The sequence below is a fragment of the Hordeum vulgare genome, chromosome 7H (genome assembly GCF_904849725.1).
Source record: "Hordeum vulgare subsp. vulgare chromosome 7H, MorexV3_pseudomolecules_assembly, whole genome shotgun sequence".
NCBI lineage: Eukaryota > Viridiplantae > Streptophyta > Magnoliopsida > Poales > Poaceae > Hordeum > Hordeum vulgare.
The window spans coordinates 118546853-118618941 of NC_058524.1; positions in this window are offsets into that span (position 1 = coordinate 118546853).

Here is a 72089-nt window from a genome sequence, read left to right on the forward strand (position 1 = left end):
ATACAAAGCAGATTGATTTCTTGCCGATTCAAATTTCTTCCGCGTTTGCAGACTCCGGTCTAAAAAACTCGCTCCGAGTGTGCACTGAAAGTCGCACTCGGGGACTTAGCTGCGACCCAGAGTCGCCTAAGTACAAACTCGCTCCGAGTGTGCACTAAAAGTCACACTCGGAGACTTAGCTGCGAACCAAAGTCGCCTAAGTACAAACTCGCCCCGAACGTGCACTGAAAGTCGCACTCGGAGACTTAGCTGCGAACCAGAGTCGCCTAAGTACAAACTCGCTCCGAATGTGCACTAAAAATCGCACTAGGGGACTTAGCTGCGACCCAGAGTCGCCTAAGTACAAACTCGCTCCAAGTGTGCACTAAAAGTTGCACTCGGAGACTTAGCTGCGAACCAGAGTCACCTAAGTATAAACTCACTCCGAGTGTGCACGAAAAGTCACACTCGGGGACTTAGCTGCGACTCAGAGTCACCTAAGTAAAAAATCTTCCTCCGAGTGTGTACTCGAGATACACTTGAAGGCTTAGCAGACCCTCGTTGAGGCTCATGTGGATGTGAAGACAACTGACAACTACATGAGTAGCAACTCATTCCGAGTGTGCACGAAAAGTCACACTCGGGGACTTAGCTGCGACTCAGAGTCGCCTAAGTAAAAAAGCTTCCTCCGAGTGTGTACTCGAGATACACTCGAAGGCTTAGCAGACCCTCATTGAGGCTCATGTGGATGTCAAGACAACTGACAACTACATGAGTAATAACTCGCTCCGAAGTGCGCGCTTACAGTCACACTCGGGGACTTAGCCGCGACCCAGACTCGCCTAAGTAACAACTCGCTCCGAGTGCGCACTAACAGTCGCACTCGGAGACTTAGCCGCGACCCAGAGTCGCCTAAGTAAAACCTCGCTCCGAGTGCGCACTCGGAGGCTTGGCAGACCCTCATTGAGGCTCATGTGGATAAGAAGACAACTGACAACTACATGCTCCGCATGTTTGCCATTGGCTTCACCAAGAAACGCCAAACAAAAACCACGACCCAAAATCGTGTCAAAAAAAACTTAGCGAAAGAAGAGCAAAAGACCCTATTCGAATTCAAAGTTGGATCTACGATCAGTCGGCTCAGTGTGAATCAAGCTTATCCACACCGAACCACGAATGTGATGGCCAACAGCAGTGGCCAATGTTTAATACAGATACCACTCAGCATACCGAGGTAAATGTGCGTTCACCATAAAGTTTTTCAAGCGTCGCCGGCACTGGCAGGCTCCACAAAGGTGTCAAGGTCGATTCCGTCTGCAATGCGGGTGGCTGTGTCGAGGAAGGTCTACATGAAATCTTCGAATCGAAGCTTCTTGGTGTTGGCGACCTGCAACGTCTTCAGTTTTTCTTCGGGAGCTTCCTTGCAGTGCACTCGGACCAGAGATAGCGCCATGTCCGCACCACAACGAGCGGCAGACTTCTTCCATGCCTGCACTCTGATTGGGACGTCCTCCAGCCGAGTCATCAACCCATCTATTTCTTGCCGGGAATCGTCTTCAGGCCACAGCTCCTTGTCGATCCGGCCGATGACTTTTCTCAGGCGGCCAATGAAAGGTCCCACCCTGCTAAGGCGAATATGCGCTCGGAGCAAGTCCCGGTTGGCTTCATCGCCGAGTGAAACGTTCGGAACAAGCGACCGTTCAATGTCGGCTGCTTCAGCCTCAATGTCCCGACAGAAGTCTGCAAAGAAAAGACAAGCAGAAAGTAAGCGCAGAGTGAACTCCAAAATCAAGAAGCACTCGACAACAACTTACCGCCAAGCAGTGCAACCATCTTCCTTGCCCAGTCGCTGACATACTTCTCATGCGCCATGCACCGAGTGTTCACCAGCTTCAGCTGGCTCATCCATTCGGATCTCTGACTCTTCAAATTTTCAACTTCGGCTAGCAATGCCTTGTTGGTCTCCCGAGACACTGCCAAAGACTTCTCTCGGTCAGCAAGAGCCTCCTTCACACCAGCCATGTCATTCGCAGCTGCCTCCAAGTCCGCAGCAAGCTGAATCTTCTCAACCTTCAGAGCATTGTACGCAAATCCCATTTCGCAAGTCTTCTGCCAAATAGGCACAAAGGGAGGATCAGACACATTCAACAAGGAAAAAGTATCGACACATATGACAAAACAATCAAAGTCCAAAATTCTTCAGACCCCTGCCGATGCAAGCAATCGACAGCGGTCTCGGGTACTACACCCAGTGGGTTCACTGAGAGTGACTCCACTGGTATGCAGCTCGAACAGGTCGGCCCTATCGAGCTCCATAGCGAACAAACAACACTATGAGACTACTATTACCCGACCTAAGTAACACTACTCTCGGGGACTACACCCAGTGGGTGCACTTGGAGTGCCCCCACTGGTACCATTCAGGCAGATCAGCTCTGATCTATTCAGATTACGGAAAATACATATAAAGACAACTGCCGGTGCAAGCACTCGGCAGAAGTCTCGGGGACTACACCCACTGGGTTCACTCGGAGTGAACCAACTGCAAAATCATCCTACTGTATCCGAGTATATCGCTGAAACCCCTAGTGGGTAACAAGAGGAAAGTAAACACTTACTAGCACACTTACTCGGATATCGTCCCGGAGTTCCAAGCTTTTTTTGTACAAAGACGCGATGGAGTCATACGTTCCCTTGGCGTCACCCACCATCAGCTCCACCTGCACCATGGCGTCCTTGGCGGCCCCCACCTGGTCTTCCGGGAGGCGTCGGGCGTCATATTGAACGGTTGACGGACCCGGTGAGACAGAAGACTCCTTCGGCATCCCGAGCTCCGCTCCAGTCGGTTCCACCATGAGGGGCACCGTCTCAGTCGGCGGCACCATCTCAGTCGGCGGCACGTTCATGGTGGGAGTAGCAGTAGATGGGACAACCTCAAGGACAGGCGCCAAAGCTGGCTCCGACCCCCTTTGGTCGTCGTCCTCCAGATGGATCACCTCCGAAGGAAGCCCGACTGAACAACATGAAATTACAGAAAAAGGGAAAGATCAAAGACAGAACTCGTGAAACAATAAGACAAACTCTCGGAGTCGTGACAACGTACCTTGCTGGGACGTGGCGGCGTTATCCGTGTCCATGGGATCATCGTCCTGGCACGGCAGAGAGGTGGCGGAGGTAGCAGCTCTGTTGAGTGAAATCCACTCGACGGATAAGCATGAGCTCAATCAGATACTGAAGGAAGATGGAAGAACAAGACACTTACGCTGAGGCGACTGGAACTGCGATCCTCATCCGAGGAAAAGCTTTCCGAGGCTTAGGCCCACTAGGTTTGGCCACCTTGGACGGCTGGTCCGTGGGCTCGGCAGCAGCGTCCCTGGTCCTCTTCACACTCCGAGCACTCGGAGCCACGGGAGGGGCTGGCGGAACATTCGGGGCCGCTGGAGGAGCCGGCGGAGCAGCGGGATCGTGACGGCGCTTAGTTCGGTGCTCTGGTGGTCAAGGTGGTGAGCTCTGCTCCCCATCCTCCTCCTCTTCCGTCTCCCCACTGTCGGAGACGTACTCGGTGCTATCCGCGCTGCCCTCCTGGCTGCCCTCCTCTTCCTCGGCTGGATTCCCGTTCGAGACGGCAGAATACCAGTTGGTCCACTCCTGCACAAAACACAGTCGGCAACGTCAGTCGACGGGACAAGAAAAGCAATAAATCTAAGAAGATTAAAAGCACTCGACACGATGTGCTCACCTCATTCGGAGGAGGATTGTCGGCACGGAAGGGCTTCACCCGCCGGGCTCCTTCGGGGTTGTCACACGCGCCTATGATGCCGCGGACCCACGCTCTCACAGTCTCCCCGGTCACGCACTCTGGATGAGACCGAGTGGAATCCGAAGGCCCCGCGTAGTGCCACATGGCGTGGTATCGGGCCTGCAGCGGCTGGATGCGCCGACCCAGAAAAGTCTCCAGCAGGTCCGTGCCGGTGACTCCCTTGCGGACGACGGCTATCAGCGCGTCGACCAAAGGCTGGATCTGGATCCTTTCCCCCTTAGAGAGCGCAAGCTTCCTGAGAGGGCCCGGACGGTCTAGGCTAAAAGGTGGCAACCCACTCGAAGCATTCGGACAAGCAATGTCCTGCCAATAGAACCAGGTCGATTGCCAGTTCCTAACTGATTCGGACAACTGGAGGGGGGGTAGCTACTCTTTGTTTTCTTCTGGAAGCCTAAGCCCCCGCAGAGCTGGAGGATATGGGTCTTATCGTCTGACTGGCTAAGCTTTTTGACGGTTTGGGTTCTAAAGGAGAAGACGTACTTCAAGAGCCCCCAATGGGGGGGACATCCAATAAAGCACTCGCAAAGGGTGATGAATGCAGCAAGGTGGGCTATTGCGTTCGGAGGAAAATGATGGAGCTGCGCCCCGAAGTAAGTCATGATACCTTGGAAGAAGGGGTGGGAAGGCAAGGAGACACCCCTGAACACGTGGCTGAGCAGCAGAATGCGCTCCCCCTCCTTCGGCGCCGGCTCCGTCTCGCCTTCCGGCAGCCTCCATGACTTGTTGACGATCATGTCGTGCTCCACCAGCTCCAGCAAGTCGTCCTCCGTCACCGAGGAGGGGAGGAAATCCCCCTGGATCCAACCCGCCGGCAGTGCCCGCTGCCGCCGCTGAGTAGGGGCCGCCCCCTTCTTCTTCTTCTTCTGCGACTCAAGTTTGTTGGTCTGCCCCTTCGTCATGGCAAAGGCGACAGATCCGTAGAGGAGGAGGGGAAGGAGGAGGCATGAGGCGTGCAGAGAGCTGCAGGAGGAGCGGGATTAATGCGAGGAAGATGAGCAGCGCAACAAGAAATCCCGCCGGAGAGGCTCAAATAAGCTTCCGACTGGGTCACTAACAGGTGGACCCGAAATCTTATCTCCCCAACCGGCTGTTGCGATGTTAGTGGAGAAGATAAAGACGCGGTAATTGAGGCAGCAAAACCTACTCGATGGCGATGTCGTCATCCCCGCTGAGCGCGCGGCAACTGAAATTTGAGGATCCCGGAAAATCCGGCGCTGTCAGTTTGACCAGTCACGTCGAAAGATTTCGCGGAAGCACTCGGTCTCTGACGGTTCGTTTCACTGATATATTCACTCGAATCACTGGTGGAAAGGATAAAATGGATCGAGGCAAACAACGCCAAAGTCACCTCCATACCAGTCAGATCCATACTCCAGACATCACTTCATCATTCCAACCCCGATCCATTCGGGGACTAATGATGGGGTTATAGTCCCAGGGTAGGGTCATAGGCCTGCCCTATAGGTCCTACCCAAGGACTACCCTTCATAGAGGACAAGGCCCTTAGACAGTTCCGACTGAACTAAGGACTCCCCCATCATCCAGTCGGTGACGAGCACTCGGAGCATATTTAACGTACCGACTGGATTCCACTCTGTACATCGTAACCTCCCAGGAGGACAACGATCATACGTTTTCATACCCCATTATTAACATTTAAGGCGTACGTTACCTGTAACATAGGCATTTATTCGCCACTATTCCACCCCTGTCCACCGGGCCATTATGAAGGGCAGCGCACTCTATATAAGCCGCCCTTCCCCACTGGTGCGGGGGTTGGCTTTTGGCTGTAATCCTATAATCCACTCGACACTAAGCTCCCAAGAGCATTGAGACGTAGGGATTTTACCTCCACCGTAGAGGGGCTTGAACTCATACATCCTCGCCGTAGCTAAGGCTCTGCCCATCCTTTCGTACCCTACACTTCTACTGTCAGACTTATACCCACGACAATGACCTTGGTATCGTCCGCCGGTTTAAACTTGAGGGACGGCTCAGAGTCGATGGTTGGCCTTTTGAGAGGTGTCATGTCTGCCGGGTCAACATTAGCTTGGTGAAACTTGAGCTCTTCGGCCGCACAAGCCGACTCGGCGTAAGCTGTGTCTCCTTCTTCACATTCTTGAGCTATCTTCCTGTCTCCGCTGATGGTAATAGGTCCCTTAGGGCTGGGCATCTTGAGTTTGAGATCAACATAACATGGGTGTGCCATGAATCGGGCGTACGTCGGCCTTCCAAACAACGCATGGTAGGGGCTCTTGATCTTGACCACCTCGAACATGAGAGACTCGCTCGTGTAGTTGGACTCTGTGCCAAAGGCCACGTTAAGTTTAATCCGCCCAATTGGATACACCGACTTACCGGGGACGGTACCATGGAAGACCATGGATGACAGCATCAAGTCTTTCTCCAAGAGATTCATCCGTCGGAAGGTGTCAAAGTATAAGATGTTAATGATGTTGCGTCCGTTCATAAGGACTTTGGAAAGAGTGTAACCCCCGACTTGGGGAGCCACAACCAAAGCCAAGTCGCCAGGGTTATCTACTCGGGGCGGGTGGTCCTCCCTGCTCCAGGTTATGGGTTGTTCAGACCAGTGAAGGTATCGGGGGAGCGCCGGCTCGACCACGCTGAAGGTTCTATGTTTCACCTTCTGATCCAGCTTGCAGGTGCTGGTGGTGAACACATGGTATTGCCCGATGTTCAGTTGCTTAGGGTTGTTTTGAAAGCTGCCACGATCTTCCTGTCGCTAGAGATCCCATTTTGGGGGTGGTTGCTGAAACACTCCTGGCGGGTTGTACTGCTGGTTGTGAACTTGGTATTGTCCAGTGTTGGGCTACGACCCGCCCTGTGGTCCTGGGTTAGGAAAACCGTCGAACGGGATCTGGCGTGACCCGGATGCGTCGGGTTGCTCTTGTCGCTGGCCCAGGTCACTGCCCAGACCTCTTCTGAGCGCCTCGGCCCGGAATTCTTGCATCACGTAGCAATCCTCCCAAGAGTGAGTCGCCGGTCCCTCCGCCATGGCATGCTGCGGACAAGGGACTTTGAGCATCTCGTGATAATTGTGTGGTTTCTTCCCACTGAAGCCCCGCTTCTTCTGGCACGGATTTCCGTTGCCGGTATTAGTATTAGCGACAAAATCCATAGGACCTTCCTGTTGTCTCCTTTTGCCGTGCCCACCATGGTGGTGGTTGCCCCGGCCCTGAAACTGAGAGTGGCCCTTTGGTAACTCGCCCTTCCTGGCAGTACTAACTTTGTCATCGTCCTCCCAAGGATCCTTGGAGTCATCCGACTCAGCATACCTAGTGAGGGTATCCATTAATTCGCCCATGTCATGTACTTTCCGCTTAAGTCACCCTAGATTTAGTACCAGAGGTTCGTAATGGCAGTCCTTCTCCAGGATCAACACTGCCTGAGCCGCCAAGATGCCTTTTGATGAATGAATAACCTCCACGACTCGCCGATTCCAATGATGGGCCGACTCATCCGGCCGCTAAACGCAGTGCTGCATGTCGACGATGGTCATCGGGCGTTTGCAAGTCCCTCTGGAATTCTTGATGAAGCGCTCTTTTAGCTCTGCCCAGGTGTTGATGGAGTTAGGCGGTAAGTTTTTCAACCATACATGTGTCGTCCCTTCGAGCATCATAGTGAAATACTTGGCGCAAACCGCCTCATTTACATCGAGCATGTCCATCGCGAGTTCGTAACTCTCGATCCATGACCCCGGTTCGAGATCCGGCGAGTAATTAGGGACCTTCCGGGGCCCTTTGAAGTACTTTGGCATCCGCTCATTGGGTGGGACCGGTGCAAGACACGATACTCCGATGTGCTTGCCTCCAGCGTCCAGGGGTGTGGGAGGTGTTGAGGTGTAAGCCGGATAGACCTGACCCGCCGCGGTTGCTGTTTCTATCTGACGTGCACCTCGTGCCGCGTCCATGATATCTTGGGCTCGCGTGTCGGGCATCCCAAGTGGTTTAATTTGAGGGAATCACCGTGGCCCGCTGGTTACTGCGGGTAAGTCCTCGTGGCGACTTCTAGTGTGGCTCGCCTGAGGCGTGGAGTGCAACCGATCGAGGCTATGAAAATACTGCGCGTGCTGGACCACGGCCGTCTTTAGCATATCGATGGCGTTTCTGGCCTCTATCTCGGCCGGGGAGTTTCCGTAAATCGAAAGGGACTCCAGGTGGCGGGTTGCCGCCATCACATTATCTACGGGATTCGAGAAGTGACCTCGTGGCATCTGGAACCGAGTTGCATGGGCATCCATCGGTTGAGGCGGCGGCGGGTTAGGTGGTCGAGCCGAACCTCGCCTTGGAACAGTTTGTGAAGGTCGATCAGGACCCACCCCAGGGGTGCGTGGGGTGTCGAAAAGGCGAGTTGGATGTAAGTCAGTCGGGATATGTCTGTGGTGCCTCCTTTAGTGAACGGCGTCGGACGCGTGTTGCTGTCTCTTGAGCCGCCAGCCTTCGGTATTCAACCGCTCCGTCTCTGCTGCGATTGCAGCATGCTGCGTGTCTACCCTCGCGGCTTCTGCTTCCATGTCCCGCTGCGCTTTGGCCATCGCCTCCCGCAGCTTTGCTAGCTCGGCGTTGATTGTCTCCTGATTCTCGGATGTGACAGCGGTTGCCATAAGGCTGGCGACCTCCGCCGCTAACTCCACCATGGTTTGTGTTGGGGGTTTCAACGTCCCACCGATTTCGTTGTTGCCGGCCGGGTTTTGCTGACGTTGTGCCGACCCCGCCATATAGATGGTGATTTGTCTATGGGATCTCTTGAGGATCTCGGGGTCCATTACCAATGACAGCCCTTCGAGTTGTCCTTCCTGAAGAAGATGGATTGAATCTGTATCGCCCATGGATGACTCGCCGTCAGAATTGACGGAGGTGATCTCCTGGGCCGCCGGCTCGTCTTGTACGTCATTTCCCTGCGTAAAACCGACGAAGGCGTGGCAACTTCTATCCCACCGTGTGATGGGGAGGATGTACCTGGACGGCTCGACGATGTTGGTGGAGGTGTACGGCTCAGGCACGGGTGCCCCAATCATGCCGATGAAGATGTTGATCTTGCCGAAGGGGACTTTGTAACCAGATTCGACTGAATCGGCTTCTGGCCCCCACATCGAGTTGTCGATGTAGTACCTTCCGCGGCAGCTCTTTGTCATGATGCCAGCCGCATAGCTTTCTGACCCTGGTAGGGCTCCCTTCGAGAACTCAACTCCATCGTGCGCCAGCCCCACGGTGTGCGCCAACTGTCGTGGTTTTATCACGGCAAATGTCCTCGTGAAAGGACTTAGAGATGGAGCCATCGCACCTTGGTGGCGACTCGAAGGGGTTGAGCGAAAGCGGGACTCAGATTTACCCAGGTTCGGCCCCTCGTGTAGAGGTAAAAGCCTACGTCCTACTTTTTGTGGATTGATGATGGTTTCGATTACAAGAAGGGCGTAACTCGCCTGACCTAGCTCTCGATAATTTCTAACCTGCCTGACCTTCCCCCGGGACCCGCCTTTATATACAGGTCGAGTCCCTAGGGTTTACAAGAGTCCTGGCCATGCTACCTATCATAGCTTTCCCTATCTCTAAGTCGCCGTGTCTTCCAAGATCAGGAACTCCTTTGGTAGTCTATCATCCCCACAGCTTCTTGAACCGCCATCCAGCTTCCGGGCCAAGGGCCGCGCTTCTAATGTTGAGTCGCCCCTTTGATGACCCAGCCCACCAAGGGCGGGTTACCCGCAGGTAATATCCCCAACAGAGACCCTCTCTCCCCCTATCTGTTCTTCTTTTGTTTGGAGGGGCTGTCTAGCTTATTAGCTCATGAAGAAGAAGTGAGAGGAATTGAAGGTATTAGTGTCTGCCAGATGCTCCATCTATCTCCCACTTCCTTTTTGCAAATGATTCTCTGGTTCTTATGAAAGCAAATGCTCAAAATGCAAACACACTAAAGAGAGTCTTGAAGATTTATTGTGAAAATAGTGGGCAGCGTGTAAGTACACCAAAGTCTACCATTTTTTTCAATTCGAATACTGGTGTGCATGTTAGAGAAGAGGTATGTTCCACGCTGGACACTCTTAACGAGGAATTAACTGATAAATATCTGGGTCTACCTACTATGGTAGGTGTCCTTAGGAGTGACTGTTTTTAGCATCTTATTGATAGAGTTTGTGAGAGAATTAAAGGTTAGAAGGAGAAGGTGCTATCAATGAAGGGAAACGAGATTTTGCTAAAGGCAATGGCCCAAGAAATCCCTTCTTATGATATGTATGTATTCAAGCTTCCAAAAAACATATGCAAGGCAATTACAGATGAGATAGCAGGTTTTTGGTGGAGGGACCGCGAGGAGAAGAAAAAGATGCATTGGTTTGCATGGTGGAAGTTATGCACCCCGAAGAGTAAGGGTGGCTTGGGGTTTCGATACCTTCACAGTTTTAATCTTGATTTACTAGCAAAACAGTGTTGGCATCTACTCCAGAACCCTGAATCTTTGTGTGCAAGAGTTCTAGGTGCAAAATGCTACTGTGATGGCAACATACTTATGGCGGGCCCCAAGAAGGGTTCTTCATTTACATGGCAGAGCATTGTAGCTAGTATACAAACATTCAAGCGAGGATGTATTTGGCGAGTGGGTACAGGTTCACATATCAATATCTGAAATGACCCTTGGATTCCATCTAGTGAAACAAGGCAAGTTATTACTCCACGGGGAGCAACTATGTTGGCCAAGGTTGAGGAATTAATTGACCCATATATCGGTCAGTGGGATGAGAACCTGTTACAGGCTGTTTTCTGGCCAGTTGATGTTCATAGGATCCTTGAAATTCCTCTCCGGGTGTAGGTGATGGAAGACTTTGTGGCGTGGCATAATAACCGATCGGGTGTTTTCACTGTTCGATCAGCCTATCATGTTCAACTCCAGCACCAATTTGGGCGTATCAAAAACTGAAATACTCATCAAGGGAGCCGGCCGAATGATATCTGGAAGCGTGTCTGGGAACTCCGAATTCCTGGGAAGGTGAAGCACTTCATGTGGAAAGTTGTAAGAGGATTACTTCCTTGTCATGATACACTTGCAAATCGTCACATACCTATCTCGGGACAATGCCTGTTATGCCATACAGGATTCGAAGATGCTCAACACTGCCTGTTTTCAGTCAAAGAGTGAAGGATATCTGGAATGAATTGGGGCTTGAGAAAGATATTCAGAGAACAGTTGCAGAGGACCGGTCGGGCTCTTTTACAATGGCTGCTCTTATGGAGCGGCATGCCACAAAATACACGATGTTGCTTGCTGAACTAATTGCGGTTGGAAGCTCGTATATTTGGTGGCAGCGAAGGCAAATTGTCAAAAGTGAGAAGGTCCGGAAGCCAAATCAAACTGCTATATCGATTTGAGTCCTAGCTACTAATTTCATCCGTTCACTGACACCGAACTAAACGGTGGTGAAGCGTGATCATATGTGGCTCAAGCCAAGGACAGGAGTGGTAAAGATTAATGTTGATGCATCCTTTAACGCAGAAACAATGTCTGTAGGTACAGGAGCTGTGGCAAGAGATGACCGTGGTGAGTTTATAGTTGCTGCTGGATGGTTCATCCCGCAAGTGGTGTCAGTGGATGTGGTAGAGACAATTGCTATTTGGAATGGTCTCTATCTAGCAGCTCAGATGGGTTGTAACAGCTTGCACATTGAGTCTAATAGCTCTAATGCTGTTGAAGCTTTCAACACTGAAAATTTCCTTGGGCAGGAAGCGTGGTAGAAACTAGGGTTATACCGGCCCTCTGCCTTAGGTTATAAGGGCAGGAGGGAGGTTGGAGGAGACGAGGGCGCCGCGGCCGGTGCGACGGCCCCGTCTCGGCGTAGGGAGGAGGCGTCGGCGAGTAGAGGAGGCGGTGGCTAGGGTTAGGGTTCCGGCTCCTATGGGAGCCGGGCAATAGAATTGTCTTATTTCTTGATTCCAAAAGAGTTGTTTACATCGGTTTATATAATCTCAATAACTTGGACTCTAATATAACTAAGATAATTTGGACTCTAATATAACTAAGATAACTTGGGCTAAGCCCCTAATATTATTAAGATAACTGGGCTAGTTTGGCTAACTAGGCCTTTGATCATAACTTTTCTCCCCGCCTGCACAAACAGCTCGTCCTCGAGTTGGATGTCTAGAAAATGTTGGCGAAATTCGTTGAGATGCTCCCAAGGTGCCTTCGGAGGGTTGAGCTAGTCCGAAGTACGTCGTGCATCAAGGCCTGGAATGTCGGCAGTGCATTGGAGAGACCAAAAAGCATCACCAAAAACTCGAAGTGATCGTGATGGTAGCTAGAATGCAAGTCGAGCGTAGGGAATAACCATGGCCCTTGCGGCTTCTATCGGAGCTCCGCCATGACTGGTATAGGAAAATTGACCCTCATCGTTGTGGTAGTGAGAGCACGGTAATCTAGGCAGAAATGCCACAAGCCCCCGGGCTTGTGAACAAGGAGCACTCGTAAAAGGTCGTCGTGCCACTGCAGGAGATGATCCAATAGGGGCGGCTCGGAGTCTGCTATGGCAGTCGACAGTTGAGAGGGAAATGCTGGATAAGAGCCACCCTCGCCCTTTGACTGCACCATGTTCCCTTGACGCCAGAAAGTCATGGTCAGTGTGTCGAAGTCCCAAAGGATGGGTCCGAGCGTCCGCAAGAAGTCGACACCGAGTATGAAGTCGTAGTCGCCCAAGTCGATCCCGACGCACGTGATGGCGAAGGACTCGTCGCCGATGAGGATGGGAACCTGCTGTGCAATTCCGTGGCAGCGGAGACGGACACCATTAGCCACGGTAACTCGGAGCTACTCGCCGCCCGTCGGCTGGAGGGCGAGGCGATGCATGGTAGACGCGGGCATGAAGTTGTGTGTAGAGCCTGTGTCCAGGAGAGCTAAGAGGCGCTCCCCATTAACCGTCACTGGCAACAACATCGTTGTTTCCGTTCGTATGCCGACAAGGGCATGCAGCGAGACCACGAGAGCGGTGACTGACGTCGGGGCTGCCGCCTCGGCAAGCTCGGAGGGAGCTGTATCCTTCGCGACATAGTCGTCCGCCTCCAAATAGAAGAGGCGCGGGCAGACGTGGCCTGACACGTAGGGCTCATCGCAGTTGAAACATAACCCCTGGAGACGCTCATTTTGTTCGACCGGGGTTAGCCGACGGAACGGTCGAGTTGCTGCTGTGGCGGCGGTCCCTATCACCGGCTGGGCAGGTTGGCTGGGTGCAGACATAGCCGGCTGACGGGGTGGGCGAGGTGCCTGGGCCGGGAACACCTTCTGCATAGCCACAGCCCGCTGCTCGAATGCGCGGGCATAGTACATGGCCGTCTGGATGTCCTATGGTCCGCGCATCTCGACGTCCACGCGGATGTGGTCGGGGAGGCCCCCGACGAAGAGCTCGGCCCGCTGGTGAGTCGTCACGCCAGGCGCGTGACATGCCAGGGCCTGGAAGCGGTCGGCGAAGTCCTGCACCGTGGAGGTGAAGGGTAGGCGGCCAAGCTCCGCCAACCGTCTCCCTTGGATCGGAGGCCTGAAACGTAGGAGGCAGAGCTCGCAGAAACGCTCCCGTGGAGGCATGTCGCCGTCGTCGTGGTTGATGGTGTAATACCACGTCTATGCGGCACCTCGGAGGTGATATGAAGCGAGCCAGGTGTGATCCGACACTAGCGTCTGTTGCCCCCGAAAAAACTGGTCACATTGGTTGAGCCAGCTCAGGGGGGTCCTCCGTGCCGTCATAGGTGGCGAAGTCCAGTTTGGCGAAGCGCGGCGGCGCGTGGGTAGGGCCGCCCTGGCGGTACGGCTCGTCGACGCGGAGTAGTGCACGGGTCGGCGCCGGGTACCCGTCGGGCCCGGCAAAGCTGGAGGGACCGTCGTACTGCGGGGGTGGCGCCGGTGGCGACTGGATGTGCGGCGGCGCCGAGGCCGTCGTGTACATTGGCTGTGATGACTCGGTCACCCAAGCCTGTAGCGGCGACGGCGAGGGGGAAACCGGAGATGGTGGATCGGCACCCCCGGCGCAGAGGTAGCGCGCGGCCCAGAGGTGGTTTGTGGCGGCGGCGGCAGCTGCAGGGTCGGCTGCAGCGGCCCGGCCGAGGGTGGCAGAGGCAGCTGGGCTGCAGTGTTGGCTGCAGCGGCCAGGCGAGCACGGCGGTTGCCGCCAGCAGCGGCTGCTGCCAGGGCGGCCAGGACGGGTCGACGCTGGCTGGTGGTGGCGCGGCTGGCTGTGGCCCGTAGGGCGCGGCCAGGTATAGCCGGATGCCCTGGACGGCGGTAGCCAGGTCGCGGATCGCGCTGGTCAGCTCCTCTGGTGTGAGGACGGCCGGAGGCGGCGCGAAGAAGAGGCCGACGCAGGCAGGTGCGGCCCGCCGGCCGTGGAGATCATCGGAGTGGTGGTGGGGGACGACGACACAACGGTGGAGACGGGCGGCGGTGATGACATGATCGAACCAGAGCCTCGTGATGCCAAACTGGTAGAAACTAGGGTTCTACCAACCCTCTGCCTTACGTTATAAGGGTAGGAGGGAGGTTGGAGGAGACGAGGGCGCCGCGGCCGGCGCGACGGCGCCGTCTCGGCGTAGGGACGAGGCGGCGGCAAGTAGAGGAAGCGGTGGCTAGGGTTATGGTTCGGGCTCCTCTAGGAGCCGGGCAATAGAATTGTCTTATTGCTTGATTCCAAAAGAGCTGTTTACATCGGTTTATATAATCTCAATAACTTGGACTCTAAGATAACTAAGATAACTTGGACTCTAAGATAACTAAGATAAGTTAGGCTAAGCCCCTAATATTATTAAGATAACTGGGCTAGTTTGGCTAACTGGGCCTCTGATCATAACAAAGCGGCTATTCTCCTGGAAAGCAAAGAAGTGAGTCTAGACTATGCAAACTTTGAAGTTCATAAATGCCCTAGAGAAGCAAATTGTGTAGCTGATTGCATAGCGAAATCATCTCTTTCTAATAGGTCCTCTGATACTTGGGAAGATGCTATCCCAGACTTTATTTCTCATCATATTGTAAACGATCTTGCCCTTATCTGAGAGATAAAGATTTGATTTGTCAAAAAAAAACTAGTGATACAACATTCTTGAGCTGGCGAATAAAAATGCGTTTAGTGTTGTACTGGCTTCTCCCAGCGCTAGGCCTGTTGGGCGCCCCTCCTGGGTTTGCTGGAGGCAGCCCATTTCGGCATGTTTGCTCTACGGAGGCTAAAACAGAGCACAATAATGGGCTCTGCTGTGACTTTATGTTAGTTTGGGCTGAAAACAGTGCCCGGTCCCGATTCAAAAAAAAAACTGTGCCCGGTTGTTTTTTCCATCTTGAGCTATTGCTGTGATTTTTTCAGCAGAGAGATGTATATAGAGAGCTTTTAAAGGGTACATGGAGCACCAAATATGTCGTAATAATATTTTATTGGAAATACCGCAATTTTTCTCAGTTAACACAAGTTAGAATTCAGACATACACTTTCAGTTCAGGTCACAATGTCAATAACATGCATGCAAATTCAGACATACACCGCAAAACCTAAACTAACATTCATATCATCCCATCTCCTCTTTGAGACCAACCCTAGGTACTACTGACTGAGCAGGTGAGTAAGTCTCTCCTGTTGTCTGTTAATTAGGCAGGGTAGGCTAGTCCTTCCTGATCTCAAAGTTGTACCTCATGTCCAGGTACACCTTGCCATCATCGTCCACTAACTGCAACACCAACCAAAATAAATCCAGTGAATGGACACATACTACATATTATCGACCTCTGGTTGGTATGGCATAGATACATAGATACATAGATTTACTGCAACAAAATAGCAGATATAATATGGGCGGTCATCACAATGGATCATTGCAGATTAACTGAACTCTACCAAGTGAGTGTCTGAGTGAACTGAGTCAAACTATATACATCCAACATGTAACACTGTAGGGGCCATCTTCCTTCAGAATTAATTGTGGACCATTCTGCTGCCACACACAACATTCAGTTTTCCTATCTTTTGTTGGGATATATAATTCACTTAAGGATTATTTCCTGACACTTTTGAGATAATCCGAGTACTAGGACAAATATGAAAATTGTACTTGATGGGTCTCGAACATGGTAGTATATTTGCACACATATAGCAGTGAACTTATGGAAAAAATGCACATTCAGCAGCACTCTTCACACATTTGCACACATGTGCTACGCCCCTCCTTCCCTGATCTCTTGATAGGGGAGTACCGAGAAACCGCCTTTAGCTATGTCCATGGGGAGACTGGGCAGGTCTTGTTTTCAGTTTGCACAATCCTGCAGCGATGAGAAACATTTCTTCACTGGCATCCCATTTCCACTTATTCCACACAAAAAATCTGTCGAGGTGTCTTGTCAACTAGTTTGAAATAAGCTTTCTCCAACCAAATAAATGTGAAATGTTCAGAGAGAGCTCCTCAAGGTTATTGTTTAACAGTTGAACAAGATTTGCAAGTTCAGGTTTAACATCTTATGAACCCTGGATTGTACATCTGCTCTCAAAAGCACACCCAGAAGTTAATCAGACTTGTAAAACTTAATCTAAGCTGCACACTTGGACCTCCTAACTTTGGAGTCGAAAATTTCAGTTTCAAAAAAAATAAAGACTCCTTAGTCAAAACATACCTCCTAGCACATGTAAAATAGGTTGAAACCATGGCCGCAGGGTATGAAGAAGCAACTCCGGGCTCCGTCGTAGAAGATTTTTCACACCTTTTCCCTATAGAGATCATCGACGGAGGAAGAGGGGGTGGTGGTTTAGGTTGTATTTACCTGGTTCTCTTTTCCTTCAGGTATCCTCTCAACCAAAGGTCTGAGATGGGTTGACTAGCAGTAGCTGGTAGTAAAGGTTTAAGGTTGCATGGACAACTGCCATTCTATCAAGAAAAAACTGATATTAATTTCCTTTTCAAAAAAAAACATGCCATTCTTTCAAGTCTTACGTGAAAAGGTCTGAACTACAGTGAGAGTTGACGAGTACCTGCTTAATTTTGCTCAAACGATAGTACAGACGAATCCTCACTAAAAATGAAACTTCAGAGTTGATTCATGTAGAACCAAATGTGAGCGAAAGAACTGAACCAAAGAGCTTATCAGTTGACCATGAATAGAAATTAACCAGAATCATGAGAAGTTCTACTAACAAGTTTGGAGCTGAGACCTGAGAAAAACTAAGCAAAAATACATTAGCTACAATATACAAATTTGCGAATGTAAGGTTCATAAAATTCATCACAGGAGAACGAAGAATAATTTAGCATCTCTCATAAGGATCAGGCTTTAGTTGATGATAAAAGGCATGAATTCAGCCCGTGAAAAAAGGATCGCCCGCGTCGCCCAGCCCAGGGACTCGGGCGCAGCAGCTCTCCGGTCACCAGCGCCACTCCTTGTCCTCCTCTCGCCACGCCGTTGCTGGAGGACGCCGTCGGGTGAAGCTCGTGTGGCCCATGGCGGCGGCGGGGCGCTCTCACGCGACGGCTTCCATCCTGTTGGGGCAGCAGGTTGGGTGGTGTGTCAGCGTGCGCTGGGGTTCACGATCCCGGTGACCGGTGACGGAACTCGCGTCCTCTCATCGGCGTGGCGGTGGCGGCGGCTACCGGCGTCGTGGTCGTTTGGGCTGCGTCATCAGGCGTGGCAGCCCAGATCCGATCGGGATCCAGGGAAGCCCCGTGGCAGTTGGCCCTACCCCGACTAGCTGCTACCGTGGGTGGCCTCGCCCAGGCCCGGCCCTGAGGGGGGGCAGGGGGGCGGCCGCCCCTGGCCCCCAATAGTCAGGGGCCCCTCCCGAGGGTGTATTGCAGGTAGCGTCTATGGCCCTGTTTGGATACTCTAGCTTAGCTAGTGGTTAGAGTTAGTTTCTAGCTCATGACTAACCCTAAACTAACTCTAGCCAAATAGGTGTTTGGATGGAAGGGTTAGATTGACAATAGATGCACTTTATGGAAAGAGAAAAGTGATTTTTTAATGGGCCCCATGAGAACTAGCTCCAATTAGCATCTCTTGGCTGGTAGGAGAGAGAGAGAGAAAAATATTTTTAATGAACCCCATAAGAACTAGCTCCAATTAGCACCTCTTGGGTGGGCTAGGTTTTTAGGTGGGTTAGATGCAACTAGCTCCAATCTAACCCTTGTGTTTGGATACTTTAGGGCTAGTTGAACCCAAACTAGCTCAAACTAACTCTAGCCCATGGATCCAAACATGGCCTATGGTGCACATAGTCCATCGCGTATGTAGCCAGACGTGGGTCGTGTAGCCAGACATGGATGCACGCATATGTAGCGATTCAATTCCTAGTCCATCGCGTAACGATTTTTCAGATTATGGAACACTATTCCAATTAGATTGTGTTCCCCTTCAACTAATCAAAATTGTTTCACTACAACTATTTGAAGGGAACCAACTATGATTGAAACAAATAAACTTACAATGTCATTATCTTGGATCAAAGAAAGCCTCAAAACTTACCTCGCCCATTGGAAGATCAAGACATGGCGTGCGAAGCATAGTTGGATGATGGCAACACCGCGTTGAACGGCCGTGTACTCCAGATCAAGCCCCAAGAACTTCTCATGATCCGCTGCGTGGTCAAACCATCGTTCCTTCAACTGTTGAAGAAAAAACGGCACCTCCCTGCTCAGGTTCGTGTACACGACACGGAGCTTGGTCGTGCCATGTGCGAGCACCTCATGAAAGCTAGTTGGCATGGTGGAAGAAGAGAAGGGAAGAAGAGAGGAGAAGAACATAGAGGGCGACGCGAGAGAGAAGAAGAACAGAGAAATGGCGACTGTACGCTTCGGTTCGTGCTTTTCATCGCCCGAAACAACGCGGGATGCAAACCGTTTGGGCCTTTAGTCCTGGGTTGAGCCACCAACCGGGACTAAAGAGGTATACCAAACGGTTGCCACCACTACGGCAGGCCACGTGTTAGGCCTTTAGTCCCGGGTTGAGCCACCAACCGGGACTAAAGAGGTATACCAACGGTCGCCACCACTACGGCAGGCCACGTGTTAGTCCTTTAGTCCCGGGTTGAGCCACCAACCGGGACTAAAGGGGGATACGAACGGTTGCCACCACCACTGCCCGCCGCGTAGCCCTTTAGTCCCAGTTAGGGACACGAACCGGGACTAAAGCCTCGTGGGAGGCATTGAGAATTGGGGCGACGTGGCCGGGCCTTTAGTCCCGGCCCAGAGGCAGGCCGGGACTAAATGGTCCCGGCCAAAGGCCCGTTTTCCACTAGTGTTAAAACGCCATCACGCTCCTTCTCTCTTGATTTCCTTCCTAATTCGATCGTCAGTTCGTCGTCTCCGTCGATGCCGATCTTTGTTCTGGGGCGGTTCGATCGCAAGATGCAATCAGTACTCAAGACCGCAATGCCGCTTTCTCTCCTGCCATCAGGTGCTACACTTGCACATAGACATCACGGATTCGCCGAGCGCTAGAGCTAGACAACAGTCAACAACTCAACATTGTGTCATGGACTCATCGCTAAACGCCCTATCGCAAAAGCTGATCCAAAATCCATCCAAGGTATATTATGCTTTTCCTTAATCCCTATTCCCTATACGTTTAGTAATAAATTAAGTAATTTATCCTGGGCGAACATGGTGCATAGCTGGCAGTGATCAACCTTTGATGCCCTTATTTATTAATTTCTAGCATGGTGAAAAAAGACAAAATATGTAGATGACTTGATGCAATCAGAGAGGCCCCCTTGATAAAAATTTCATGAGTAATATTGGTACTTCATTTATTTCAAATGGTGAATTAGCTATTATTGTGGAGGCAGAGAAACAAATTGATGGGAATTCTGAACCTTAATTAGAGGAAAATGTTGACATCAATATGGTTGATAAAAAAGTACGTGAGTCTGATTGTACAATTATTTCAACAGGTGCACATGCACAATCAGCTAGTGTTGATGAACATCCAGTTTTGCTTCTTTTCTTCTAAATTAAAGATTATAAAATTAATTTTGACACATGATGTAATGTCTACTATGTGATTTTTGATTATGTCAGGGAAGTCAATTTTTATCCTAATAACTATACTACTTACCATCATATTTACGGTGCATATAACTGTCGCATCGGTTGAAAGAAGCCTTACAAACATTCAACTATTAACTATTGGAGATCAACGAAAGATTTTTAATGGTTTTGCAATGTTATGCATCGAGAAGAAATTCTTGGATTAGATTGAGATCGAACCCATCACAAATGACTTTGCATCAAGGAATGTTAGAATTTTTAAAAAGCAAACATATATATATATAGGGTATATAATTATTTCATATGTATATTATTTTTGATGCATTTAAGAGTTTATTGTTGACATTTTATGTATACATATATCCATTGTTTTTATTACTATTTTGTTTATATTAAGGGCCCCGGGTTTTGGTTTTGCCCCGGGCCCCCGAAATCTCAGGACCGGTCCTGGCCTCGCCCCCACTCCTGGGACGCCGTCCCCGTCCATCCCAATTGGATCTGGGGCCTCCCCAGCCGGTTGTGGTGCCCCCTTCCTCCGCGCGGCTGCTGCGTCCTCTGTGTAGCCTGCTGGATCCCTTCGAACAGGGGATTCGGTTCCTTAGCGGTGCAGTGGAGGTCTGGCAGCGAGGCGGCGACGCTAGCCCATGCGCGGCGTCTGTCGACGCACTGAAAGGAGGCGTGGATGGGTTGACAGGGACGGACGGGCGGTCATGGACGAAGGTAATGCAAACCTATGGCAATGGTGGGGCCTGCTGGCGTGCTTGAATAAAGGCGACGGTCCTAGTGTTCCTCTTGCGCCATGACGAAGATCTGCCTGATACACAAACTTTCTGATCTGGTCGGAGTGCCAGGTTTCAGAAGGCTCCGCCGGCGAACTTCCATGGACGTGTTATGCCTGGAGATTGCTGGATCGGGTGGAATTCGGTCGTGCCCATTGGTTCTCCATTAAGGAGGGAGCGGCGCGAAGCTCTGCTATCTGGTTCCATCAGGAGATATCTTACTCTATGGTAAAGTCAGAGGCGGAGAATGTCATGAAAGCCAAGATTGGAGGACTAGTACTGGTGATTATAGCCTACGACGCTGAGGAATTTGCTTGGAGTTTCGGGATTCGTAGCAGTGGTATGTAAGTGGTGTGACATCACAAGTAAAGTTTAAGGTCCTACCTTTCAGGATGAAAATCCAAGGTCTGCCTCCTCCCACGGTGCTTGGCGAAGCCCTGCCGGGAGATCTCGTCTCTCCATCGACCCACGCCGTCATGCTGCCAGAGAGCTTCCCCAACCTCTCCCTCCTCCTTGCTGGATCAAGGTGCGGGAGACGTCACCGGGCTGCACGTGTGTTGAACGCAGAGGTATCGTGCTTCGGCACTAGATCGGAATCACGCCAGGATCTGAATCACCGCGAGTACGACTCCATCAACCGCGTTCTAGCAACGCTTCCGCTTAGCGATCTTCAAAGGTATGAAGATGCGCTCACCCCTCTCTCATTGTTGGTCTCTCCATAGGAAGATCTGAATATGCGTAGGAAAATTTTTGAATTTATGCTACGTTACCCAATAGTGGCATCAGAGCCAGGTTTTCTATGCGTAGATTCTATGCACGGGTAGAACACAAAAGGTTGTGGGCGATGATTTTTAAATTGATTGCCGCTACTAGTCTTATTCTTTTCCGGCGGTATTGTGGGATGAAGCGGCCCGGACCGACCTTACACGTACGCTTACGTGATACTGGTTCCACCGACAGACATGCACGCCGTGCATAAAGGTGGCTAGCGGGTCTCTGTCTCTCCTACTCTAGTCGGATTGGATTTGATGAAAAGGGTCCTTATGAAGGTTAAATAGCTTTGGCATATCATCGTTGTGGCTGTCACGTAGGTAAGAAGGCGTTCTTGCTAGAAACCCAAATGAACCACGTAAAACTTGCAACAACAATTAGAGGACGTCTAACTTGTTTTTGCAGGGTTTGACATGTGATGTGATATGGCCAAAGTTGTGATGTTGCATGTATGATGTATGAGATGATCATGTTATTGTAATAGGTTTCACGACTTGCATGTCAATAAGTATGACAACCGGCAGGAGACATAGGAGTTGTCTTAATTTATTGTATGAGATGCAACGCCATGTGCTTACTACTTTTACTTCATTGCTAACGGCTAGCTATAGTAGTAGTGATAGTAGTAGTTGGCGTGACGAATTCACGGAGACACGATGATGGAGATCATGATGATAGAGATCATGGTGTCACGCCGGTGACAATGATTATCATGCGATGCCTGAAGATGGAGATCGAAAGAGCAAAGATGATAATGGCCATATCATGTCACTATATGATTGCATTGTGATGTTTATCATGTTTTTCATCTTATTGCTTAGAACGACAGTAGCATAATAAGATGATCCCTCTTAAAATTTCGAGAATGTATTCCCCTAAGTGTGCACCGTTGCGAAGGATCGTTGTCTCGAAGCACCACGTGATGATCGGGTGTGATAGATTCTAACGTTCGCATACAACGGGTGTAAGCAGATTTACACACGCGAAACACCTAGGTTGACTCGACGAGCTTAGCATGTATAGACATGACCTCGAATACAAGAGACCGAAAGGTCGAACATGAGTCGTATGGTTGAATACGGTCAGCATGAAGTTGCTCACCATGATGACTAGTCCGTCTCACGTGATGATCGGACACGGGTTAGTCAACATGGATCATGTATCACTTAGATGACTGGAGGGATGTCGGTTTAAGTGGGAGGTCATACTTAATTTGATTAAATGAACTTAATTGTCATGAACTTAGTCTAAAAGTTGTCTTTATAAATATTGTAGATGGCCAACGTCAACCTCAATTTCAACGCATTCCTAGAGAAAAACAAGTTGAAAGATGATGGTAGCAACTATGCGGACTGGGTTCGCAACTTGAAGCTCATCCTTGAAGCAACTAAAAAGGATTATGTCATTGATGCGTCGCTAGGTGACCCTCCTGCTCCCGCGGCAGTCCAGGACATTCTGAACGTCTGGCAAACACAGAGTGATGACTACTCTCTGGTTAGGTGTGGCATGTTATACAGTTTAGAAAACAGGGCTCCAAAGGCGTTTTGAGCAACACGGTGCATATGAGATGTTCCAAGAGCTGAAACTGGTTTTTCAAGCTCATGCCCGTGTCGAGAGATATGAAGTCTCCGAAAAGTTCTTTAGCTATAAGATGAAGGAGAACAATTCTGTCAGTGAGCACATACTCAAAATGTCTGGGTTACACGATCGTCTGACTTCACTTGGAGTCAAACTTCCGGATGATGCTATAATTGACAGAATCCTCGAGTCTCTCCCACCAAGCTACAAAGGTTTTGTGCCGAACTACAACATGCAAGGGATGGAGAAGACCATTCCCGAGTTGTACTCAATGCTCAAGTCTGCAGAAGTAGAAATCAAGAAAGAGCATCAAGTGTTGATGGTCAACAAGACCACCAGTTTCAAGAAGGGCAAGGGTAAGAAGAACTTCAAGAAAGACGGCAAAGCCGTTGCCGCGCCCGGTAAGCCAGATACCGGGAAGAAGAAAAAGAATGGACCCAAACCTGAGACTGGGTGCTTCTATTGCAAGGGAAAAGGTCACTGGAAGCGAAACTGCCCCAAGTACTTAGCGGACAAGAAGGCCGGCAACGTTAAAGGTATATGTGATATACATGTTATTGATGTGTACCTTACCAGTGCTCGTAGTAGCTCCTGGGTATTTGACACCGGTGTTGTTGCTCACATTTGCAACTCAAAGCAGGAACTGCGGAATAAGCGGAGACTGGCCAAGGACGAGGTGACGAAGCGCGTCGGGAATGGCTCCAAGGTCGATGTGATTGCCGTCGGCATCCTACCTCTACATCTACCGTCGGGATTAGTTTTAAACCTTAATAATTGTTATTTAGTACCAGCTTTGAGCATTAATATTGTATCATGGTCTTGCTTAATGCGAGACGGCTACTCATTTAAGTCAGAGAATAATGGTTGTTCTATTTATATGAGTGATATGTTTTATGGTCATGCTTCGCTGGTGATGAATCTCGATCGTGATGTTACACATATTCATAGTGTTAGTACCAAAAGATGTAAAGTTGATAATGATAGTCCCACATACTTGTGGTACTGCCACCTTGGTCATATCGTTGTTAAGCGCATGAAGAAGCTCCATACTGATGGACTATTAGAGTCTCTTGACTATGAATCATTTGACACATGCGAACCGTGCCTCATGGGCAAGATGACTAAGACTCCATTCTCAGAAATAATGGAGAGAGCGACCGACTTATTGGAAATAATACATACTGATGTGTGTGGTCCAATGAACGTTGAAACTCGCGGTGGCTACCGTTATGTTCTCACTCTCACCGATGATTTGAGTAGGTATGGGTATATCTACTTGATGAAGCACAAATCTGAGACGTTTGAAAAGTTCAAGGAATTTTAGATTGAGGTTGAGAATCAACCTGACAGAAAAATTAAGTGTCTACGATCTGATCGTGGAGGAGAATATTTGAGTCACGAGTTTGGCACACACCTAAGGAAGTGTGGAATAGTTTCACAACTGACGCCGCCTGGCACACCGCAACGCAACGGAGTGTCTGAACGTCATAATCGCACTTTATTAGATATGGTACGATCTATGATGTCTCTTACCGACTTGCCGCTATCATTTTGGGAATACGCATTAGAAACTGCAGCATTCACTTTAAATAGGGCACCATCTAAATCCGTTGAGACGACACCGTATGAACTATGGTTTGGTAAGAAACCTAAGTTGTCGTTTCTTAAAGTTTGGGGATGCGATGCTTATGTGAAGAAACTTCAACTAGAGAAGCTCGAACCCAAAGCGGAGAAATGTGTATTCATAGGATACCCTAAGGAAACTCTTGGGTATACCTTCTATCTTAGATCCGAAGGTAAAACATTTGTTTCCAAGAACGGATCCTTTCTAGAGAAAGAGTTTCTCTCGAAAGAAGTAAGTTGGAGGAAAGTAGAAGTTGATGAGGTAATTACACCCCCTCTCGAACAGGAAGGTAGCGCAACGCGAGAAATTGTTCCTATGGCGCCTACACCAACTGAAGAGGAAGTTAATGATAATGATCATGAAGCTTCGGATCAAGTTACTACTGAACCACGAAGGTCCACAAGGGCATGCTCCGCACCAGAGTGGTACGACAACCCTGTGATGGAAATCATGTTGTTAGACAACGGTGAACCTTCGATCTATGAAGAAGCAATGGCGGGCCCGGATTCCAACAAATGGCTTGAAGCTATGAAATCCGAGATAGGATCCATGTATGGCCTTTGGTGGACTTTCCCGATGACTGACGAGCCATAGAAAATAAATGGATCTTCAAGAAGAAGACTGATGCAAATGGTAATGTGACCGTTTATAAAGCTCGACTTGTCGCAAAGGGTTTTCGACAAATTCAAGGAGTTGACTACAAAGAGACTTTCTCTCCCGTAGAGAAGCTAAAATCGGTCTGAATCATGTTAGCAATTGCCGCCTTTTATGATTATGAGATTTGGCAAATGGACATCAAAACAGCGTTCCTTAACGGGAATCTTAAGGAAGATTTGTATATGATGCAACCAGAAGGTTTTGTCGACCCTAAGGGTGCTAACAAAGTGTGCAAGCTCCAACGCTCCATCTATGGGCTGGTGCAAGCATCTCGGAGTTGGAACATTCGCTTCAATGAGGTGATTAAAGCGTTTGGGTTCATACAGGTTTACGGAGAAGCCTGTCCGTACAAGAAAGTGAGTGGGAGCTCTGTAGCTTTCCTCGTACTGTATGTGGATGACATATTATTGATGGGGAATAATATAGAGATGTTGGAGAGCATAAAGGCCTATTTGAACAAGAGTTTTTCAATGAAGGACCTTGGAGAAGCTGCATACATATTAGGCATCAAGATCTATAGAGATAGATCAAGACGCCTCATAGGTCTTTCGCAAAGTACATACCTTGACAAGATATTGAAGAAGTTCAATATGGAAAACTCAATGAAAGGGTTCTTGCCAGTTTTGCAAGGTATGAGATTGAGTAAGACTCAGTCACCGACCACGGCAGCAGATAGAGAGAAGATGAGTAATGTCCCCTACGCTTCAGCCGTAGGCTCTCTAATGTATGACATGCTGTGTACCAGACCTAATATAAACCTTGCTATAAGTTTGGTAGGGAGGTACCAAAGTGATCCCAGTATGGAACACTGGACAGCGGTCAAGAATATCCTTAAGTACCTGAAGAGGACTAAAGAGATGTTTCTCGTTTATGGAGGTGACGAAGAGCTCGTCGTAAAGGGTTACGTCGATGCTAGCTTCGACACAGATCAGGATGACTCTAAGTCATAGACCGGATACGTATATGTTTTGAATGGTGGGGTAGTGAGCTGGTGCAGCAGCAAGCAAGAAGTCGTGGCAGCATCTACATGTGAAGCGGAGTACATAGCTGCTTCAGAAGCGGCTCATGAAGGAATTGGGATGAAGGAGCTCATCACCGACCTTGGAGTGGTTCCAAGCGCGTCGGGTCCAATGACGCTCTTCTGTGATAACACTGGGGCCATTGCCATAGCCAAGGAGCCGAGGTTTCAGCGGAAGACCAAGCACATCAAACGCCACTATAACTCCATCCAAGACCATGTCCAGAGTGGAGTGATAGATATTTGTAAAGTACACACGGATCCGAATGTTACAGACCCATTGACTAAACCTCTTCCTCGAGCAAAACATGATCAACACCATAATGCTAAGGGTGTTCGATACATCACAATGTAACTAGATTACTGACTCTAGTGCAAGTGGGAGACTGTTGGAAATATGCCCTAGAGGCAATAATAAAATGGTTAATATCATATTTCCTTTTTCATGATAATCGTATATTGTTCATGCTATAATTGTATTAACAGGACACGGTAATACATGTGTGAATAAATAGATCACAATGTGTCCCTAGCAAGCCTCTAGTTGGCTAGCTCGTTGATCAATAGATGATCATGGTTTCCTGATCATGGACATTAGATGTCATTGATAACGGGATCACATCATTGGGAGAATGATGTGATGGACAAGACCCAATCCTAAGCATAGCACTAGATCGTATTGTTCGTATGATAAAGATTTTCTATTGTCAAGTGTCTTTTCCTTCGACTCCGTGAGTTTGTGCAACTCTCGGATATCGTAGGAGTGCTTTGGGTGTATCAAACATCACAACGTAACTGGGTGACTATAAAGGTGCACTACGGGTACCCCTGAAAGTGTCTGTTGGGTTGGTACGAATCGAGATCGGGATTTGTTACTCCGTGTGACTGGGAGGTATCTCTGGGCCCACTCGGTAGAACATCATCATGAGCGCAATGTGACACGATGACGTGCTACGGAACGAGTAAAGAGACTTACTGGTAACGAGATTGAACAAGGTATAGGTATACCGACGATCGAATCTCGGGCAAGTTCTATACCGACACACAAAGGGAATTGTATACGGGATTAATTGAATCCTTGACATCGTGGTTCATCCGATGAGATCATCGTGGAACGTCTGGGAGCCACCATGGGTATCCAGATCCCGCAGATGGTTATTGGTCGAAGAGCGTCTCGGTCATGTCTGCATGCTTCCCGAACCCGTAGGGTCTACACACTTAAGGTTCGATGACGCTAGGGTTATAGGGAAATGTTATACGAGGTTACCGAAAGTTGTTCGGAGTCTCGGATGAGATCCTGGACATCACGAGGAGCTCCGGAATGGTCCGGAGGTAAAGATTGATATATAGGATGGGCGGTTTTGGACACCGGAAATGTTTCGGGCGTCACCGGTAGCGTACCGGGACCACCGGAAATGGTCCCGGGGGTCCACCGGGAGGGGCCATCAGGCCCAAGAGGTAGGATGGGCCAAAAAAGGGAGGGCAACCAGCCCAAAGTGGGCTGGTGCGCCTCCCACAAGAGGCCCAAGGCGCAGGAGGTAGAGAAGGGGGGAAACCCTGGCGCTGGTGGGCCTAAGGCCCACCTAAGGGGTGCGCCACCCCCTCCCCCTGCCCTAGCCGCCACACCTCCCAGCTGGGGGGGGGGCTGTCGCACCACCTAAGGGGGAAACCCTAGGGGTGGCACACCCCTCCCCTCCTCCTATAAATACCTAGGGGTTTGGGGCTTTTGGGGCACACCGTTTCTTCTCCCCTCGACGCAGCCCTGCTCCCCTCCTTCCTCCTCCTCCCATGGTGCTTGGCGAAGCCCTGCCGGGAGACCTCGTCTCTCCATCGACACCATGCCGTTGTGCTGTCGGAGATCTTCCCCAACCTCTCCTTCCTCCTTGCTGGATCAAGGTGCGGGAGACGTCACCAGGCTGCACGTGTGTTGAACGCGGAGGTGCCGTGGTTCGGCACTAGATCAGAATCACGCCGAGATCTGAATCACCGCGAGTACGACTCCATCAACCGCGTTCTAGCAACGCTTCCGCTTAGCGATCTTCAAAGGTATGAAGATGCACTCACCCCTCTCTCGTTGCTGGTCTCTCCATTGGAAGATCTGAATATGCGTAGGAATTTTATTGAATTTATACTACGTTACCCAACAGGGTATCCCCTTGTCCCGGTCTGGTTTGGCCGTTGCATGGTGGTTGCATCGGCCGCCGGGTCTCTTGTCGCGGCTTGAGTGGCAACGGGGTGCGGTGGTGGTGATGCTTCTCTTCCTCCCGGATCAGGCCGGCGGCGCGGGGTGCCCGCGCGATGTTGACGGCCATGAATGGGAACTCGTGCTCGGACATACCAGTGCCAGGCCCCGGACGGGTTGGAGCTTCGCTCTGGGTAGACGATGGTGGCCTCAGTCTGGGTGGTGCCTACGTGGGTCAATATTACTTTTCTCGCGGGTACGATGGATGTTGGTGTTGGTCGGGTCATCACATATATACGTCATGCAGATCGGTGGTGTAGATCACGAACATGGTGTTTTGTGAGTGTGCTCGACGACGGTCGTCGGTAGTCATGGAGTTGTGTCTCCCTCGATCCATCGTGACTCGCTGGAGACATAGGTGTCGACGCATCCTACTTTGGAGGTATAGATCCAGTCTTCGTGGCTAATGCCGAGCTAGGAGTGAGAGGAGACACCTTTTACTCCTCCTTAGGCCTCGTTTGGTAGGCAAGGATTGGGGGGGATTTTAGGGGCTTTTCCCTCTCGGGCTGAAAAGCCCAAAATTTCTCCGACCAGCCGTTTGGTCCACTGGGCTAGCCCCTACAATCCCCTCGATTTTCCTTCCACCCACGGGGTTTCTACACATCAAGGCACCCCTCGCGGTTTTGGGCGGGGCAGAGGTTGGTGGCGCCGCCACCGTTGCCGCCTCCCCGACTACCTCGTGGCTCGACTTTGTCCACGCCACCGACGCCACCGCTAACTACACGCCCACGTCAACGGAAGCCTCCAAGCCGTGGATCCTCTGAAGCCGGTCTCTGCTGCAGCCTCCAAGCCGGCTCGCCGCCACCAGTGCCTCTCGTTGTCGGTTGTTGCCTCGACGCCGGCTGCTGGATCGCTCACCTCCTCCGGTCAGAACACTGGCTTTCTCGCCAGAGGTATGGCTCTCGTGCTCCCCTGCCTGATCTCCTTTCTCCTCTCCTCATGCAAGAACCCCAGAACTAGAAGAGGAGGATGAGATCTGCACAAAGAAATTCATGAGGTAGAGCTCTATGAGATTTTGAGTAGTGGTCTACTGCTTGTGACCTGCCGTTCAAGTGGAGGCCAAGCAGGGCCGTCTCCATGAATTTGGAGGCCCGGGACAAAATACAAAATAGGTTCCAAAAAATTTAAATTTTGTATAACTAAAGAAGTATCCAAGGAATATCTCATATTGCAATGGGCAAATAATGCCTTCTAACTATCGAAGGAACACCTCATGCCAAAGCATATATAAATTTGCTCGAGTGTAGGATATATGTAGAACTGAAACTCGACGCTTAACGATGGAACTAAATAGATTGAACAAGAAAAAGTACAAATCTCTCCCTAATAATAAAGCACGGAGTGCTTCTGTCGTCCGCCGTGGTCGTTTTGCAGAAACCCCCCTGGAGTTTTCCGAAATCAACCCGTAGTCCGGATTTAAGTAAGAAACGAATCGCTTTTTGTATTTTTACAGGAAACGCCCTCTAATTTCCCGAAAACAAGCCGCAGTACATAATTTAGTGAGAGAACGACTCGTTTTTTGGATTTTTTGTAGAAACCTCCTTCAGTTTTCATAAAATCAACCCGCAGTACATACTTGAGTAAAAAAATAATCGTTTTCCGTATGTTTTCGAAAACAACCCTATAGTTTTTAATTAATTAATCTGTAGTTCAATTATAAGTGTAAAATACTTTAAAAAATCATACTTTTAAACGGTAACTCCAATTTTACATTATTATATATGAAATTTTATTAGAAAAATATGTAGAATCTGAATATAATGTTAGTTTATCTATTTAATTTTTTAAAATTATGTTTATAATGTAATTTTAATCAATAGTGATGCGCACAATCTAAATATAATGTTATTTTATCTATTTAACAATTTAAAATTTATATTTATGCTGTAATTTTAATCAATAGCGTACAATCCATTTTTCCATAACGAGGTCGATCCATGTTGTTAATTAATCCACGGTCCAATTATAATTAACAAATACTTTAAAAAATTATATCTTTTAAACTGTAACTCTAATTTTACATTATTACATATGAACTTTCATTCAAAGAATGTGTTGAATCGAAATATAATGTATCTTACCTATTTAATTTTTAAAATTTCTATTTATAATGTAATTTGAATCTATAGTGATGCGTACAATCTAAATATGATGTTATTTTACTTATTTAACAATTTCTAAATTCTATTTATGCAGTAAGTTTAAATAAAGTTCTCACGTCATGATTATTAGGTTAAGACGCGTTGTATGATTTGCTCCCGTTGCAACGCACAGGCTCTTTTGCTATAATAATAAAGGATACAAAAGAATAGCAAATCAATAGTTTGCTTTATCCATTCCCCGTGAAAGGATCGATATGGTTGACTAGAGGGGGAGGTGAATAGGAAACTACCAATTTTTTAGTTTTTCTTAACAAGTTAGGGTTAGCAACATAAAGGTTCTCTAAAATAATAACTAGGTGAGCAACCTATATGATGCTACCAACTATAACCGCTAAAGCAAGTAAGAAATACTCTACAACAAACATACACAATGTAAAGGTAAGAGATAACCACAAGTGGAACGATGAAGACGAGTATGTGTTACCCAAGTTCCTTCCCTTTGACAGGAAGTAAGCCTCCGTTGGAGCGGTGTGGAGGCACAATGCTCCCCAATAAGCCACTAGGGCCACCGTATTCTCCTCACGCTCTCACACAATGCAAGGTGCCGTGATTCCACTATAGGTGCCCTTGAAGGCAGCGACCGAACCTTTACAAACAAGGTTGGGGCTATCTCCACACAAAGCTTGGAGGCTCCCAACAAGACCACGGAGCTTCACCACAATGGAATGTGGCTCCGAGGTGACCTCAACCATCTAGGGTGCTCAAACACCCAAGACTAACAGGATCCGCAAGGGATTAGTGGGGGGTCAATTTTCTCTTGGTGGAAGTGTAAATCTTGGCCTTCTCAACCAATCCCTAGGAAATCAACAAGTTTGATTGGATAGGGAGAGAGATCAGGCACATATGAGCTTAGGGAGCAACAATGGAGTCTTTGAGGATCAAAGGTGGGGTTTGTGAGGTAGGTGGACCCTTTATATAGTGGGGGAACAAGTCTAACCGTTACCCTCACTGTCAACACGCCCCTAGCGGTACTACCGCTTGGGAGCAGCGGTACTACCGTTGTCCCTGGCGGTACTACCGCCAGGAGGAAGTGGTACTACCGCAAGCCCCAGTGGTACTACCGCCAGGACTGAGCGATACTATCGCTAGGCTAACACAAAGCCACGGTAGTAGAAATACTACTACTGAGCCTACCACCGCTGGAAAAGTATTCGCAAAAAGTCCGACGAAGTAGCGAGCGGTACTACCGCTCAGCGTGAGCGGTACTACCGCTGGACCCTTTCAAATGCTGCAAAAGACCTAGCGGGTGCTCCATTGCCGCAAAGAGAAAGTGCTAGAAAGAAAATGTGCGTGTGAGAGAGTTGATTCCACCCAAACCTTTCCAACGCGGAACCCCTCTTAATAGTACGGCTTTCCTACTACTCAACACTACCGAAGAGAACCGTAGGAAACACCGTGCTCCAACAACACCGAGGGGCGACGAATCATCTTGTGCCCTATGATGCATTATCTAAAATGCTCAATGCGCACGATTAGTCCGCAGAGATGCTGTCATCAATCACCAAAACTACTTAGAACAAAATATGCCCTAACAATCTCCCCATTTTTGGTGGATTGATGACAACACCGGATTTGCACAAACACATAATAATGAAAACATAGACATGTGAGCATAAAGATAAAGGCACGAGATAAATGATCTCACATGCTAAGTATAGAGAGAGACTTTAGAGATAATATAAGGATAACATATGTCTCACACCATATGACGAAGAGTCTTCACACACATAATAAGATATCCAACAGACTTAAACCAACCAAGTTCAGAAAAGAAAGACTCAAACACGAACGAAAAAACCAAAGGCAAATCTCTAACACTCTCTCCCCCTTTGGCATCAGGACACCAAAAAGGCAGAGAGAACGTGAACACAGGTGCTGGCTCATTCATCCTCATCCTCAGCAGACACATCCGTAGTGTCCTCATCGTCCTCATCATCCTCCTGTTGCTCCTCGTGATCGGACCTTGTTGCATCGTCTTTGTCAGACACCTCCTGATCAGTCCCATCCCACTGGTAGTCTCTAGCCTACATCCACGCAGCCTCTGGAGTGATGACATCCTCAGAACCACTAGAGACATGCACATTAAGTGTCCTTAGCAGGCGCTTATTCCGCTGAAGGTCCTCCTTCTAAGCCACATGGGTTTGATACTGTCCTTTTTCCCGCATGCAAAACAAGGTCCTCATCTGGTCCTGCAGGGACCCCATCTGTGCCTTCAGCTTCTTGGCCCAAGATGGGTCAACAGAAGAACGGGTCTCTGAAGCAGGGCCGCCCTCAGCCCGAGCAACACCAGTCTCCTCCTCAGCCTCCGTGTGAGCAGTAGAGCGTGAAGTGGAGGTGTTGGCCCACTTCTCTTTCTGGCGCAGTTTGATGGGATCATGGCTAACGAGCTCTATGGAAGCAGGAAAGGCCCTGTCAGGGAAGGTCTGAGCCCATTTAGTCTTGATATAGTAGTACAAGTAAGGCCCATAGATGGGGACCCTATGGTTGTAGATGACCATCTTAAGCTTGCAAAACATCACATTTGCCACATCGAGTGGTCCATTGGGCTTTTCCAGTCCGTCCTGACACATCAGGAGCATGTCCACCAGATAAGAGTGAACTTTGTCTTTTTTACCAACCCGAGGGAACAGAGTGTTGCGAAAGACCCGATGGATGATATCCAAGAAGGGAATGAGACACCCTTCCTAACATAGAAAAGCATCATCTTGTCCTGGGGGTGTTATCAGGGTTGCGATGAGGGTGCACGCCAAGAGAATTATGCAGCCCAGTAAAATTGATCCTCAAAAGCTTCATGAACTCAGACCAAGAGCCAGTCAACTTCTCTCCATGAGTCATCCAAGTCAAAGAGAGATTCTCATCATTGTTGAAGAAGACAGAGGTATAGAATTGAGCCACTACCTCTGCATCAAAGTCACAGTGAAAGGTGATGATATCCTCAATACCCAGCTGCTCAATCATACGCAGGGCCTCGCCAAAATAATCAGTATCCTTGTGGAGATGATTGAGATCAATCCACTACACTCGAACAAATTTCTTCTTCTTAGTCAGGACGACATCTTGATAGACCATGAGCTGCTGCTTGGTCCAGTACATCTCTCCGCCCCTGAACTCCTCCCTCTCATTGACATAAGGGTTCTGCTTTCGGTGCCTCGCAAACTCCTTGGGAGCCATAGTGTCAAAGTCAATGGCGGACGCCTTGTCCTTGGATACAGTCTTCTTGACGCTGCGCTTTGAAGGACGGGAACCTTCCGGTTCTTCAGGGTTGCGGTACCTCTTGGACTCGGTGTTGCGAACTGGGTTGGAACGACGAGAGCTACCACATGAGACATGCAACACAAACACGCAAAAATGACAAGAGAAGTCATGGCAATATCCAGAACAAGGAGAAAACACAGAAGAATCCAAGTAGTAGCAAGCATAGGCAGCAGATCGAGTGCTAGCGGTAGTACCGCTCGGCCAGGGCGGTAGTACTGCGCCACGAGCTAGCGGTAGTACCGCTTGGTCAGGGCGGTAGTACCGTGAGCGAGCGTTAGTACCGCTCGGGGTATGGCGGTAGAACCGCTCGGTTACAGATCTGGAGGAATAAGAACGAATTTGACCACAAAGCTGCATATTTGAAAACATAAGAGACCAAAACTATGGATCTAAGCCCAAAACTATGCAGATCCAATGCAGCAACACAAATAGGGGAACTTCCCAACATCTCTCCTCCGATCCATGAACGAAACAAAATCATGCCACAACAATGGAGTCAATACATCTATCCCTAACCCTAGAACCAAGAACATCAACACAACACAGGGGGATAGGGGTAGTACCGGAGTCCATGGCACACGGGGGAGGAAGGAGGAGGAGGGGCAATCCCTCCAACTGGAACGGGAAGAGAAGCGTCGCAGAGGAAGATCAAATCTGGGGGAACTAGGGGCACATAGGGAGAGCTCCGCGAAGAAGAAGCAAATGGGGCAAGGAAAAAACTGCCCCCTCTCTTTATATACCCCAGGGCACGGGCAGGGCGGTAGTACCGCTCGGGCAAAGCGGTAGTACCGCTTGCTACGGTAGTACCGCTCGTGCCCTAGCGGTAGTACCGCTTGAGTCTTGGCGGTAGTACCGCTGGGATCATCGCGGTAGTACCGCATGAGGCAGTGGTACTGCTCCCATTGATCATTTTCATACGCCAGCCCTAGGCAGCGTTAGTACCGCTCGGTTCATCACGGTAGTACCGCTCCCCCTGGCGGTAGTACCGCTCCAGAACATACAGAAAAGTCCAAAATTTGCCAGAATAGTGAGAAAACACCACGGACACATACCGGTCAGTACCGGAGAAAAGAAAAAGGCAAAATATACCAACTGGCAATATTAGAACCCTCCTTTACAAGGAGGGAGAGGGGCGGTGGCCGGAGCCACCTATGTTTGAGACAAAGGTATGAAACCGCGAAGAATTATCCTTGGGTACATGACCAACACTCATCTTTGAAGCACAAGTGCCATCAATAATGGCCAATGCGAAAGACTTGATCGCTCTATGCATAATGGGGGAGGGAAAGTTCATTGAGAGAACAACACTCCCCCTATGTCCATGCCTACACCTAGAACGAGATATAATGCAGAATGAGGTGCAGAGTGCCTAGTTTCAATTCACATTACTTGAATCAATGATATTTAGCTCATGCCTTAACTCCCGGAACCTTGCTTCATCTAGGGGCTTAGTGAAAATATCTACAAGTTGCTCTTCAGTGTTGATGAAGTGAACCTTAATATCACCACGCTTGATATGCTCACGAATGAAGTGATGGTGAATATCAATGTGCTTGGTCTTGCTATGTTGCACCGGATTGAGGGAAATCTTGATAGCACTTTGATTGTCACATAGAAGAGGCACTTTGTCACAAGTGACACCATAATCCTTTAAAGTTTTCCTCATCCATAGCAATTGTGCACATCAACTCGCAGCTGCAACATACTCAAGTTCGGTGGAAGACAATGAGACACAATTGTGCTTCTTTGAAGACCAACTTACCAGTGAACGACCAAGAAATTGACATCCTCCAGAAGTTGAGTTCCTCTCCAGACAGTCTCCCGCCCAATCTGAGTCAGAATAGCCCACTAGGTTGAAGCTTGCTCCTTTGGGATACCATAGGCCAAAGTTTGGGGTATGAGCCAAATATCGAAAGGTTCGTTTGACAAGCATAAAATGGCTTTCCTTTGGTGCAGATTGAAACCGTGCACAAATCCCTACACTCAACATGATATCCGGTCTAGATGCACAAAGGTAAAGAAGGGATCCAATCATGGAGTGATATACCTTTTGATCCACTGCTTTACCATTGGGATCACTGTCAAGTTTGCATCTAGTTGGCATGGGAAACTTGACCGGCTTGACATCCTCTAGCTCAAACCTCTTGAGCATGTCTTGGGTGTACTTGGCTTGTTTGATGAAGGTTCCTTCTATACCTTGTTTAATCTCGAACCCGAGGAAGAACTTCAACTCACCCATCATTGACATCTCAAATTTCTCGGTCATTAGTGCATCAAATTATTCATTGAAAGATTCGTTAGGGGAACCAAAAATAATATCATCAACATATAGTTGGCATACGAACAAATCCCCTTTGACCTTCTTGGTAAAAAGAGTGGGATCAATCTTCCCAATTTCGAACAAACGATCTTGTAATAACTCGGTAAGGTACTCATACCACGCACTGGGGCTTGTTTAAGGCCATAGAGTGCCTTATTAAATTTATATACATGATTGGGGAGCTTGGGATGTTCAAATCCCAGGGGTTGTTTGACATATACCAACTCATTTAAAGGGCCATTAAGAAAAACACTTTTCACATCCATTTGTTGTAATTTGAAATTATGATGAGATGCAAATGCAAGCAGCATGCGAATAGATTCTAGACGAGCAACGGGGGCAAAGGTTTCACCGTAGTCAATACCCTCGACTTGGGAGTAGCCTTGAGCCACCAATCTGGCCTTGTTTCAAACCACAATCCCATTGTCATCTTGCTTGTTTTTGAAGATCCATTTGGTCCCGATGATATTATGTTCCTCCTTTGGTCTTGGCACTAATTTCCAGACTTGATTACGCTTGAAGTTGTTGAGTTCTTCATGCATGGCCATAAGCCAGTTCTCATCATCGAGCGCTTCCTGTACCTGTTGAGGTTCAAAATATGAAACAAACGTGTGATGCTCACAATAATTTAAAATTTGTTGACGAGTGGATACTCCCCTTTTTAAACTTCCCACCACATTCTTCATAAGATGTGATTTGACTCTCAGCTTGGATGCAATCTTGGCTGCGCGACGCTCCAAGATTTCTGTGCTTGATAATTGGGGAGCATCAACTTGATCACGTTTCTTGGCCTTGAGTTTTGATCCTTCCTTGGCACCGCGACCCCTCTTAGGTGCTGCAGAAGGAAATTGAGAAGTAGCATCCTGATCAACTTGATTTTCGTCTTGAGCAGGTTCACTGGTTTGTTCTTGATCTTGTCGCTGCTCTTGATCTTGATCTTGTGGCTGCACTTGATATTGATCTTGAGAAGATTCGGAACCTTGTGTAAGCACTTGGACATCATGTGGTGCATCACCATCTTCGAGTGGTTGATCTTGCCCTTGATCCTGTTCAGCTGGTCAAGGGTTTTCTCTTTGTTAATTGGAAGCGTGAGGGGCTTGCGAGGCTGATGGCTCCACTTGAGTAGAGCATTGTCCTTCTCCTTTGGCCATAAGGGGTTCCTCAATGGGGAGTGATAACCCACAAGTATAGGGGATCGCAACAGTTTTTGAGGGTAGAGTATTCAACCCAAATTTGTTGATTCGACACAAGGGGAAGCCAAAGAATATTCTCGAGTATTAGTAGTTGAGTTGTCAATTCAACCACACCTGAAAGATTTAGTATCTGCAGCAAAGTTTCAGTAGAAAAGTAGCGTGATAGCAACGGCAATAGTAGCAGCAGTAACAGCAGTAGCAGTAACAGTAGGAGCAGTAATAGTAGCAGCAGTGACAGCAGTAGCGATAAAGTAACGTAGCAAGGACCAGTAGGAAAAACTCGTAGGCCTTGGATTGGTGATGGATAATTATGTCGGATGACATTCATCATGCAACAGTTATAACATGGGGAGATATGTAACTAGCTCCAGTTCATCAATGTAATGTAGGCATGCATTCCGTATATAGTCATACGTGCTTATGAAAAGAACTTGCATGACATCTATTGTCCATCCCTCCCATGGCAGCGGGGTCCTAATGGAAACTACGGGATATTAAGGTTCTCCTTTTAATAAAGAACTGTAACAAAGCATTAGCACATGGTGAATACATGAACTCCTCATAGTATGGTCATCTTCGGGAGTGGTTCCGGCTATTGTCACTCCGGGGTTGACGGGTCATAAGACATAGTATGTGACTACAACTTGCAATATAGGATCAAGAACACACATATATTGACGAGAACATAATAGGTTCAGATCTGAAATCATGGCACTCAGGCCCTATTGACAAGCATTAAGCATGGCAAAGTAGTAGCAACATCAATCTCAACACATAGTGGATACTAGGCATCAATCCCCATCAAAACTAACTTGATTACATGATAGATCTCATCCAACCCATCAGCGTCCCGCAAGCCTACAGTGAGATTACTCACGAACGGTGAAGAGCATCATGGAATTGGCGATGAAGGAAGGTTGGTGATGACGATGGTGACGATCTCCCCTCTCCGGAGCCCAGAACGGACTCCAGATCTTCCCTCCAGAGGAAGAACAGGTGGTGGCGGCGCCTCCATATTGTAAAACGCGATGAACTCTTCTCCTTGAAAAAAAATTCTGGTCGAAGGAGGATATATAGAGCTGGAATTGGAGGCAGCGGAGTCCCGAGGGGCTCACAAGCCTGCCAGGACCGGCTTGGGGGGAGGGGACGGGCCTGGTGGGCTTGTGAGCTCCTGGCTCCATCCCTCCTGTTGATTCTTGCGCCAGTATTTTTTATATATTCCACAAAAAATCCTCATAGATTTCGAGGTCATTTCGAGAACTTTTATTTCTGCGCAAAAACAACACCATAGCAATTCTGCTGAAAACAGCGTCACTCCGGGTTAGTTCCATTCAAATCATGCAAATTAGAGACCAAAACAAGGGCAAAAGAGTTTGGAAAAGTAGATACGATGGATACGTATCAACTCCCCCAAGCTTAAAGCCTTGCTTGTCCTCAAGCAATTCAGTTGATAAACTGAAAGACACAAAAGAAAAACTTTTACGAACTCTGTTTGATCTTGTTGTTGTAATTATCAGCAAGATCATAAGCTAACCACGTAAGCAATGACATATAGGTCTCATGAAGTACTCATATCAATGACATAATCAACTAGCGAGCAATAATAATAAGTTTCAAACGTCAACACTTCAATCAAAAAAATCATGAAGCAATATGAACAGGTGGTATCTCGCTAGCTCTTTCTGAGACCGAAAAACATAAATGCGGAGCACCATCAAAGACCAAGGGCTGACTGAACATTGTAATTCATGGCAAAGAAAATCCAGTCACAGTCAACTCAATATCAATTAATAGCAAAGCATGAAAATGACAGAGGTGCTCTCTAATTGGTTCCTTTTATAAGAAGAGGATGACTCAACAGAAACGTAAATAGATAGGCCCTTCGGAGAGGGAAGCATTGATTTGTAGAGGTGCCAGAGCTCAAGCGTTTAAAACAGAGATAAATAATTTTGAGTGGTATGCTCTGATTGTCAACGCGATGACCAAGAGTTTTCACCATATTCCATGCTACACATACTATAGGCGGTTCCCAAACAGAAAAGTAAAGTTTTGACTCCCCCACCACCGATCAATCACACTCCACGGCTAGCCAAATCCTCGGGTGCCGTCCATACCAACACAATCCCGGGGGAGTTTTGTTTGTGAAAGGATCGATATGGTTGACTAGAGGGGGGTGAATAGGCAACGACCACTTTTTAATTAATCTTAGCAAGTTAGGGTAAAAAACATACGGGTTCACAAATATTACAACAATGGGGTGAACCTTAATGAAGCTAACAACGAGAGCTACTAAGACAAGTAAGAGATAGACAACAACATATGCATACACAAAGTAAAGGTTAGAGATAACCACAAGTGGAACCAATGGAGATGAGGATGTGTTACCGAAGTTCCTTCCCTTTGACAGGAAGTACGTCTCCGTTGGAGCGGTGTGGACGCACAATGCTCCCCAATAAGCCACTAAGGCCACCGTATTCTCCTCACGCCCTCGCACGATGCAAGGTACCGTGATTCCACTATAGGTGCCCTTGAAGGCGGCGACCGAACCTTTACAAACGAGGTTGGGGCAAACTCCACACAAAGCTTGGAGGCTCCCAACAAGACCACGAAGCTTCACCACAATGGAATGTGGCTTCGAGGTGACCTCAACTGTCTAGGATGCTCAAACACCCAAGAGTAACAAGATCGGCAAGGGATTGGTGGGGGAATCAACTTTTCTCTTGGTGGAAGTGTGGAACTAGGCCTTCTCAACCAATCCCTAAAGAATCAACAAGTTTGCTTGGCTAGGGAGAGAGAACGGGCACTTTTACTTAGGGAGCAACAATGGAGCTTGGGAGGGTAAGAGATAGGGTTCCACAGCTAGAAGAACCCTTTATATAGTGGGGGAGAAAATCCAACCGTTTTCCCACTCACAGCCCATGCCTAGCGGTACTACCGCTGGATGCAGCGGTACTACCGCTGGCTGCAGCGGTACTACCGATGGGCCCCTGGTAGTGCATAAGCACTACCACCGCCAAGAAAGTCTTCGCAAAAAGGTCCGTCCACGTACAACCGCTAGGCAGGCGGTACTAAGCTCCTAGAGCGGTACTACCGCTGACCAGGGGCGGTACTACCGCCAGCTAGCGGTACTACCGCTGGCTCCAGCGGTACTACCGTTGGGGGACCATTTGCAAAGAAGAAAGAAACACCAAGGCGGGAGCCACTCCAAAGTTGCCGGCAAGGGGGAAAAGAGGTGAAGTGTGCGCGTGCAATATTGATTCCACCCAAACCTTTCCACTACGGTTCCCCTCTTAATAGTACGGCTTTCCTATGACTCAAAAAAAGAGAATCGTAGAGAACACCGTGCTTCTGTTCCACGAAAGAGGGGGCGAGTCGTCTTGTGCCGTTGACATGTGTTATCTGAAATCTTAATACACACGGTTAGTCCTTTGCGGTACTGTCATCAATCACCAAAATTACTTAGGCATAAACTATGCCCCAACAATCTCCCCCTTTTTGGTGGATTGATGACAATACCGGATTTGCACAGTGAATAATATGAGAACAAAAGGATAGAGATATATGAGAATAAGGAGCATATGACTCACACCATATTATGGAAATAAATCTCACACAAGTTCATGTCTCACGTCACAGAAAGCAAAGATAGCAAACTAGAAGCAAACCAAGTTTGAAGCAAAACACGAAAGATAAGCAAAGCTAAGCAAAGTTCAACTCTCAAAGCAAATCCAGCTCCTAGACTTTGTCCCCCTTTGGCACAAGACACCAAAAAGGGGCACACCTAACGCCACAGGTGGTCACTCCTCATCCTCATCATTGTCAGACTCGTCCGAAGCATCCGGATCATCCTGCTCCTCTTCATTGTCCTCTTCCTCCTCAGCGCCAGACCACTAGTAACCTTGAGCCCGCATCCAAGCAGCCTCTGGAGTGATGTCGTCCTCTGATCCGCTGGAGATGTCAACATCAAGTGTCCTCAGGACATGCTTGTGCCTCTGACGGTTCTCCTTCTGAGCCACGTGCGTTTGATACTGGCCCTTAGCATGCATACAGAAAAGAGTCTTCATCTTATCCTGCAGTTTCTTGGCCCAAGATGGCATGGCAGAAGAGCGGGACTGAGAGGTGGTTCCTCTGTCAGCAGCAGTCTCTGTGTCAGTGTCCATGTGCTGAGATGAAGTTGATGGGTTGGCCCATTTGTCCTTGACGCGAAGCTTGACAGGATCGTGCACAATGTAGTCAGCCTGAATGTATAACTCCTCCCGCGGATAGGTGTCTTGCCACTTCTAACGGATATAAGCAAACAGGTAGGGTCCATAGATGGGAACCTTGCGCATCATGATGCAGTTCCAGAGCTCAGTGAACATCACATCAGAAATATCAAGAGGGGCAGACTCCTTAGTCATAGCCTCCTCACAGAGCAGTAGCATCTCAGCCAGAGAGCCATGTACCTCGTCCAAGTTGCCAATGCGAGGAAAGAGGGTGTTGCGGAAGATCCGATGCATGATGTCCAGATGCCTGGGGAGCACACCTTTCTTCACATAGAGTTGCTGCAATCTGTCCTTGGCGGAGGCCCTATCAGTGGGAGCTGCAGCATGAGGACGCGACCCAAGTGGAGTGTCAGCTCCCTGGAAATCAACCTTGAGGAATGCCATGAATCCACGCCAGGAACCGGTCATCTTCTGAGTCCCAGTCATCCACACCAGGGAGCGCTCGTCATCAGGAGAGAAGTGAACCATGACATAGAACTGGGCAACAACATTGGGGTCAAAGTCTGTCTTGAAAGAGATGATCTCCTTAATTCCTAGTTCGTCAATCAGAGAGAGAGCATCACCAAAGTAGTCCATGTTCCACTGAAGGGGAGCCAGGTCAATCCACTGAACGGGGACAAAGTTCTTCTTGAAATGGTTGATGATATCACGGTAGATCCTGCAGTGATCCCTTGTCCAAACATGCTCGACATTCTTGATCATAGCCCTCTCTTGGAGATAGTGGTTCTGGTTGCGGAACCTCAGAAAATCCTTAGGGGGCATGGTGCGAACGTTGACCCCCTTGTCCTTGTGAGCGGTCTTCTTGAAGGCCTGCTTTTTGGGTTGCAGACCTGAGGTGGCCGAGCCCTTTGGAGCCTCTGGGTTGCGATAGTGCTTTGACTATGTGTCCCGTGGGGGGTTCGAGCGGCGAGCACCACATGTGACACAAAACACACACCGAAAAAGAGCAACAAAAGGAGTCAAGGCAATCAACAAGAAAAAGCAGAAAAGTAAACACTCATTGCCAAGCAAATGAAAAGAATACACAAAGAATCCTCCTAGCGGTAGTACCGCTGCCCCTGGCGGTAGTACCGCTGGGGTCCTGGCGGTAGTACCGCTGCCCCTGGCGGTAATACCATTGGGGTTTGATTTTTTAGATCTGGCCACGTGGATTTTCCGAGGGCTACTGGCTGTGTATAATCACTAAGAACTCCACCACATCCCTAACCATATGAGGATCACAAGTACCATCTAAAGAAGGACATGCCTAGTCAAGAGAGTGCAAGTTTTAGATCTAATCCAAACATAGTCCAAGAGCTTGATCTAAAACATGTAAATCCTAGGTCATGGCAATATAAAAGCAAAGATTCATAGGACCTACACTCCCCTCGAATACCTCCTTCATGCCATCCAAGAACAAAGCACGATATCAAAGACATGGATCCAAACCACCAATGCTCCTAACCCTAGAACAAGAACATCAACCAAGAGAAGAAGGGGAGGAGCTTTACCGGGGTCCATGGCACTTGGAGGAGGAAGGAGAAGTGGAGCAAATCCCCCAACTCAATGGCGAGAAGGAGCTCCACGGATAGAGATCCAAATAGGGGGAGTTCTGGGTTGGGGAGGGAGGAGCCACGAGGAAGAAGAAACAGGCAGGAAAAAACGGGCTCCCCCTCCTTTATATAGCCCAAGGGGTACGGGCCAGCGGTAGTACCGCTGTGGTCCTGGCGGTAGTACCGCTACCTGCCGGTAGTACCGCTGGCTGCAGCGGTAGTACCGCTCCCCCTGAGAAAGCCCTAAAAATATCCTAGTTAGGTTGTGGTAGATTGGGGTCCTGGCGGTAGTACCGCTGGGGTCCTGGCGGTAGTACCGCTACCCTTGGCGGTAGTACCGCTGGGGTCCTGCCGGTAGTACCGCTACCCCTGGCGGTAGTACCGCTGCAAATGTCACAACGGGACCTAGGAGATGAGAAGAACGTGGGCAAATGACAAGAGTGAAAATAAGAAGATAGCACCAGCAAGGTATACTGACTTGTCATTTTGTATCCTTTCTTCCATATGAGAGAAAGGTGGGGGCGGTGGCCAAGGCCACCTATGTTTGAGACAAAGGTATGACACCGCGAAGAATTATCCTTGGGTTCATGACCAACGCTCGTCTTTGAAGCACAAGTGCCATTTGGTAATGGTTAAAGTGAAAGACTAGATCAATTTATGCATAATAGGGGGAGGAAGAGTTCATTGAGAGAACAACACTCCCCCTATGTCCATGCCTACATCTAGAACAAGATAGAATGCATAGTGAGGTGCAACGTGCCTAGCTTCAATCCACATTACTTGAATTAATGATATTTAGCTCATGCCTTAACTCCCGAAACCTTGCTTCATCTAGGGGCTTAGTGAAAATATCTGCAAGTTGCTCTTCAGTGTGGATGAAGTGAACCTCAATATCACCTAGCTTGATATGTCCACGAATGAAGTGATGGCGAATATCAATATGCTTGGTTTTGCTATGTTGCACTGGGTTGAGGGAAATCTTGATAGCACTTTGATTGTCACATAGAAGAGGCACTTTGTCACAAGTGACACCATAATCATTTAAAGTTTGCCTCATCCATAGCAATTGTGCACAACAACTTGCAGCTGCCACATACTCAGCTTCGGTGGATGATAGAGAGACACAATTCTGCTTCTTTGAAGACCAACTTACCAGTGAGCGACCAAGGAATTGGCATCCTCCAGAAGTTGACTTCCTCTCCACACAATCTCCTGCCCAATCTGAGTCAGAATAGCCAACTTGATTGAAGTTTGCTCCTTTGGGATACCAAAGGCCAAAGTTTGGGGTATGAGCCAAATATCGAAAGATTCGTTTAACAGCCATATAATGACTTTATTTTGGTGCGGATTGAAACCGTGCACATATCCCTACACTCAACATAATATCCGGTCTAGATGCACAAAGGTGAAGGAGGGATCCAATCATGGAGCGATATACCTTTTGATCCACTGCTTTACCATTGGGATCACTATCAAGCTTGCATCTTCTTGGCATGGGGAACTTGACCGGTTTGACATCTTCAAGCTCGAACCGTTTGAGCATGTCTTGAGTGTACTTGGCTTGTTTGATGAAGGTCCCTTCTAGGCCTTGTTTAGTCTCGAACCTGAGGAAGAACTTCAACTCTCCCATCATGGACATCTCAAATTTCTCAGTCATTAGTGCAGCAAATTCTTCATTGAAGGAAATGTTAGGAGAGCCAAAGATAATATCATCAACATATAGTTGGCATATGAACAAATCCCCTTTAACCCTCTTAGGAAAAAGAGTGGGATCTATCTTCCCAATTTCAAACCCACGATCTTGTAACAACTCGGTAAGATACTCATACCACGCATGTGAGGCTTGTTTAAGGCCATAGAGTGCCTTATTAAGTTTGTACACATGATTGGGGAGCTTGGGATGTTCGAATCCCGGGGGTTGTTTGACATAGACCAACTCATTTAAAGGACCATTAAGAAAGGCACTTTTCACATCCATTTGTTGTAATTTGAAGTTATGATGAGAAGCAAATGCAAGCAACATGCGAATAGATTCTAGACGAGCAACAGGGGCAAAGGTTTCACCGTAGTCGATACCCTCGACTTGGGAGTAACCTTGAGCCACCAATCTTGCCTTGTTTCGAATCACAATCCCATTGGCATCTTGCTTGTTCTTGAATATCCATTTGGTCCCGATGACATTATGTTCCTCCGTTGGCCTTGGCACTAAATCCCACACTTGGTTGCGCTCGAAGTTGTTAAGTTCTTCATGCATGGCCATAAGCCAATCCTCATCGTCGAGCGCTTCCTGTACCTGTTGAGGTTCACAATACGAAACAAACGCATGATGCTCACAATAATTCCAAATTTGTTGACGGGTGGATACTCCCCTTTTTAAACTGCCAAGTACATTCTTCATAAGATGTGACTTGAGTCTCAGCTTGTTCGCAATCTTGGCTGCTCGACGCTCCAAGAGTTCTTCATTGGATAGCGGGGGAGCATCGACTTGTTTACTTTGCTTGCCCTTGCGTCTTGAGCCTCCCTTGGCATCTGCTGTTGGTGCTCCAGAAGGGAATTGTGAGACTGTATCCTGATCATCTTGACTTTCGACTTGAGCAGGTTCACTAGTTTGTTCTTGTATTTGTGGTTGCTCTTGATCTTGATCTTGTGCTTCTACTTGGTCTGGATCTCGTGGTTGCACTTGATCTTGATCATGAGCAGGTTCGGAATCTTGGGTGAGTGCTTGAATATTATGAGACACATCATCATTGTTGGGCAATTTATCTTGACCTTGAGCTTGTTCATATTGTTGAGAGTCTTCTCTTTGTTCATCGGAAGCGTGTGGGGCTTGTGGAGGTGATGGCTCCATTTGAGTAGAGCATTGTCCTTCTCCTTCGGCCACAAGGGGTTCCTCAATGGGGAGTATTTGACCAATCCCCATTCTTCTTATGGCTTGGGGAGGAATTTCATCACCTACATCACAAAGACCACTTTGCTCCACTTGGGAGCCATTATTTTCATCAAACTCCACATTACACGTCTCCTCAATGAGTCTGGTGAACTTGTTGAGGACACCATAAGCATGAGAGTTTGTAGCATAACCAACAAAGATGCCCTCATGTGCTCTAGAATCAAATTTAGCTAAACATGCACCTTTCTTGAGAATGAAACACTTACAACCAAATGCCCGGAAGTACTTGAGATTGGGTTTGTTTCCAGTTAGAATCTCATACGGAGTCTTGTTCAAGCCTTTGCGGATATAAAGCCGATTGGACGCATGACATGCTGTGTTGATGGCCTCTGCCCAGAAGTTATATGGAGATTTGAATTCTGCCATCATTGTCCTTGCAGCGTCTATCAAGGTCCGGTTCTTCCTTTCTGCCACGCGTTTTGTTGAGGGGTATATGGTGCTGAATATTGGTGTTTTATTCCCTCATCACCTAGAAATTCATCCAAGGTGTAGTTCTTGAACTCGGTGCCGTTGTCACTTCTAATCATCAAGATCTTTGCTTCATGTTGACGTTGAGCTTCATTAGCAAAGTTGATGACAGTTTGTTGAGTTTCACTCTTCTTTTTGAAGAAATATACCCAGGTGTATCTTGAGTACTCGTCAACGATCACTAAGCAATACTTTCTGCCTCCAAGACTATCAAATGATGGAGGGCCAAACAGATCCATATGGAGAAGCTCCAATGGCCTCTTAGTGTAGATGAGAGTCGTTGGATGATGAGCAGTTTCATGAATCTTTCCTTCAATGCAGGCACTGCAAACACGATCTTTAGCAAAACTCACATTTGTTAGTCCACGAATATGGTCCCCTGTCAGAAGACTTTGCAAAGATCTCATATTGACATGAGCTAAACGGCGATGCCAAAGCCAGCCCACATCAACTTTAGCCATTAAACACGTCGCGGTCTTAGTGGGTCGCTTTGAGAAGTTCACCACATAAAGACCATTTTTGACATATCCAACATAGGCTACTTTAAGATTCTTGCTCCTCGGGAGGACCACGGTATCAAAATTAAAGAATGTGGAAAAACCCATAATTGCAAGTTGACGAACCGAAAGTAAATTGTAGGCAAGTGACTCAACAAGCATGACCTTCTCAATAGATAACTCTTGAGAGACGACCACCTTACCAAATCCCAATACCTTTGACGAGGATGCATCGGCGAATTGGACATGGGTGGGCATAGATGGAGAAGGATGCACATCCACCACTAAGTCCTTGCTTCCGGTCATATGATTTGTTGCTCCACTATCGAGCAACCATGACACCCCACCGGAAGCAAACTCCTGCAATAGATCAAGGCTTGGTTTTAGGTACCCATTTTTTAATGGGTCCTTTCATGTTAGAGACAAGGGTCTTAGGAACCCAGATAGCCCATTCAATATACTCATCGTAGGAACCAACAAATGTGGCATAAACATGCCCATCACTAGCACGACATAAGACATAAGAAGAATTGAGTTTGTCGGCTGTGTTAGTAGGAATGGTTTTGCCCTTCTTGAGGTTTCCATAGTCCACCTTGTTCCTGTTCACCTTCTGAGTCCCCTCACCCTCTTTGACAAATATGTCCATGAGGGTAGGAGATCGTTTGTTCCTGTTCCTCCTTTTACCTTTTGACTTGGAGGTAAGTCCAAGTCCCTCCTTTCCTACAACACCTTTTTGAGTGCTCAAGAGGTCGTTCAGGCTCTTCTCACCTTGTATGCATGCCACAAGGCCCTTCTCAAGTTTCTCCTTTAACTTGGCATTTTCCTCCACAAGATGTACATGCTCACAACAGGGATTAGTTGCACAAGCATTATCAATTAACACAAAGGGAGGACAAGTAGATATCTCCTTGGTAAGCTTTGCTTGGAGTTGATCATGAGACTCTTTCAGAGAGAAATGAACACCTTTCAAGACCTTGTGGGCCTTGTCAAGTGTGTCAAACTCCTCTTTGAGTCTGTCATGGCCAACCCCAAGAGCATACTTTTCAGACTTAAGCATACGAGTAAGAACAACATCATGATCTAGTTTCTTTTGCATTTTAGTGCAGCCATCGTTATATGACTCCTCAAGAGCCAAACGAAGAGTGCGCTCCTTTTCTAGAGCAATAGATAATTCAGCAATTTCATCGGCATAGTCACGACTGTGTCCCTGAAGCTCGGAGATGGTCTCCTCATGAGACTCAATGAGGTCAGTGGCCTCACCCAGTTGTTCCAAGAGAGCAACAAAGTGCTTCTTGGATTCTCCCTTAATAGTGCACATAAACTTTTCAAGATCATTCTCATTAAGTTCCCCAACATCCCTATCATCAACACAATTTAACAATGAAGGAGCAGTAGCGATGTTGGTCTTAATGATGGGGGTTACCTGATTGATACCTTTTGCCATGAGGCACTTGGTGATGTGGTTCTCGTTGGGGGCGTTGAAGAGGGACACCTTCTGCGGAGAGGTAGTGGCAATAGCAACAGTTGTCGTTGCCACTGTATCATCATCATCATCATCATCATCGGAAGGGTACTCTTCAAGGGCCACCATCCCTTTTGGGTGGGGTTTCTTCACAAAGTTGCTCTTGATTGGAAATGATTTGGTTTTGTCTTTGCGAATGAGCTTGCCCCCGTTGTCTTCCCTTTTCTCATAGGGACATTCGGCCACGAAGTGGCTCACGTTACCACAGTTATAACATGTCCTCACTTGTTGTTTGGGTTTGAATCCACTCGAGTTGTTCTTGGTGAAGATGGGTCTTGAGTTCCTCTTGTTGCCCCAGAATTGCCTTGATGCAAGAGCCATGTGCTCATGATAGGCATACTTTGTGTCTTCAGGGCAGCTCTCCTCTTCCTCATCCTCTTCTTCTTCTTCAAACATTTATTTTTCTTTTAACGCAAGGTTGGGTGAGGTTGTCTTTGAGCGAACACGAACAAGTGCATTGTCGGCTGTTTCGTTCATGATTGACATTGCAATGAATTCATCCAACACCTCACTGGAAGACAAGGAGTGGAAGTCTGGCCGCTGACGAATGACAGATGACATGGCTTTGTTGAAAGGCATGATGGCTTTGAGAAACTTGCGCTTGACCCATGTATCATCCACATCCTTGCTCCCATGATCCTTGAGTGCCACAGCAATAGCAGTCACCCTCCGATAGAGATCACGAGGGTCCTCGTCTTCCTTCATCACAAACTCATCGGCCTTATCAAGTATCACTTCATAGTTGGATCGTTGAATGCTTGAGCTTCCCTTGTACAATACCATAATATGCTCCCAACAATCCTTGGCCAAAGTGAAGGGACGCATTTGAGGAAGATCTTCAGGTGGCACTGCGGACTGGAGAATAAACAAGGCGGAGTGATTGTATTGATTGTCTGCATCTTCTCTTGGAGTGAGGTTGCTTGGATCATGGGAATAATATCCTTGCTCGATGATTCTCCACAAGTTTGTTGAGCTGTGATTCAAATGACACTTAATAGAAAATACCCAGTTAGGCAAAGTCACCTTTCACAAGCTTAGGAGGAGGACCAACAGGATTAAGACACGGTGCGGGAACGGATCCTCCATAGACCATGGGGGGTGGAACTAAGGCATATGTTCCAGTCCCATCCTTTTCGTGAGATGAGGAAGGTCGCATACCTTTAGCCGCTTCCTTAGAGGAATTGGCCTCCGAATCGGTGATGGTGGGTTTAACCACTAACGCCGGTTCGGGTGGACTTTTAAATCCCTCAATTAACTCTTTAAGCATGGTCTTGACTTCGTTTGTCAAGGACGTCTTGAGGGCGGCCATAGCCGTATTCAAGTCGTCCCTTGTGACCGAAGTCAAGTCCATGGCCTCGGGTTGCCCATGGTTAATTCCCTCTTCGCCTTCCATACTCTTCGGGTGGCGAAACCCTTAATAAAGAGACGTGGCTCTGATACCAATTGAAAGGATCGATATGGTTGACTAGAGGGGGGGTGAATAGGCAACGACCACTTTTTAATTAATCTTAGCAAGTTAGGGTAAACAACATACGGGTTCACAAATATTACAACAATGGGGTGAACCTTAATGAAGCTAACAACGAGAGCTACTAAGACAAGTAAGAGATAGACAACAACATATGCATACACAAAGTAAAGGTTAGAGATAAGCAGAAGTGGAATCAATGGAGACGAGGATGTGTTACCGAAGTTCCTTCCCTTTGACAGGAAGTACGTCTCCGTTGGAGCGGTGTGGAGGCACAATGCTCCCCAATAAGACACTAAGGCCACCGTATTCTCCTCACGCCCTCGCACGATGCAAGGTACCGTGATTCCACTATAGGTGCCCTTGAAGGCGGCGACCGAACCTTTACAAACGAGGTTGGGGCAAACTCCACACAAAGCTTGGAGGCTCCCAACAAGACCACGAAGCTTCACCACAATGGAATGTGGCTTCGAGGTGACCTCAACCGTATAGGATGCTCAAACACCCAAGAGTAACAAGATCCGCAAGGGATTGGTGGGGGAATCAACTTTTCTCTTGGTGGAAGTGTGGATCTAGGCCTTCTCAACCAATCCCTAAAGAATCAACAAGTTTGATTGGCTAGGGAGAGAGATCGGGCACTTTTGAGCTTAGGGAGCAACAATGGAGCTTGGGAGGGTAAGAGATAGGGTTCCACAGCTAGAAGAACCCTTTATATAGTGCGCGAGAAAATCCAACCGTTTTCCCACTCACAGCCCGTGCCTAGTGGTACTACCGCTGGATGTAGCGGTACTACCGCTAGCACTCCAGCGGTACTACCGCTGGCTGCATCGGTACTACCGCTAGCACTCCAGCGGTACTACCGCTAGGGCGAGCGGTACTACCGCTAGGCCCAGCGGTACTACCGCTGGGGGACCATTTGCAAAGAAGAAAGAAACACCAAGGCGGGAGCCACCCCAAAGTTGCCGGCAAGGGGGAAAAGAGGTGAAGTGTGCGCGTGCAAGATTGATTCCACCCAAACCTTTCCACTACGGTTCCCGTCTTAATAGTACGGCTTTCCTATGACTCAAATAAAGAGAATCGTAGAGAACATCGTGCTTCTTTTCCACGAAAGAGGGGGCGAGTCGTCTTGTGCCGTTGACGTGTGTTATCTGAAATCTTAATACACACGGTTAGTCCTTTGCGGTACTGTCATCAATCACCAAAATTACTTAGGCATAAACTATGCCCCAACAGTTTGCAATTATCTTTTCGATTTGAGCATGGAACTGGGCATTCCAATTACCGACCCCTTTCTCGTGAGTGATAGTGAATAAACACGTATCGAGGATAACACGCCTAGCATGGAAGATACTGATCGCCCCTTTTCACCACATGAGCTGTTCGGGCATACAAAACAGATTATTACTTGAAGATTTAGAGAGTGGCACATGCAAATTTACTTGGAATGGCAGGTAGATAACGCATAAAGGTAGGTATGGTGGACTCATATGGAACAACTTTGGGTTTATGGAAGTGGATGCACAAGCAGTATTCCCGCTTAGTACAAGTGAAGGCTAGCAAAATACTGGGAAGCGACCAACTAGAGAGCGACAATAGTCATCAATATGCATTGAAATTAACCAACATTGAGTGCAAGCATGAGTAGGATATAAATCACCATGAACATGAATATCATAGAGGCTATGTTGATTTTGTTTCAACTACATGCACGAACATGCGCCAAGTCAAGCCACTTGAATCATTCAAAGGAGGATACCATCCTATCATACTACATCATAATCATACTAAAATTCATGTTGGCATCCAAGACAAACCATTATAAGCTCCAAGCTAATTAAGCATGGCATCAGAAACTATGATCTCTAAGTTGTCATTGCAAACATGGTTCTCTCATAACAAAGCTGAATTAGGAACGATGAGCTAGTCATATTTACAAAAACAAAATAGGTCGAGTTCATACCAGCTTTTCCAGGCTCAATAACTTCATCATATATCGTCATTATTTCCTTTCACTTGCACGACCGAATGATGTGAGTCATATTGAGAGTGTTCGTGTATTGGACTACGCTGGAATCTGCAGGCAAACACAAAGGAGAAGACAAAGTAATATGGCTCTTTGACAGATAAACAGAAATGGATGTGAGAGCCACTAAACATTTTAACCATGGTCTTCTACCTTGACCCAAAGAAAAAGAAAACTATTTACATGGGAAAGCTCCCAACAAGCAAAAGAAGAAAGGGAAATCTTTTTGGGTTTTCTTTTTTAAAACACCACAAAGCAAGCAGAAAAGTAAACTTACAACTAATTTTTTTGTTTTTCTCAGTCTAAACAAACACACGAGAAGAAAGCGAGAAAAAGAAATAAACTAGCATGGATGATACAGTGGAAAGGTGTGAACATTGACTAACAAAGTGAAAGCATGAGCAAGAATATAAAGTCGGTGAGGAACAGTACTCCCCAAGCTTAGGCTTTTGGCCTAAGTTGGTTTACTCCCACGGCTGGTCCAGGCGATATCCAAAATCATGATGGGGGTTGTACGGGATCGCGACACCTACCACCTGAATGGCTGCCTCACGTAGGCGAGCAGCCTTCGCCTCCATCTCATACTCCTCTGCCTCCCCTCTGGTTATGTAATATCTCCGTTTTACCTAAAAGTCAAAGAAGGCAGGAGCAGGAAGGGTAATATGGAAAACACGCTGTCGGTTAAATATTAACCGGTATAGGAGGGATTCATTATCCCTCTCAAGGAACTGATAGTGTGGCATAGCAGCGTGATCAAGGAAAGCTGTATGGAGCGGGGGATCTCCTTCGCGGATGGGTACTCCAAGAAAATTTGCTATGCGAGTGGCATAGATCCCACCAAAGAAATCCCCTTCATTAGCATTATTATTTAGCCTCCTCGCGATTATAGCTCCCATGTTGAAACTTCTATCACCCATTACTGCGCTCTTAAGAATACTAAGGTCAGGTGCGCAGAGGTGACAATGATCAATCTTGTCGTTAATGCATCTACCTATGAGGAGGGCAGAATAATGTAAGGCAGGGAATTGAATGCTCCCCAAGGTAGCGTGCGTAATATCTCTAGTTTCTCCAACAGTTATACTAGAAAAGAAATCTCTAACCGAAGACTTAGGAGGATCATTGGGACTACCCCAATTAGGTATCTTGCAAATTCTATTGAAATCCTCTAAATCCATGGTATACGATTTGTCATAAAGATCAAACAGTATGGATGAGTCACGGCCAACTGAAAATCTGAATCTACGAACAAAATAGGCAGTGAGCAAAGTATATTGTTCGCATTTGTTGGAGATGAATTATTCGAGCCCGGCGTTGTGAACAAATGTAGCAAACTCGTCTTTGAAACCTGCATCAATCATGAATTCATCTGAAGGCCATTCACATGGTTGTACCTGTGCGTTCCTCGCCTGATAAGAATTGGGCTCCCTAATCGAGAGACGGGGACCCCTTTGCTTGAGGAACCACGATGATAGTTTCTCCTGAACATCTTCTTTTTTTTGAAATTTTTAGTGACTCAAGAGAAAATTGAACAAGTCTCAACAAAACTCATAGCAACTACTCCTGCAAGTGCCTAGAGGCAATATCACACATCAAAACTACTTGGGACCAACTAAAATGAACATGCAAAGCTCAAGAACAGGGTCATCAAGGCAGCAAAAATACGCAACGAATAAAGCACTAGAGAAAAAACTAATTGGACCAATGGAGGAGTCACATACCAAGGAACAATTTCCCCAAAACAGTTCGGTGAATGGGGCTTTGCACAAGGAGATTGAAAAATGCAGCAAGAGGAGCAAGAACACGGGTTTGAGCTATGGAATGAATTTTTCAGGAGGTAGGAGAAGGAGATGGGAGCTGGAATAACTGGAGGGGGGGCACCTGGGGCCCACAAGCTTGCCAGGCCTGGCCAGGGGGGGTGGCCGGGCCTGGTGGGCTTGTGACCCACTGCGCATCCCCCTGACTAGCTTTTTGTCTCAGAATTTTCAATAATTCCAGAAAAAATCATACTTGATTTTCAGGGCATTTGAAAAACTTTTATTTTTGGGACACTTTTCTAAGGGACGAAGAAAGCAGAAAACAGGAAAATCTAAAACTAAATTTATCATTTTTCTTCTAAACAACTGAAGGTAAAGGTTTGGAACACAGGGTTGTGACTCCTAGATTCATCCATCTCATGGTCATCAAAAGAAATCCGTCAATGAGGTTGATCAAGTCTCCTTGACAAACTTTTGTAGAATCGCATAGAACCGGAGATTTTTCGAATAATCACTAGGTGACCTCAATGGGGATGTGCATATCCCCAACAAGCAAATCATACTTCATCTTAACAGCAGGTATAGGGCATTCAAAGCTCCCAATAAGAATTGATGAAGTTTTTTCAGTAGCATTGATGCAATTTACTCGATATTGTTTCTTCGGAAAGTGCACGGTATGCTCATTACCGTTGACATGGAAAGTGACATTGCCTTTGTTGCAATCAATAACAACCCCTGCAGTGTTTAAAAAGGGTCTTCCAAGGATGACCGCCATGGCATCATCCTCGAGAATATCCAAAATAACAAAGTCTGTTAAGATAGTAACGTTAGCAACCACAACAGACACGTCCTCGCAAATGCCGATAGGGAAAGCAGTTGATTTGTCGGCCATTTGCAAGGAGATTTCAGTGGGTGTCAACTTATCCAATTCAAGTCTACGATAAAGAGAGAGATGCATAACACTAACACCGGCTCCAAGATCGCATAAAGCAGTTCTAACATAGTTTCCTTTAATGGAGCAAGGTATAGTGGGCACTCTAAGATCACCTAGTTTCTTAGGAGTTCCACCCTTGAAGGTGTAGTTGGCAAGAATGGTGGAAATCTCAACCTCAGGTATCCTCCTCTTATTAGTCACAATATCTTTCATGTACTTAGCATAAGGAGACATTTTAAGCATATCTGTCAAACACATTTGCAGAAAGACAGGTCTAATCATTTCAACAAAGCGCTCAAAATCCTCATCATCCTTTTTCTTGGATGGTTTGGGAGGAAAGGGCATGGGTTTCTGAACCCATGGTTCTCTTTTTTTATCATGCTTCCTAGCAATGAAATCGTTCTTATCATATCTCCTATTCTTAGGTTGTGGGTTATCAAGATCAACAGGTTCAATCTCCACATCCTTATCATTGCTAGGTTGAGAATCATTACGAACACCACTATCGATATTATCACTAGGCTCATTTTCATCACCAGATTGTGTTTCGACATCAGAAACAGAGACATCGTTTGGATTCTCGGGTTTATCAGCAGCAGGTTGGCTAGCATGCAAGTTCCTATCATCTTTCTTTTTCTTCCTAGGATGACTAGGTGCCTTGGTGCTAAGTCCTTGAGAATCTTGTTCAATTCTCTTTGGATGACCCTCAGGATACAAAGGTTCCTGAGTCATTCTACCACCTCTAGTGACGACTCTAACGGAATTGTCATTCAACTCATTGAGCAAGTCATTTTGAGCCTTAAGTACTTGTTCTACTTGAGTGGTGACCATAGAGGCATGTTTACTCAAAAGATTAAGATCATTGACATTTCTATCCACACAAGCACTTAAATGACTAAGCATACGAGCATTCTATTCCAATTGTGTGCTAACATAATCATTGAAACTTTGTTGTTTGGCAACAAAGTTATCAAATTCATCTCGGCATAAGCTAGCAGGTTTATCAAAAGGAATATCACTCTCATTGAATCTAACGAAGAGAATTTACCTCTACTACCTGTGTCGGGTTATCAAGACCATGGATCTCCTCGATAGGTGGTAGATTTTTGACATCTTCAGATTTAATGTCTTTCTCTTTCATAGATTTCTTAGCTTCTTGCATATCTTCAGGAATGAGGAATAGGATACCTATTTTCTTTGGAGTTGGCTTCGGAGGTGGTTCGGGAATAGTCCAAGCATTCTCATTGCACAAGATATTATTCAATAGAATCTCAGCTTGTTCCACAGTTCGTTCCCTGAAAACACAACCAGCACAACTATCTAGGTGGTCCCTAGAAGTATCGGTTAGTCCATTATAGAAGATATCAAGTATTTCATTCTTCTCAAGAGGGTGATCGGGCAAAGCATTCAGCAGCTGGACAAGCCTCCCCCAAGCTTGTGGGAGACTCTCTTCTTCAACTTGCACAAAGTTATATATTTCCTGCAAGGCAGCTTGTTTCTTATGGGCAGGAAAATATTTCTCAAAGAAGTAGTAGATCATATCCTGGGGACTACGCACACAACCAGGAGCAAGAGAAGTGAACCAAGTCTTAGCATCATCCTTTAGCAAGAAAGGAAACAGCTTAAGGATATAGTAGTGGCGGGTCTTTTCCTCACTCGTGAATAGGGTGGTTATATCATGCAGCTTAGTAAGATGTGCTACAACCGTTTCAGACTCGTAACCATGAAAAGGATCAGATTCGACCAAAGTGATTAACTCAGGGTCAACAGAGAATTCATAATCCTTATCAGTCACAAAGATAGGAGAAGTAGCAAACTTAGGATCGTATTTCATTCTAGCATTCAGAGACTTTTCCTTCCACTTGCGCAGTAATTTCTCAAGATCATAGCTATCCTTACAAGCAAGAAAGTCCTCAGCTATCTCTCCCTCCATAACATAAGCCTCAGGTATATCAGGCAATTCATATCTAGGAGAGCTAGTTCTAACAGGTGAAATAGCAGGTTCTACTTCAATAATCTCAGCAGTCTCAGAAGTATCATCACATTCAGCAGCAACTCTAGCAATTTGTGCATCAAGAAATGCACCTAGTAGCAAAGCAGTATCAAGCAAAGCATCATCACAAGCATCATGGATAGCAGAAGTAGCATCATCAAGCACATGCGACATATCAAAATTTCTAGCAGGAGGTGGTGTCACAAACTTACTCATAACTGAAGGTGAATCAAGTGCAGAGCTAGATGGTAGTTCCTTACCTGTCCTCGTAGTTGAGGGCAAGACTTTAGTTTTTGATCCCTCGGATTCCTCATAGTGATCAACAGACGTAAATCCCAAGTGACTCAGAGAATAGAGCTATGCCTCCCCGGCAACGGCGCCAGAAAATAGTCTTGATAACCCACAAGTATAGGGGATCGCAACAGTTTTCGAGGGTAGAGTATTCAACCCAAATTTGTTGATTCGACACAAGGGGAAGCCAAAGAATATTCTCGAGTATTAGCAGTTGAGTTGTCAATTCAACCACACCTGAAAGATTTAGTATCTGCAGCAAAGTTTCAGTAGCAAAGTAGCATGATAGCAACGGTAACAGTAGCAGCAGTAACAGCAGTAGCAGTAACAGTAGCGGTAGTAACAGTAGCAGCAGTGACAGCAGTAGCGACAAAGTAACGTAGCAAGGACCAGTAGGAAAAACTCGTAGGCATTGGATCGGTGATGGATAATTAAGTCGGATGACATTCATCATGTAACAGTTATAACATGGGGATATATGTAACTAGCTCCAGTTCGTCAATGTAATGTAGGCATGCATTCCGTATATAGTCATATGTGCTTATGAAAAGAACTTGCATGACATCTATTGTCCATCCCTCCCATGGCAGCGGGGTCCTAATGGAAACTACGGGATATTAAGGTTCTCCTTTTAATAAAGAACCGGAACAAAGCATTAGCACATGGTGAATAGATGAACTCCTCATACTATGGTCATCTCCGGGAATGGTTCCGGCTATTGTCACTCCGGGGTTGCCGGGTCATAACACATAGTAGGTGACTACAACTTGCAAGATAGGATCAAGAACACACATATATTGACGAGAACATAATAGGTTTAGATCTGAAATCATGGCACTCGGGCCCTAATGACAAGCATTAAGCATGGCAAAGTAGTAGCAACATCAATCTCAGCACATAGTGGATACTAGGGATCAATCCCCATCAAAACTAACTCGATTACATGATAGATCTCATCCAACCCATCACCATCCAACAAGCCAACGATGAGATTACTCATGAACGGTGAAGAGCATCATGGAATTGGCGATGAAGGAAGGTTTGTTATGATGATGGCGACGATCTCCCCTCTCTGGAGCCCAGAACGGACTCCAGATCTGCCCTCCAGAGCAAGAACGGGTGGTGGCGACGCCTCCGTATCGTAAAATGCGATAAACTCTTCTCCTTGTTTTTTTTGGTCGAAGGAGGGTATATAGAGCTGGAATTGGAGGCGGCGGAGTCCCGAGGGGCTCACAAGCCTGCCAGGCCCGGCCAAGGGGGGCGGGCCTGGTGGGCTTGTGAGCTCCTGGCTCCGTACCTCAAGTTGATTCTTGCGCCAGTATTTTTACATATTCCACAAAAAATCCTCATAGATTTCTAGGTCATTCCGAGAACTTTTATTTCTGCGCAAAAACAACACCATGGCAATTCTACTGAAAACAGCGTCAGTCCGGGTTAGTTCCATTCAAATCATGCAAATTAGAGACCAAAACAAGGGCAAAAGAGTTTGGAAAAGTAGATACGATGGATACGTATCAGGGAGTATTTGACCAATCCCCATTCTTCTTATGGCTTGGGGAGGAATTGCATCACCTACATCACAAAGACCACTTTGCTCCACTTGGGAGCCATTATTTTCATCAAACTCCACGCTACACGTTTCCTCAATGAGCCTGGTGGACTTGTTGAGGACACGGTAAGCATGAGAGTTTATGGCATAACCAAAAAAATGCCCTCTTGAGTTCTAGAATCAAACTTAGCTAAACGTGCACCTTTCTTGAGAATGAAACACTTACACCCGAATACCCTGAAGTACTTGAGGTTGGGTTTGTTTCCGGTAAGAATGTCATATGGGGTCTTGTTCAAGCCTTTGTGGATATAGAGCCGATTGGATGCATGACATGTTGTGTTGATGGCTTCGGCCAAAAGTTATACGGAGATTTGAATTCCGCCATCATTGTTCTTGCCGTGTCCATCAACGTTCGGTTCTTCCTCTCCTCCACACCATTTTGTTGAGGGGTGTATGGTGCTGAATATTGATGCTTGATTCCCTCATCGCTAAGAAACCCATCCAAGGTGTAGTTCTTGAACTCGGTGTCGTTGTCACTTCTAATCATCAAAATCTTTGCTTCATGTTGACGTTGAGCTTCATTAGCAAAGTTGATGGCAGTTTGTTGAGTCTCACTCTTCCTCTTGAATAAATATACCCAAGTGTATCTTGAGTAATCATCAACAATCACCAAGCAGTACTTTCTACCCCCAAGACTATCAAAAGATGGAGGGCCAAAGAGATCCATATGAAGGAGCTCCAAAGGCCTCTTAGTGTAAATGAGAGTCGTTGGACGATGAGCAGTTTCGTGAATCTTCCCTTCAATACAGGCACTGCAAGCACGATCTCTGGCAAAACTCACATATGTTAGTCCACGAACATGGTCCCCTTTCAGGAGACTTTGCAAAGATCTCATATTGACATGAGCTAGTCAGTGATGCCAAAGCCAGCCCACATCAACTTTAGCCATTAGACAAGTCGTAGTCTTAGTGGGTCGCTGTGAAAAGTTCACCACATAGAGACCATTTTCGACATATCCAACATAGGCTACTTTAGGAGTCTTGCTCCACAAAAGGACCACAGTATCAAGATTAAAGAATCTGGCAAAACCCATAATTGCAAGTGGACGAACAGAAAGTAAATTGTAAGCAAGGGACTCAACAAGCATGACCTTCTCAATAGATAACTCTTGAGAGATGACCACCTTACCAAATCCCAATACCTTGGACGTTGAAGCATCAACAAATTGGACATGGGTGGGCATAGATGGGGAAGGATGCACGTCCACCACTAAGTCTTTGCTTCCGGTCATATGATTTGTCGCTCCAGTATCGAACAACCATGACACCCCACCGGAAGCAAACTCCTGCAATAAATCAAGGCTTGGTTTTAGGTACCCATTTTTGAATGGGTCCTTTGATGTTAGAAACAAGGGTCTTAGGAACCCAAATAGCCCATTCAATGGACTCATAGTAAGAACCAACAAATCTGGCATAAACATGCCCATCACCAGCACGACATAAAACATAAGATGGATTAAATTTGTCGGTTGTGTTGGTAGGAATGGTTTTGCCCTTCTTGACAATACCATCCTCCACCTTGTTCCTGTTCTCCTTCTGAGTCCCTTCGCCCTCTTTGACAAAGATGTCCATGAGGGTAGGAGATCGCTTGTTCCTGTTCTTCCTTTTCCTTTTCGACTTGGATGTAAGTCTAAGTCCCTCCTTTCCTACAACTCCCTGTTGATTACTCAAAAGGCCGTTTAGGTTCTTCTCGCCTTGGATGCATGACACAAGGCTCTTCTCAATTTGATGCTTCAACTTAGCATTTTCCTCCACAAGATGTACATGCTCACAACAAGGGTTAGTTGCACAAGCATTATCAATTATAACAAAAGGAGGACAGGTAGAAATTTAGCTAAACGTGAACCTTTCAAGACCTTTTGGGCCTTGTCAAGTGTATCAAACTCCTCCTTGAGTCTGTCATGGCCAACCCCAAGTGCAACCTTTTCAGACTTAAGCACACGTGTAAGGACAATAGCGTGATCTAGCTCCTTTTGTAATTTAGCAAAATCATTATTGTGTGACTCCTCAAGAGCCAAACGAAGACTACACTCTTTTTCTAGAGCAATAGATAATTCAGCAATCTCATCGTCATAGTCACGACTATGTCCTTGCAACTCGGAGATAGTCTCCTCATGAGACTCGATGATGTTATTAGCCTCACCCAGTTGTTCCAAAAGAGAAACAAAGTGCTTCTTGGATTCTCCTTTGATTTTACACAGAAATTTGTCAAAATCATGCTCATTAAGTTCCACCACATCACTACCATCAACACAGTTTAACAAAGAAGGAGCAGTAGTGATGGTGGTCTTAATGATGGGTGTTACCTCATCGATACCTTTGGCCATAAGGCACTTGGTGATGCGGTTATCGTTGGGGGCGCCGAAGAGAGATACCTTGGGAGAGGGGGTGGCAATGGCTATAGTAGTCGTTGCCACCATATCATCATCGTCGTCATCATCGGAAGGGTACTCTTCAAGTGCCACCATACCCTTTGGATGGGGTTTCTTGACAAAGTTGTTCTTGTTTGGGAAAGACTTGGCTTGTCTTTGCGAATGAGCTTGCCACCGTTGTCTTCCCTCTTCTCATAGGGACACTCTTCCACGAAGTGACTCACATTGTTGCAGTTATAGCATGTCCTCACACGCTGCTTGATCTTGAACCCACTTGAGTTATTCTTGGAGAAATTGGGCCTTGAGTTTCTCTTGTTGCCCCAGAATTGCCTCGATGCAAGAGCCATGTGCTCGTGATAAGCATACTTAGTGTCTTCAGGGCAGCCTTCCTCTTCCCCCTCCTCTTCTTCTTCTTCAGAAGTAGCCTTGGCTTTTAAGGCAAGGTTGGCTGAAGCTGTCTTTGACCGAACACGAGCAAGAGCATTATCAGCGGTCTTGTTCATGATAGTCATTGCAATGAATTCATCCGACACCTCACTGGAGGACAAGGAGTGGAAATCTGGCCGTTGGTGAATGACGGATGACATGGTTTTGTTGAATGGCATGATGGCCTTGAGGAACTTGCGCTTGATCCATGTGTCATTCACATCCTTGCTTCCATGACCCTTGAGGGCAACAACAATAGCAGCCACCCTTCGATAGAGATCTCGAGGATCCTCATATTCCTTCATCACAAACTCATCAGCCTCATCAAGAACCACTTCATAATTGGGCCGTTGAATGCTTGAGCTTCCCTTGTATAGCACCATAATGTGCTCCCAACAGTCCTTAGCCCGAGTGAAGGGGCGCAAGTGAGGAAGATCTTTAGGAGGCACTGTGGACTGGAGAATGAATAATGCGGAGTGATTATATTGATTGTCCGCTTATTCTCTTGGAGTGAGGGTGCTTGGGTCATGTGGATAGTAGCCTTGCTGAATTATTCTCCATAAGTTTGTTGAGTTGTGATTCAAATGAGACTTAATGGAAAACACCCAGTTAGCAAAATCACCCTTAACAAGCTTAGGAGGAGGACCAAGATGATTAATACGCGGTGTAGGAACCAGTCTTCCGTAGACCAGGGGAGGTGGAACTGAGGCATAGGTTCCAGTCCCATTATTGTCGAGAGGGGAAGAAGGTCCCATACCTTTAGCCGCTTCCTTGGAGGAATTGGCCTCCAAATCCGTGTTGGCGGGTTTAACAACCAACGCCGTTTCGGGAGAACTTTTAATCCCCTCAATTAACTCTTTAAGCATGGTCTTGACTTCATTCGTCAAGGACGTCCTGAGGTTGGCCATAGCCGCATTCAAGTCGTCCCTTGTGACCGAAGTCAAGGCCACAGCCTCGGGTGGTCCATGGACTCCCCCCTCATCGTCATCCATACTCTTCGGATGGTGAAACCCTTAATAAAGAGACGTGGCTCTGATACCAATTGAAAGGATCGATATGGTTGACTAGAGGGGGTGAATAGACAACTACCAATTTTTAGCTTTTCTTAACAAGTTAGGGTTAGCAACATAAAGGTTCTCTAAAATAATAACTAGGTGAGCAACCTATATGATGCTACCAACTATAACCGCTAAAGCAAGTAAGAAATACTATACAACAATAACATACAGGATGTAAAGGTAAGAGATAACCACAAGTGGAACCGATGAAGACGAGGATGTGTTACCGAAGTTCCTTCCCTTTGACAGGAAGTACGTCTCCGTTGGAGCGGTGTGGAGGCACAATGCTCCCCAATAAGCCACTAGGGCCACCGTATTCTCCTCATGCCCTCACACAATGCAAGGTGTCGTGATTCCACCATAGGTGCCCTTGAAGGCGGTGACCGAACCTTTACAAACAAGGTTGGGGCTATCTCCACACAAAGCTTGGAGGCTCCCAACAAGACCACGGAGCTTCACCACAATGGAATGTGGCTCCGAGGTGACCTCAACCATCTAGGGTGCTCAAACACCCAAGAGTAACAAGATCCGCAAGGGATTAGTGGGGGGAATCAATTTTCTCTTTGTGGAAGTGAAGATCTTGGCCTTCTCAACTAATCCCTAGGAAATCAACAAGTTTGATTGGCTAGGGAGAGAGATCGGGCACATATGAGCTTAGGGAGCAACAATGGAGTCTTTAAGGGTCAAAGGTAGGGTTTGTGAGGTAGGTGGACCCTTTATATAGTGGGGGAACAAGTCCAACATACCTTCACTGTCAGCACGCCCCTGGCGATACTACCGCTTGGGAGCAGCGGTACTACCGATGTCCCTGGCGGTACTACTGCTAGGAGGAAGCGTACTACCGCAAGCCCCAGCGGTACTACCGCCAGGACTGAGCGGTACTACCGCTAGGCTGGCACAAAGACACGGTAGTAGAAATACTACTACGAGCCTACCACCACTGGAAAAGTATTCGCAAAAAGTCCGACGAAGTACAACCGCTCACAGAGGGAGGTACCACCGTCCCCTAGCAGTACTACCGCCAGACTGTAGCAGTACTACCGCTCATCTGGAGCGGTACTACCACTGGACTCTTTGCAAATGTTGTGAAAGACCTAGCGGGTGCTCCATTGCCGCAAAGAGAAAGTGGTGGAAAGAAAATGTGCGCGTGAGAGAGTTGATTCCACCCAAACCTTTCCAACACGGACCCCCTCTTAATAGTACGGCTTTCCTACTACTCAACACTACCAAAGAGAACCATAGGAAACACCGTGCTCCAACAACACCGAGGGGCGACGAATCATTTTATGCCCTATGATGTATTATCTGAAATGCTCAATGCACACGATTAGTCTACAGAGGTGTTGTCATCAATCACCAAAACTACTTTGAACAAAATATGCCCTAACACCCCCATAACCTTTTTTGCAGGTTGCCAATGAAAATATGCCTTCTTCTAATTTTTCTGTAGCATCATATAAGATTGATATAAAAATACATCAATTTGGGCTTCATCCATACACCCACATATTTTTTTAAGTTCAAAATTACCCTGTAGTTAAATTTTCAAAAAATCAGTTTATAAATCCACACATACATCATATCAGTTTAAACTCCCAATGTATCTTCTATTGTTGTTTGCCTCTGTTGGTCTAAGAAATTAGTAAATCACTCATTGATTAGTGGTCGGGCGACGAGCAGCACCTCTGTTTCTCAGCTTTGAAAGGGCAGCAAGTCTTCAGTGTAGCGATCGCGACCAGCGTCCGGCGGCCAGGCGGAGGACGAGAATCACTGCGAGGCATGACACGCTAGTGCAAGCATGGAGCAATTAGTAGGTAGAGCTAGACTGCGGGAGAGCTATCGTCGGAGCATGGGAGATCATGAGAGAGGCGGCGCCTGTGTGCAAGCGGTGGGGGGGGGGCTGGGGACTCGGGAGGGCCACGCTCTAGGGCTTAAGTTGTAGCGGGCCCCGCATAGGAAGTTTACATCGTGTTTTTTCTTTAATCGGGGGCCCCACAATTTTGGGGGCCCTGTGCGGTTGGCCAATTTGGACCCCCTCATCGACGGGCCTGAGGCCAAGGTGCTCAATGACAATATGGTGCATCTGGAGTGACCAATTTTGTCGTGACAAGTATGAAGTGCTATTGTGAACCTAGAAAATTGGGTAGCCTGAACCTAAAGACTGTTTTCAAACTTGCACATGGATTTTCTTGTCTCACAGAGTATGGACTTGTTTTAACAAGTATTCTGTGGTTTGTCCCATGATTGGACCCCTGTGCCGGGGTACTGTAATTTTTTTATGCGATCATCAATTCAACAGGAAGCGCCGAGAGTGACCAGATAGTAGGTTGCATTTCTGTCACTTTTGCAACATATCTGACTGCTGTTAAATAAAAGAATTATTTTGGTTTTCGTTGGGGATTATGTTGTATGTTGATCCATGCCGTGTCTGATGACTAACAAAGATTACTTGGACGGTGGAACTGTTTTGTGCTTATTAGAAAGAACAAAAGTTCACTGGGCCTTTTCTTGCTTGCTTTCCTACCTTGCGTTATACATGCTATTCTTATAGTTTTATTTTTGTTATGAGAACTTCATCCATGTTGTATATGCTCTTCTAATCTTATTTTTGTCAGCACCATACTTGTTAGACCTTTTAGTCCAATTGTTTCATTATTGCTTTTGTTAGTATGATTCTTGTAAGCCCTTGAAGTCTTATTATTTCTTAATTACTTCGGGTCGAAATGAATTCATGGAGCCTTGAGAGAATTAGGAAGAGGAGGGAAGAGGATGAAGATGACATGATCTTCTTTATTTGGCCAACACTATACCAGATCCTTAGTAAGATCGACAAAAATCAGCGACATAGCTCTGTCCTGTATGGCAAGAGGCGTGTTAATGAAATCTTTCAAGGTCATGTCAAGAATTTCCTGGTAGCTTTTAGGATGGAGCCGCATTCAAAGTGTTGGCATCATATCTTAGAAGGGTAAATTTTATGAAGGAAAAAACAATCAAGGTGGAGGAGAAATTAGGCTTTTTCCTTTACATGTTGTCTCACAACGCGTATTTTGAAGATCTACAACTAGAATACCAACATAGTGGGTGGACCTTCCATGAATACATCAAGTCTTTGTTCAACATCGTCCCAACTCTATCTTGTCTATTATATAAGCATCAAAGCATCGACGAACCCCATCCAAAGATTGCTAGAGATCCAAGATTCTTCCCATACTTTGAGGTTTTGACCTTGGCACTTTCACTTCTTGTCTTATCTATATCTTCAGATTTTGGATATTGACTTGCAACCAATCTATTCGCAGAATTTCATAGGCACCATCGATGGAACTCATGTTCCTATGACTGTAACACCTGACAAAGCCTCTCCTTTCTGGGACCCTTTTGTTATGTTTGTCATGTAATAGTGAACCCTTTGTTATGAATATTTCTATGATGTAAGATTGATTCTAGTTTGATGATCCATTGATAATAGGTTGCATTTCTGCATGTAAATAATGAGCGCTTTGTTATGTTTGACATTTATGATGTTGTTTGTTATCATGTAATAATGAGTTCTTTGTTATCTTACATGTTCATCATGTAAGATATGTATGCTAAAGGTTCTCCTGAGTTCAACTTGATTCAAAGGAAAGGTTTGCAGAAAAAACCTTCACCAAAGGAAATGAAAAGGGTTGCTTCACCAAGAGGTATTTTCCATGTTACGTGCATCTCAACTTGTACCTTTTGAAACATATCTTTTTCATCTGCACTTCTCTAATACTTGTGCTTGTGTAGTTGACAAGACAAGGGCCCAATGGAACCGAGAACTTGAGAAGTCCTTGGTGGATTTGGTTCATGAGCATGATGATCCCTGTTCTATAGGTGACGATGGCTGGGGAAGTGAAACATGGAACCGGATGGTCAAGCTATTCAATTCTAGGAATGGTGTGAACTTTACAAAGAGTGAGATTCAAGAGAAGGAGAAATAAATGAAAAGGTACTACAGGGAACTAAAGGAGGCTTGAAGACAAAGCGGTGTTAGCTGGGATGATGTTAGATGCACAATAATTGCCGATGCAAACCTTTGGAAAAATATGATCCAAGTAAGTTATTTTATCAACATTGCAACTGCAGATCCATGCTTGAAGGTTGTATTATTCTGGTATTAATCATTTTCACTATTCTTGTTTGTAGACATGGAAAAGAATTGGAAAATTCAAGAGAAGATCTTTCCCCATATATGACAGACTAGACGACTTATATGATGGTAAGCATAATTTGAAGACAAAGATCTTTCCCCACTATGTTATTATTTTGGAATTTAATGCTTCTCAGTATGTGCTTTGTGCACGCCATACAGCTGAAGGAAATTACAATTTCATATCTTCTGAACCATCACGGCAAGCTGGGCTATCACAAGTACCAGGTACTACACAAGTGGAGGATGACACTGAAGAAGATCAGGTAGAAGAGGTAGATGTTGATGAATTGCCGATCCTGAAGGAAGAGGATGTTGGTGCTGCTAGAGTTTGTGAAAAGAGGGTTGTTGTCGCTGATCCTGTAGGAACTGATGAACAAGTTAGTGAAAAGTGGGTTCCTGCTGCTGGCACTGCTGCAAAAATGAAGCCTCGGAAGGAGGCAAAGAAGCCAAAGAAGACTGGAGATGCAATGGTGGAAGTGATGCAGCAGTACGTGAACATAAAGAAGAAACAAGGGGAGGATGAAATCGCCCTGTTCACAAAAGAGAGTGTTGGATCAACAATGGGCATGAATTCTCCATCAGCAGGTGCATTTCTCTAGTGCATAAGATGGGAGACATCGCACGCCATGAGAGAGCCAGAGCATATAAGGTGTTCAAAAATGTTGACAACCGTGAAACCTTCATCACTTCCGCTGCCGAGGATGAAGCGAGTGCAGTCGAGTGGCTTTGGAGAAAAATGGATGAGTTGGCTACCTAGAAGAGGTAATCTTTATTGGAACTTGAGTAGATAACCAAACCAACTTCTATCTCTATTTGGATCAGTTCATAATGTTCTTGCTTGCTTGGTCTGGTTCTTGAATATTGCTTGATATGGTTCTAGATTCTGGCGGTCATGTTTTTATGAGAAAAATGATTCATTTTTACAACCTTTTCTCTATTTGCAGAAATTTTTAGTTGTGAGTTTCCTCTGCTAGTACTTGATGTCAGATATTTATGTGACATGTTGCTAGAGCTTGCTTTCTCTATTTATATGATCGGTTCCTATGCACAACCATTGCTCTGTTCCTATGCACCCGATATTTATGTAAGTTCTACTAAATCTATTAATGCACAATCGTTTGCTTTGTTTATGTAGGTGTGTCCCTTCAGCCTTCATGTTCATAAGTTGAGAAGATCACGACGATTCTTTGTCTTTGATTGAAGTTCCACCCCGTACGCGCTGCTTCCATACTCACTTGGTCGAATTGTTCGCTGTGAACAACATTCTATGCCTTTCTAGAGTTTCATAAGTGAATTCATGCGTGTGTGAGAACCAACCCGCCCCCGCGTCGTCCCCTCGCATTGGCACTCAAAATGATGATCATTTTTTTATGAACTGTTATGATGGCATGATCTCTTTCGTTAGACCAGATGAGATATTCTTGGTTTATTCGATTCAAAGGTGTGAAAAAATGATGATGATGTTGCTGCAATGAACTGTTGTAATGGACAACTGTTATAATTATATTTATTTAGCCCACATGTAAAATGATGGTTGTGTTATAAACTGCTTGTTAAAAATTGTTGTGTTGTTATTGTTGTTGGTGTGATAAAAACCACATATTTATTATGTTGTGGATCCAAAGGCTATCCTAGCCAAACAACGATTTTATGTGCTAGGGAATATTGGGGTTGAGGGTGGGAGGGAATGTAGGGGCTTTAAGGGGATTGGTGAAGGGGAGGGCTTCACCAAATCCCTCAAAATCCCTAGGGCTTGAAAGGGGCTTGAAAACCTCTAGTGCCAAACAAAGCCTTAAGTGAGACAAAAGACAACTCTCGCATAGAACACAACAGTATCGGATTGGCCTAGCATGACTTGTATTTTTGAAAGAAACTTAGTTAGAATGGTGCTAGCGAGGGATTGATCATGAGATCTACTAGTTGCTTCCCGGCGCCGTCAACCACCCCATCACACTCGACTTGTTGACAACTATATAGAGCGCAACCTACTATAAGAAAAATGAGACGAGTTTTACCATGTTAAATTATTTTTCCTATTTTTATTTTTATTTATTTTTCTTCATTTTACTCGGTTTTCTCGTGTTTTTTTCTTTTATCCGCTTCTGTTTTGTTTTTGTTTTGTTTTTTCTCTTCTCCACTTTTTTGTTTGGTTTTCCTTTTTCTTCTCGAGTTTTTGTTGTAGTTTTTTTCTTATGTTTGTTTTCGTTTTCAAACTACATTTTCATACATGTAAAAATATTTTTTAATAAGTGATTAACATTTTTATACACGTTCAAAATTGTCCCCATGCTTATTCAACATTCTTAAATGCGTGTTCAACATTTTAATACTTATTTAAATTTTTTAAAATGCATGTTCAACATTTAAAAAAAAACTCGTTCACCAATTTACAAATACTCGTTCAATATTTTTAGTACTTATTCAAAAGAAATCAAATACACGTCCAACAATTTTTAATGCTCGTTAAACATTTTTAATACTTATTCAACATTTTGAAAAACTTGTTCAATTTTTAGTACTTATTCAACGTTTTCTGAATACTCATTGAACATCTTTCCAATACTCATTCAACATTGTTAAATACTTGTTCAACTTTTAATACTGACTCAAAATTTCAAATACTTGTTTAACCTTTTCCTAATACTTATTTAACATTTTAATACTTATTAAACATTTTTCAAATGCATTTCAGCATTTTAAAATGTGTTTTTAAAGAGAGTTTTGTGCATATATATTTACAATTTGTTAAAGTATAATCAAAATAAAAAAATAAAGCAAAATATAAGAACAGAGTAATTGACCCATGAGTATCCTAGAAAAAAACAAATTAACCCATGAGCCATGACCCGCCCAGTCCATAGGCCATACCACTTGCACCGTCCGCCCGGCAGGTAACCGGTTTTGTGAACCTTCTAAAACGTTCCCTCAATTGGTTTGTTCTGTTTCTTTTCGTTTGCCAGGTTTTTCATTATTCCTCTTTCTTTTTTCTTTGTATCTTCTTTTTATTTTTCTATTTATTTTATTTTATAGGCATTTTCTATTTATTTTCCCCTTTGTTTCTCAGAAAAGTTAGAAATTCCAATATTTGTTCATGATTTCCAAAATTGTTCATATTTTTAAATTTTATTCACTTTGTACAAAAATGTTCATGTTTTCAAATTTTGTTCAGGTTTTACAAACTTGTTCATCAATAAAAAAATTGTTCGGCATATATCACAAAAATGTGCATTGTGTACTAAAATATTGTTCAACATATATCACAAAATTTTAATGTGTATTTTAAAATTGTTCAGTCTATATCACAAAAATGTTTAATGTGTATTAAAAACGCTTCAACATATATCACAAAAATGTTCACTGGGTATTTAAAAAAATCAGTGTATATTTAATATTTTTTCAGCGTACATAAAAAAATCACGCTTTCCTTTTTGTTGAACTTTTTCAAAAAATATTCATAGTTGCAATTTGTTCACAACTTCAAACATTATTTGCATGTTTTAAGAAATTTGTTCACATTCTTTACAAGAAATATTGGATGTTTTTGAAAAAAGGGTTGCCGTTGTTGCTAGTACTTAAGTACTTGCGTTGTGTTATAGCTAAGAACAGCTTACAACTCGAGCGTCGACCACCATAGCTTTTATAGCTTGCAGTTAGGAGTTCGACTTCTCCCGTTTCGTTCTGAACCTTGGTGTGCGGGTTAAGACTCAAGACGATTCGAGACACCGTCGACCTGCTGTGACAGGAACAATCCCTTCTCCCTGTAGTCCTTCCAAGTTATCTTTTGAGAGCTTCTCCAGCCGTTCGCCGTCCCAAAGGATGAAATAGCATCGTCTCTGGGCGCGCTGGCAAAAAAGTAAGTGTGGGTGGCTCGGTTTCCCAATCGTCCCAGACATCGTGTTTTTTAACCAAACTCGGTCAAAATTCGACCAAACACGACAGAAATTTAGAGAAAATTCAGGCGTTCTCATTGATATTTGCACAAACTAGACCAAAAACATAATTTAAGACGGAAATTAAAAACTACCACTACTACGCCGCCGCCGCCACCTTGAACCTTCTACATGCCGAGATGCCTGTGGAAGTTGGTGTAGTCGTCGTCGTCATCGTCCTGCACTCCGCCGCCGTCCTTGCTGCACCCCTGCCCTGGGTCTCCGTGGTGAACGGGGTTGGACGGTCCGGGCGCCTCCTTGTCGCTGTCGTCGAGGATGACGACGCAACCCTCCTCACGGTAGCGACATCGAGCGGCAATATCCTTGAGGGCGCGGCACTAGCACTCCATCTCCTGCCGAACGTAGTTCTCCTCGTCGTCGACCATGGCCTCGTGCTCCTTCTTCATGGAGAGGAGCGGCGGCTCGGTCTTCAGCTTGACGAGGCGGGAGGAGGAGGCCTCGTTAATATGAGGGTGCTGCTGCGTGTGCGCCGCTCGAACGACGGATCCCGTGGCTCCGGCTTGACGGGGAGGAGCGAGAGCGGGAGACGTCCATGAACTGCCGCGGTAGCGGGAAAAGGAGGGTGGCGCCGGGTACTCCATCCACGGTGAGTTGCCGTCCTCGATGTGCTCGAGGACGGCGTCCAGTGTGCGGCCGGGGACGCCCCACCCTAACAGTCGCCCCTCGGAGTTGAAGCGGCCACGGGGTTCAACACCATTGTTGGCGGCGAGCTGTTCGACGTGGTGGTGTTCGAATTACGCCGACCATAGTGTGTTGCTGTCGGGGGGCATACCTCGGCTGGTTCCGCGAGCTCTCCGGCAGTGACAATCGTATGCGTCCAAACTCCGCGCGCCGGTCAGCTCCAGAGGATGGCGGTGACACCGGGACTCCACCGGCGCTCAGCCTCCACGATCCTGGTACCCGCATATTTGGTGGTGCCGGGTAGTCCGTCTCATAGAGGAGGCGGGCGTCGGACTCGTGTAGGTGGCGGCAGCCGAAGCCGTTTGCCGCCGCTCCATCGCCGGGGTAGCGCTCGACCATGGTTGTCGATGGAGAGAGGGGGCGTCAGCGATGAAAGGGAAAGATGTACGTCGGCGGCAAGAGAGGGAGAAGGGTTGTGGCGATAGGTGTGCGGCCACCGACGAGGGAGGGGCGACTTATATAGCCACGGGTGGGCGACGAGCGGTCGACAGACGTGCGTACGCATCGCGGGAGGGGGCGGGATGCACGTCGGCGCGCGTTCATTGCGCCACCCGTGAGGAATCAATGTAAGGCTGACCGATGGCAGCCTTCGCATTGATTCCCCGTGGCAAAACGAGGTGATGAGGACGACGACCGTGCCTAGTCGCTGACTCGGTGGGTCCACAAGGAGTTCGCGCCAAAAAAAATTCCCCCGACGCCCCCAGCATGCAGGGTTCGGCCTGGG